Source organism: Vitis riparia, chromosome 12, assembly GCF_004353265.1.
Source record: "Vitis riparia cultivar Riparia Gloire de Montpellier isolate 1030 chromosome 12, EGFV_Vit.rip_1.0, whole genome shotgun sequence".
NCBI classification, from domain to species: Eukaryota; Viridiplantae; Streptophyta; class Magnoliopsida; order Vitales; family Vitaceae; genus Vitis; species Vitis riparia.
The window spans coordinates 16,506,612-16,558,863 of record NC_048442.1 but is presented as its reverse complement, the minus strand read 5'-3'; the positions used below and the strand labels follow the sequence as shown (position 1 = coordinate 16,558,863).

Here is a 52,252-nt window from a genome sequence, read left to right as displayed (position 1 = left end):
ACCCGGTTTGCCAAGCAAATCCCCACTAACCAAATTTTTATTCATATCGGGGACATACAATACATTTATAAGGGTAACCTTTTTGCCGGAGGTAAAAACAACTTCAATAGTGCCCTTGCCAAGCACCTTGGATCTTCCTTCATTGCTCATTTGAACCTCTTGATCTCCCTTTGCATCTTCAAAGGTCTTGAAAAGAGATTTGTCATAGGTAACATGAATTGTGGCACAAGTATCATACCACCATCCTTGCACCTTTCCTTGGACAACGCACACATGGCTTAGTGTTGCAATGATCTCCTCATCAATTGCATTCACCACAGCCTCTTTTAGGTCCTTTTGGTACCTACACTCCCTAGCATAATGCCCGGGTTTTCCACACACAAAACAAGGACCTTTCTTGCCCTTAAATTGCTCTTGATTTTTCTTGGGGCTCATTTAATTTCCGGAATTCCTTTTGTCGTTGTTATTTTTACCTCTAGGATGATTGGCCTTTGAAACCGCATTGGTTTTTTTAGTCCCACCATTGGACTCTTCCACCATTTTCTCTCTTGATCTCGATTCTTCCTCAATGCGAAGATGTTTTTGAATCTCTTCCAAGGAGTAATCTTCACTCTTGTGGAGAATCCTCTTCCGGTAACCTTTCCAACTTGATGGTAATTTAGCCACAATAGCACCAACTTGGAAGGCCTCCGGAAGTTCAATTTTGAGAACTTTCAACTTATTCACAATTACTTGCAACTCATGAATTTGTGGTAAGAGAGACTTTTCATCAAAAAATTTGAAATCTATGTATTGAGAAATAAGAAACTTTTTGGTACCTTCTTCCTCGGCTTTGTACTTGTTTTCAAGAGCCTCCCAAATCTCCCTCGTGGAATTGGTGTTGGTGTAGAGATCATATAGCCTACCGGATAAGGCGTTCAAAATATGACCCCTACATATGAGCTCATCCTCCTCCCTCTTCTTTCTTGCCACCACCACTTGAGGTGTGTCATTTTCCTTTGGTTCCAGTAATGGTGCCAAGGTAGGATCAAGGATGTAGAAAATCTTGAGTGCTGTGAGAAGGAATCTCACCTTGTCTTGCCACCCAGTGAAATTGGAACCATCAAAACGATCCAACCTCACAAGGTCTTGGTTCATAATCTTGATAGTCTCTCCTTCCATTGAAGATAGAGTCTTTGAATGATTGGAAATTTTGGATACAATGGAGAAAAGAAACACTCTCAAACACTCACTTTGATACAATAAAACTCTCAAAGTTACAAAATAAGAACAAGAAGAAGAAGAACACAAGAAAGACTCAAACAAGTTCTTGGAACTTTGTCCAAAGACTCTATTTCCTCACACCTTTAGAAATCTTTAGGGAACTAATGGAAATAGTCTTGGGATTGATCAAGCCTTTTCACTTTTCTGCATAAGATTTCAAAAAGAAGAAAAGTCATATAAAGCACTCTTAGGGTTGAAAAATGGTTACAAGAATGAGAAAAAACCCATTGTCTTCCTCAATCTCTTCATCTTTGTAACATTCAAAAAATTAAATCATATGTTTAATTCACACATTAAACATGATTTAATCTCAAATGTATAACTCTCTTACACTTAACCTTTTAAGTTTTATAAAGTTACAAAGATGAGAAGACTCATTGTCTTCCTTAACCTTTCAAGTTTTGTAACATTTCAAAACTTAATCATATGTGTAAATACCTCTTAAATTTTGTAACATTCCAAAACTTAATCATGTGTTTAATTCACACATTAAAAGTGTAACCCTTCTTACACTTTATTTTCAAAAGTTATTTTTCAAAAGTGTAACTCTTCTTACACTTTATTTTTAACCAATATATATATATATATATATATATATATATATATATATATATATATATATATATATATATATAACATGTGGTGCCCCTACCACTCTCACTAGCTGATCGCGACACTCCTTCGATCACTTATGAGGCCTCCATGGAGCTCAATGAGTCCGATATCTGTAGCTCCTCCCATCCTACCTTGCCCAGTTCCGCAATCCCATTTCGAGTTCGCGACTCGCGAGGAAGTCGACGAAGCATGGAGAGTCAAGTGATCGCAGCACTGCGATGGTCGGTCCGCTGCCAGTAAATATTCTGGACTGGTCCAAGATCTTTAAAAAGATTGCAGAGATAATCGAATGAGAGAAGCGGATGATATCCGGGTGATAGGCAACGTCTCCATGAGTCGCTTCTCCAGGTCGAAAAGTAGTGACTGCAGACGAAAGATCCAGAAAAATGTTGGCTTGTTCTAGGCTGGATATTCTGGTCAATTGAGCGAGCAGAAAACAGAGTGCGATCCATGGAGGGATCCTCATCAACTAGATCCAAGGCGTGTTGAAGTGTTGGTTGAATTGCAATCTGTACATGTGGTAGAGGATACTAGAGCTATTCCAGCTAAGTTTGATGGTTCTATTTCTTTGAGCAAGCCACTTTCGTTTCATGTTGTCACAAGTGTAAAAAATGCTTCCACACCTTAGGTATCCAAAACTGAAGAGATGAGCTTCTGGGTTGAGTCAAGGAAGTTGACCATATTTAAGAGATTGACACTACTTCAGATGTCGCACTATCTCCCGTTCGCACAATCGATGAAGACTTGGCTACACTAGAGTCATTTGATATTGCAGTGGCAGACGAAACTGATACATTGCCTTTGATAGAAACTGATCAACATCCTCCATCTGTAGTCACTAACCTCCCAGTGCAATGCTGGTGACACCCAAGCCCACGTGCACAATTCCATTTTTGCATGGCCACCTTTCTTGGCCCATTTCCAAAGCCCACAAACTTTAAAAATTGATTTTCATTCAACTTTATAATCTTTCATCATTAGAATTTTGAGGTCCTAAATTCCATTTTCCAATAATTTTCCAAAATTCTAATTTTCATATCTATTTATTTAATCTTTATTATTTTTATTTTTATTTTTATTATTACTTTATTTATTTATTTATTTACTAAAATTCCATCTCTAAACTTTTTTTTTTTTTTTTTAAATTCCAATTCCCAAATTTAATTCACAATTTTCCAAAATTCCAATTTCCATATCTATTTATTTAATTATTATTATTTTCGTTATTATTATTATTCCATTTATTTAATCATTTATTTTAAAATTCCACCTTTAAACAATTTTTCAAAATTTCGACTTCCGAATTTAAATTTCTAATTTCAAAAATCCTAATATTCACGTTCATTTATTTAATTATTATTTTCGTTTTTATTATTATTCTTTTTATTTATTCATTTATTTATTTTTGAAAATTCCGTCTCTAAACAATTTTTCAAAATAATAATAATTATTATCCTCTAATGAAAATAGGGCCCCACAAGTTCAATTCTCTCCTAATGCAAATGGTTTGGCAGCTAATATTTTGACTCATTTTCCAACTAAACCTACCATTTTGCACCTGGCCACACGTTGCATGGCCATCTGGGAATGCAACCTATCATCACCATTCATTACTTATTCATTTATTCATTTATATCTTGACATTAGAGTTCAATTTTTCAAAATTTCGACTTTCGATTTTAAATTTCCAACCTCAAAAATTCCAATATTCACGTTCATTTATTTAATTATTATTTTCATTTTTATTATTATTATTCTTATTTATTTATTTATTTATTTATTTTAAAATTCCATATTTAAACAATTTTTCAAAATTCTGACTTCCGAATTTAAATTTCCAATTTCAAAAATTCCAATTTTCACATTTATTTAATCATTATTATTTTCGTTATTATTATTATTATTTTGTTTAATTATTTTAAAATTTTCCATCTTTGAATAACTCTTCAAATTTTCAATTCCCGAATTTAATTTCCAATTTCCAAAATTTTAATTTTCACATTTGTTTATTATTATTATTATTTTATTTATTTATTCATCTATTTATTTTGAAATTTAATTTCCAAAACTCCAATTCATAATTTAATTCTTCAAAATTCAATTCTCGAAATAATTTTATAAGACTCTGATTTTGAATTTAATTTTCCAAAAAATTCCAAAATTCCGAATTTAATTTTTAAAATCCTAATTCTTAAATTTAATTTTCAAAATTCCAATTTCTTTCAAATAATTTTCAAATTTAATTTTCTTAACTTTAATTTTCAAACAATTTTCCAAAATTCCAATTTTCAAACTTATTCTTTTAGAAATTTCCATTCTCAAATAATTTCTGAAATCCCAATTTTCGCATTTAATTTTTAAGAAATCTCATTTCCAAGTTCCAATTTACATGACTCCCGGTTTCAAATTATTTTTCTAAAATTTCAATTTTCCAATTTAGTTCTTAAAACTTCAATTTTCAATTTAGTTTCAAAACTTGATTTTCAAAAATTTGTCTTTCGGATGGTCTTAAATCTTTTAAATTCTTTATTTGATTTGTTTATTTGCCTAATTTAATTCTTTTATTTACTCATCTTTCACATAATTATTCATTTATTTATTTTATTATTTTCCTTTTCTTCGTTAGAATCCTGATTCACCTAAATCTAATTTTTTAATAAACGTACTGCCATTTTTCATTCAGGCATGCATCTTGTGATTTTCTTCGATTTTTAATTATTTTCCTCATTTTTCATTGTTTTAATAAGCATGAAGATAATTTTCATAATTCCAAGACAATGAAATTTGTGGGATTAATTCATGCAAGATCAATTGGGTTTTGGTGGGACTCAACATATGTGGTTTTCTCATTGATTGATTGATTGTTATGCTTGATTGGCTTACCTCACTCTATGACATGTATAATATTATTCTGTATTTGTGCGCTAACTTTGTCTCTTATGATAGCGCTTAGCTTGTGACTAAGGTACGCTTCGTACTTGATTGCGTTTATCAATTTATTTGTTATCATGTGTGTCTTACTTTCAAACATTTGATTACTGTTCAGTATCTATGTGTTTAATAAATCAATTGTCACTTACTTCATTTTATTAGTAGAGACCCATTTTTTGGGGCTTAGAGAAGTGCTATGGTTTTTACCTTCCCAATAAGTAGTCTGACCCCTTATTATAAATACATATGTAACAAATAAAAACCCTTACTAAACTATAAAATATAGAACCTTTTTAGTATTCAATTATTTAAATATAAAAACCAAATCCATTACTCAAATAAAAATACCCTAATTAATTTTTAAAAACCAAATATTAAATCGTAATCTTTGGAAACTTTCTACACTTAAATGTACTTCCCAACATTGTTGAGTTAAATGATCTCCTATCAAGAATGCATGCGTGTGGTGAGTCAAGTGTTTGAAGTATTTAGCTCAAAAGTTAATAACCTAATTGGTAAGCACATTTTGAATTTTGACTAATTTGATATTTGGCCAGCATATGGAATCATAAAAAGTGTTGGGGTTGGGTGAAAATGTTTTGATTTATTGAAGAAGACATAAAAACATGGACAAAGAAGACATCAACCTAATGAAGGAGAGAGATCATGTATATTTCAACAAAGATGGAAGGACAATAAAGCAATTTGAAGAAGCTTTTATGTTTTCCTTTTCCGTTGTTTGAAACCATCTTTGGACATGTATGGTTAGATTCTTGGAAATATGTGGTTATGTACGTATATGGAAAAAGGGTTAACACCCACTTAATCAGAGATTCTCCTTGATGAATCGTGTTCCTCTCTCAAAAGCCACCCGAAATCTCAAGGATCAAGACTTTACATGACATTTCAGAAAGGATTCTTTTCTCCAACCTTCTATTCTCTCTTTGGAATCCATATGCGCACCTAGTTTTACTGAGTTCTATGTTAATGATTATCCAGAGAAGGAGGTCTCTATAGGGCCATCTGTATTATATTGGTCTATAAGGCTCTCCGATTAGATAGAAGGGCTTTAGAGGGTTTAGAGGGCTTTATATGGTCTTTAGAGGGTTTTTATTTTCTTTAAAGAAAATAATATATAAGTAAGATTGATTAAAAATGTATATATTTTAAATTATTTAATATTTATATTAAAAAATAAAAAATAAGTAAAATAAATTTAAAGTAACATATAAAAATAAGTTTTTTGTTTTCTTTTCCTCGTATATCTTTTGAAAACCAAACATAACCTTCAAGTTTTCAATTTGGAAAAAGTTTTAAATTTTAATTTTATTTTTTAATTTTTAAAATCAATTAAAAAATTTTATTCTAATGAATATTTAGATGAATGTAAATTAATTTTGGAGTTTTAATTAAATTGAAATTGATTTATTTTGATTTTGTATAAGACTTTTCCCCTGGGATAGAAGAAAAATCTTTTGCCTCTTTTCACTGCACAGAAATGAAGCCTAAAATGATAAGATCAAACCTCCAAATCCCTATTTAAACAAAACTTCAACCATACTTCCATTGATCAAAGACTTACCTATTTCCTAAGTACATAAGGTAAACAATATTTTGATGGTCAAATCAATAGGATCTTCAATTCTTATCAACAACAGTTTAATTAAATCAATTTTTTAATTTCTAACAACTCCCAGTTCAAGTTTAGATCCCCTTCCAATGGCCTCTGGACTAAGTGAGGTCTCTAACTAACCCTTTTCCTATAAAAAAAAGGGGCAACAAAATCATAGATTGCAAATTTGGTTGTGGTCAAAGAGGAAAATATTAATCCAACTAAAGCAGATGGTTTCCAAATAAACCATAATCCTTTCACATTACACACTTGAAAACAAAAACACACACACCACAGAAGTACTGTAATCTCAAAACAGTTCTGACCCACATATGACTCTTTCTCAAGTTCAGATATTATACTAGTAGTTACTGCTCCCAACAGTTGATAATTTGCATATAGAGATTTGTTTTCTGCTAACAGAGCTCAAAAACCATGCATCTTGATGTTTTCCTTCTTCACAATGCCAGCCTGAATGAGGGAGAAGCATCAACAAAGTGAGCATGATTATCATAATATATGAATACAATTAGCGGATCATAATATATACATGGTATCATAATCAAATTATGCCTGACTTATGAATGATACCTGCACAAGGAATGTGGAAACATTCTTCCTTTGATCACCCTGAAGTTGAATGACCTGCACCCATAGGAAATCAAAATACCAACTCTCCGAAAATGGTGTATTACAGAAGGTAGAAATATTGATGATGTGTTTTTAGTAGAAATGTTTTCTTTATAAGTGTTTTCGGGAGAATCACCTATCAAATGCTACAAGTAATTTTTCAATTTTTTTAAACATACTTTCTAAATTTTGCTGAACGCCTGATTTTTCTTCAAATATGCTTTCTATGATAGAAGTGCTTTCTAAAAGCATTGCCAAACACACTCTTAATTTTCTACTAGATTTTCATTCAAAAATAGAAGGCTGGTGGAAGTTTTATTTAGCGTGTAATCAATTCTTTGCCCTTTAAAGAGGGAATCAATGCAAGTTTCAAAAACAATTGCAGGATCATCTTCAATGATAGTAAAACCAAAGACTGGAAGGTTTAGATATGAGCTCTATAGGTTTTAATGAAAGGGTAAGAGGCTAACCTGGCCTAGCTCAGGGTCCTGGACAACAGTGCCATTGCAGCAGAACTCCTTCTTGAGGTCCTTGAGAATCTTGTTGTAGCTGAATTCCTTCTTCAACCCTTGCACGGTAGTCAGGCTTTTCCTCCCATTACGCTGCTGGATACGCACATGGACGTACTCTTTTGCCCCAGCGCCCGAGTCCTCAGCATTTGCATCAGCAAAAGGGTCTGCCTCATCACAACATACCACAAAGAATGGCATTAGATTTGGTCACAGGGATGTAAATGGATTACTGGTTTCTAGATTTCATTAAATATTTGAGAACATTTATTAGTCTGAACAAAGAGAACATACCAAAAGTGGTTGGAATATTAGCGTCGAGTTCAGACATGAAACTTAGCTGATGGATGGAAGTGATTGAGTAACCTAACAGAGATTGCTTTTAATTTCAATCAAAATGCTCTGTTCCAAAATAGAGTGAATATAACCAAATTAGTTAAAAACCAAGCAGAAATATCATGAGGAATTTAACCATGTCCAGATCAAAAATCCAATCAGTCAAAGCCTAATTAGAACCAAAAAATTCAAATAAGATAGAATAATCTTGGATTGTCAAAATTAGAAGTATAAAATGGGCAACTGTCACATATATACAAAGAACTAATTTAAGATAAACAAAATTAACTTGTGATTTCTAATGAAGCATAAGAGAATTTTCAGAACCAATCTGTCATTCACATTCAATCGCCTAGTCACTCTTTTGTTAATGCCTGGATTAAGACCAAGATCATACAGAAGAAGAAACAAGTTTGGAGCGGTTGTTTGATGGGCAAATGAGCTGGGAATAAGTTCTGATTTCTGAGTGGCTGTAACATCCTTTTAAAATAAGGGTATGAATCATCCTCAAAACATTAAAATAAAGAATAAAAAAGAAAGATCAAAGTCCAACAAGCATCCCAATAAGTCAGACTAGAAAAAACCAAAATGATGAAAAAACAACAGGTCGATCAGTAACTGAAAAATGATGAATGCAACCTAATTGCACAATATCCAATAACGTATTCAGAAGAATAACAAAGTTCATGGTGGACATAAATACTTATGGCTGAGAAGCCCAACAAACTAAACGAGTAACCCTTATAAATGAAGAGTAAATGCACTTGAAATCATCAATAATACATGCCACAAAATCTAACCAACAAATAATAGTAATCCAGAGCTAGAAGATAATGAAGGAAACCCAATTATACCAAACCCAATAACCTGTGAAAAAATTGAGTCTGATGACGAACTCCAATATGTACATATAAAACTAAGAAAACCACAAAAAGCCAAACTAGGAAAAAGCCAATAACACCAGAAACGAAATGTTGAGAAAAAAGGGTATATCCAATGAAATCATCAAGGAATCAACAATATAGTAAACAAAAACTTTTGAAAATATGAAGACAACCCACTCATACCAAATTCAATACCCAAGGGGGAAAAAAACCTTGTATTCATCATGTATAAATACAACCAAAGCCCCAAGAAAGCAAACTGGCAAAAACGCAGTACACCAAAATTCATATTTTATCTGATGAAACCACCAAGAATCGATGCCCCAAGATCCAAACCAGGAATATGAGTAATCAGTGACTGGAAAATCATGCACGCTTTCAATCATACCAAACTGAATTATGGAAAACTTGATGTCCAACATATTTTTGAATACCGAGAAAACCCAAAAAAAAAGGCCAAATAAGAAAAAAAACCAATAACACCAACATTCATAATGATTTCCTTCTTGACAAAAAGTATTTACAATCAAATCACCAATAATTCAAACCCCGAGATCCAAAACCAACAATAACAGCAATCAGCAACTACAAATTCATGATCACACCTAAGTATACAAAACCCTAAAATATAGAAGATAAAGATGCATATGTAGAGCTAAGGAGAAAAAAACCAATAGAAATTTTTTTCACATATTGGAAAAAGCAGTAAATACATAACCAGAAGAACAATTTTTTTAATCGGAGATCACCAAGAGCTCAAACCCAAAAATAATATTAAGCAACAACTAGACGATCATGAACAAAACCCCAAATCGTAGAAAACCCACAAATATAATCAGAAAAAATAAATTGTAGAAGAAAAAAGATCGTACCTTTCCCACAGATTCTGGAGAGGAACAGAGAGAGAACAAGATAAAGAAAGAGAAAGGGAAGTGGGTTTAAGAAGGCTACTCTTAACCACACAAGTTGATTCTATCTAACCCTGGTTAATGGTGTAGAGTTAGTGGGTTTCGTACGTATTTATGTGGGCCTCCCACTTTTCTGACCGTCATAGGCCTGAAATAGACGGTCATGATTGCAACCCATATTTGGCTGGGTCAGGTCCACTGTCTGCAGATGCATTCGGATCCAGATCAGTATATGGGTCGGGTCACCAATTTCCAACCTAAAATAAATTTGGAAGTCCACCCTCGATGCACACACCGGAAAAGGAGCTCCTTCATAGTCTGACCCGAAATATCGGATTCGATTCACGCCCTAGTTCAATTCGTTTCAGTGAATCCTGACGAGAAGCGAAGAGCCCATCTACCTTTTTCCGCGGTGTCTCCAGGAATTTTCTCTATTCTCCATTGCTCGTTAATTGTTTGATGTAATGTCTCAAAGAGAACCCTCTTTACATTTTCAGTTTTCGATTCTATAATAGCACCAGGAGAGAGCTCAGAGTTGTGTTTGTTGCTGTTGTGATGGCATTGAGGGGGAAATTGTGGCATTGTTTTTTGGATGAAGCTAGTGGCTTTGCCATTTATGCCAGATTTTATAGCGTGAAAGTGGACTTGAAAAAGCTCAGGCCAATGATTCTCAAGAGAATTGAGAATCGAGCTAAGGAGTATCCCATTAGCAGCATGATTCCGGTTGCGCAGGATGTGCTCAAGGCACGGTCTCTGCTCATCCAAGGCGTGTCTACCCTCATGAATGTTTTTCCTGTCATGGCCTGCAAGTAAGCCCAGAAAATCTTTACTCCATTTAGGATTGATTGTGTGATTTATGATCAATATCTGTGTCTTAGAGGATACCCATTTGATTAAATTATTCAGTTGAATGCACAGTTAAAGATATGATAGGTAATGCATAGAATGAAATGACAGGAGTGGCTCTTCCCTGTGCTGACCCTCCTCTCTTATTGGAGTTGTGACCAGCTGTGTGAAAGTTAATGCATTAAACACATCAACATGGATGGAGTTGAGATTATCTTTAGTATCAAATGAAACATGTTGATAGTCTTATTGGTTACTCTCCACCCACCCCGGTACTGCAGAATTCTTATTCTTGCATCAAATTGGGTTTCTCTCATTAGCATTTTTCCGTTAAAGGTGTGGCCTTGTGAGTGCTGGATGACTTAGATCATATAGAAGTGTATCAAAATTAGAAGTTGATTTTTCAATTTTGACTTTATGCAGCGATTATTAAGCATGATTGTGTGATAGACTAGATTTTGTTGAGCTCCAAGAATGATGTTGCGTGACTAAATTATTATGCCTAACCAATATAGAGTATACTTGAAGATCTTGAAAGTGTCATGAGGATTTATGAAATTGTTGGGAAAATTCACTGCTCCCATGAAATTTTGTTAAAATCTTCTAACATTTAAGAATCTTAATGGTAGCTCCATTTTCTAAATTTAGTGTAGTTTAACCTTGTTTCATGCAATGCCAGATGTTGACAAAAACTCCAGAGAAACTTCCATGTGATACTTGATATCATTCTGTCTTAGGCTTGTAAGCTAAGGAAAAATTTAGCACTCTTTCATTTTCTTTTTATAGGAAATTAGTATGTTCTTAGCATTCATCTACAAATTTGATGGGGTTTACACTATATGACAGAGAGATTGTTACTTCAGCGGTTTTCCTAATCCTCGTATCAGACAACTTGACATGTTTGTGTGTTGGGCTCCGGTTTAGGCACCCATTTTTTTTTTTTTTTGATCAATAAGTAATATATGTATTGGAAAAGAGGCGCTAAGTAATATATGGGCTCCGGTTTAGGCACCCATACTTCCCCAGATTGCCATTTCGTACACTTAGGTGCTATTCGGTTTGACTTTTGGAAGCCAAAATCAGCTCTTTAAGCCCAACAAGAGCTATTATACGTGTTTGGGTGTTTTTAATAAAGCCTTTGGTTTCCAAAAGAGCTTAATGGAAAGTAAGGTCAAGGTTGTTCCTCATGAAAGAACATTTTTAGCTTATGCAAGAAGCTGTTTTATGTTTAATGAAACTTCAAGAACACCTAAACTGTCCCTTTGAGACCATGGTTTCAGCTTCAGCTTCTGCTTTTGCCTGAAAGCGGAAGCAAAAGTCTATACCACACAGGGCCTCAGTATCGTGCAATGTGAAGATCTCACACTGCCTTCATGCCAAGTATTGTTGGTATGGAATAATGTATACTATCATCTCTTCAGGATTCGGATAGGAAGATCTACCAGAGATTTTGTCCAATTTTCAACGATCAGAGAGAATTATGAGGATGCCAGTTCATGATTATGTTTTCAGTACAACAGTCTATATGACTCAGAGACTACATTATGCCTTGCAGAGCACCTTATGGCCTTGCACTTTTAAGCCTGCATGCACATGCATCATTTTGTAGTAGTGGGTAGTACAGACCTAGTTGCGTTTTATAAGTCAACTCAGCTCATCCAAAGAGAATTGTATTACCTTCTCATACCACCTATAAACCTCCATGTAAACAGTAATCTGTGGGGAAGTGATATCTTAAACAGCATCCTATGAAGGAAGTGTAAATTTGAATAACTGAATACTTTAAGTGACCTTGTGCCCTAACTATGACTTCACATATTCAAAAAATTTGAAGGCCAAGCATTTGATCAAGTGGCTATATCAAATTTATATTCAAGCTCACTTGAACCCATGGAAACTCACATATTTATCTCTCTCCTGTGGAAAGTACTTGATCATGCTGCTGTTTGACTACACATTCTGTTCCCTAAAAAGAAAAAACTTGGTTTCTTACTCCATTAATGGAACACTTTTGTAGGTTCTGTCCAGAAGTATATATTGGTGAGCAAGGTCACTTGATTCAGACTTGCTATGGTTACAAGCGCCGTTCCAAGAACCAGGTTCATGAATGGATAAGTGGTAGCTTGAATGATATACTAGTCCCAGTAGAAACATTTCACCTACAGAAAATGTTCCAAGATGTAATCAAGCACCACCAAAGATTTGATTTTGACCGTGTTCCTGCAGTATTTGAACTATGCCTACAAGCAGGGGCTGATCTAGATGAAGAAAATTTGAGTTCCAGCAGTTGGAAATCTGAAAGCACCTTTAGTGGTGTCCATGGAACCAAGTCTTTGTCACCAGATGAACTGAAGTTCATAGCCACTGGAACTTTGAGGGCATGGGAGGTGCTTAGATCTGGCATTCGGAGGCTGCTGCTGGTTTACCCTGCCAAGGTTTGTAAGTACTGTTCAGAAGTTCACGTGGGACCATCTGGGCACAAAGCTAGGCTTTGCGGGGTATTTAAGTATGAAAGTTGGCGGGGTGCCCATTTCTGGGAGAAGGCGGATGTGGATGATTTGGTGCCTCCTAAGATTGTGTGGCGACAGAGGCCTCAGGATCCTCCTGTGCTTGTGAATGAAGGGCGGGATTTTTATGGACATGCACCTGCAGTGGTGGATCTGTGTACAAAGGCTGGGGCAATAGCACCAGCCAGGTATCACTCTATGATGAAAGTTCAAGGTCTGCCAGGACCTACTGGAGTCAAGTCCTGAAGCTCTCAGTTGCTTCATTTCCAGAAGTGAGGACTTCAGGGCCCTTCATCTGGTGCATCTTGGGGCTGGAATTTTTACAGCCCTTCAAGTGGTGGAGGGTTCTTCCTAGTTCTTATATACAGCAAGAAATTTGTAACATAATTTTTTGACATTAGATATGCTCATTTGGGAGTTTCAATCACCGGGTGTAATCTTTGTACTTGTTCATCATAATAAGTTGCTCGATCGCCTTTGCCTCTTTTAGCTCAGGAGTTAGAAATTCATTGATCAGTTATTAATCTTCAAATGTATGTGAAATTGATTGATTAGTTATATTTTGAAATGTGTGTGAAAAGACAAAGCCAGACCTCATTCTTGACGTATTGAATGTTAGTAGCTATTACAAAAATCATATTAAATTAAGCACCCGCAACCAGTATCTTTGGTCTTGATCTTCATACTTGACTTTGGTCTTTCTTTTCATTAAAGAAGAAGAAATATATACTGAAAAAAAAATTCATATAAATCAATAGATAATAGGATGATAAAATGATATTGACTTTTTCTTGTCTCAATCATAAGAAGCGCATTTCACAACTGCCCCACTTTCTAGGTTTTGTATGAACAAACTAGCTTAAGTGCTGTCTACTTCACCACCTTTCTAGTTATCTACTTCCGCTCATCTCTTTTCCTCAAAAGATAAAGAGTTCTGTGTTGTGATTTTGAATATGAAGCTCCAAGTGGAAATATTGACAGGAAAGTTTTTCTACATTGAAGTGGGTGATGATGGCAAGGTTGCAGATCTTAAGAGGGTGATTGGAGACCAGGAAAATCTCCCAGATGATAGACTCATTCTCATCCTCTACAACAATGAGGACAGCCAGGGCGTCTTGATGAAAGAAGATGACTCTTCTCTGGTTGATTATGGGGTCCAAGATGGGTCCCTTCTCTACCTCTTTTTCAGTCTCCCACCCCCTGATGATGGCTCCTTCCAAAATCTTGACCTTGCTTTTCTTGATTCACCCTTGGGGTTTCCAATTGAAACAGACAAAACTGATGCCAAATGAAAAGAAAATAGAGATGGGTGATTAGTTTTGTTCTTGATATAATTTCCTGTAATAAAAAAAAAAAAAAAAAAAAAAGAACTATTGTAAAAAATGAAAAAAAAAAAAAAAAGTTCTATAAAAAATTGTGAGCTCATAAGGTAGAATGCCTTAAAAGTTAAAACATGAACCCTTCAAAAATGTAATTTCTTTTAGTCCATATTTTCTTTATTTTCTTGCTAGGATATGCTTCAACTGATTTTCCCAGTGGAAAACCCTTCACAAATGGAGTTTTCACATGCACGTGTCAGCTAGAATCAACAACATGGGAAAGAAGAGATTTTCTGTGAAGAGTGTCATGAAGATCATACTAGAGAACACATTTGGAATGAATCAACAGAACATGTCTTTCCTTATTTTTCTAGCCATCCAAACACAGACTCATTTCTTTGTTGTTCAGAATTCATATACCCGAATCTGCTACCATCCTTCTACTGAGGGAAAGAGCCCAGCTGCATGCTGATGTGGCACTGGACTGACACATCTGGAGAATCGCTCCATATGACTTGATTTTAACCGTCAAGGAATGGGGACACACAAGTTTTGCTTTGGCACTTTGACAGAGTCTCAGACTTGAAGAAAATTAGGATTGAGAGGAAGTCTGGCCCACGGAAAAAGGATTATTCTCTCACTTATTCACAAAGATGAGATGTCTGATCATGATCCTTGTATAAGTATTATGTTAATTCCGGTTCAACCATAAATACGACACATGTTTAGTCTATCAAGAAAGTTAGATTAATAGGAGTATACTAAGGTGATATTTTTTTTTTGGCTGAATAGAAAAAGTCAAATATTTTGGTTTTCTTTATTAAGCTAAAAGTAATATGTTGACATCATCCAACATAGGTAAAATGAACATGTTATCAATAAGTTTAATTTAATTATATTGGATAATGTCAACAGGTTACTTTTAGCTGAATAGAAAAAGCCAAAATATTTGGCTTTTTTTATTCAGTCAAAAAACAAACACCACCTAAATAAACAAAAACAGCATTTGGAAGTATACAGTAAAGAATCATTGCACTAAGATTTTGCTGCTTTAGTCTTCAATTTAAAACAAGCTTAAGCTTTTAAACATGGACTTTAAACATGAACCTCTGTCTAATGTTTCTTGCTTACCAAAAACCCAAATTGAGAGTCCCAGATCATGCAGATAGGGTTTTATGACTTCTTTTTATGATTGTTTTTAGGTTAGGAGTCATTAAAATTCCAGGACAGAATAGAACTGAATCAAACAAGAAAATGGTGTGGAGGAGTGTCAACAATACATTCAGAGTGAACAAAAAAATCATGCAGATTACATTCCCACCTAAACGTTCACTAAAATACAGAGGAGATTCTCTTCATTTCAACCCAACCAAGACAAACTTATCCTGGTTTCTAGCTACCTAATATAGTTGCCTTCTTCCCAACTTGAGAAACCTGATATCATGGACAGGGATTCAGTGATTGTGCACATTGAAGGGTTGGAAGAAGTGGTCAGCTTCTCAATAGAGATACCCTCAGCAGCTACCTTCCGTCAACTGAAGGTAAAGATCAAGGAGAAGCTCATTCTTCCCAAGGATGGACGAGTACCCATGAATGATAATTCCACATTAGGGAGTCGGGGATTCAAACATCTCGCTGAACTAGTGATTAAGGTCATGCTACTACCCCAGGGAAATCAAATCAACATTACAATATCTATTCCACCGGGAACTAATTATTTTAATTTAATAGTGAAAGACAAACAAACTGTGCTGGAACTGAAGCAAAAAATCTGCAGCATCTACAACAATATTGGTCCACACAGATTTCAGCTTTTTCACCTCTTCACAGAGATGATGAACAATGTCCCGCTCTATAAGTATTTTGTCTATGAGAGTCCAATATCATTACGCTAACAGATTACTAACAGATTTCAGCTTTTTCACCTCTTCACAGAGATGATGAACAGTGTCCCAATCCATAAGTATTTTGTCAATGAGGGTCCCAATATCATTATGCTATTGAATTAGGATTGTAATTATGTATATGATCTAAGAATAAAGACTTTAATATATAGTAGTATCTTCTGTAATAGTCAAAATAGGAATCCTATGAAGACTGTTTGAAACGTGTGAAAGACAAACCCTTCTTGTTATGTTGGTAGCTATTGCCAAAATCATATAAAAGTTAAGCACCCATCTCATGGCCTCTATCTTTTATCTTAATCTACTTGTTCTCTCAATTCTTTTAGTAATTATGTAAACTGACAAAAAGAAGAAAAGACAGAAAAAATGAAAACTTACATAAGAATTAAGATTAATGAGGTAATATAGGGAAATTTTGTTTTAAAATGATGACCTTTTCTTTTCTCAATCAGTAGGTTTTGCATGAACTTAGTTAAAATGCTGTCTAGTTCACCACTTTTCTAGTTATCTAACTGCCACTCATCTCTCTTTTCTCAAAAGGGCGTTCTGTGTTGTGATGTTGAATATGAAGCTCCTAGTAGAGATATTCACAGGGAAGTTTTTCTACATTGAAGTGGGTGATGATGCCAAGGTTGCAGATCTTAAGAGGGTGATTGGGGCCCATGAAAATCTCCCAAATGATAGGACTTATTCTCATTCTCTACAACAGTCAAAACAACCAGGGCATCTTGATTAAGGAAGATTGAGACTTCTCTGGTTAATTATGGGGTCCAAGATGGGTCCCTCCACTGCCTCTTCTTCAGTCTCCCACCCCTGAATATGGCTCCACCCAAAACTTTGACCTCACTACCTGATTCACTCTTGGAGTTTCCAATTGAAACAACCAAAACTGAGGCCAAATGAAAAGAAAATGAAAATGGGTAATGTTGGTTTTTTTTTTTTTAATCTATTTTGTCTGAACAATTGTAAGAAAAAAAAAATCTTTCTTGCATAAGTTTTAGCTGTTTATCCCAACAGAAAAGCCCTTCACAAATGGAGTTTCTAGAATCAACTAAATGGAAAAGAATAGATTCTCTAAGAAGAGTGTCATGAAGATCACACTAGAAAACACATTTTGAATGAATCAACAGAGCAAGTCTTTTTAGCAAAAAAATTCACTCAAATACCAGGCTATCTCCTTGTTTTTCTAGCCATTCAAGCAAAAGGGGCAAGACTCTTTCCATTTTTACTTTTCCAACTCTTTCATTTTTTGTCAACTTTCCAACTCTTTCATGGGTTCCCAGGACTTGGTGACTTTCACAGTTGAAGGCAGTGAAGAAGTGGTGAAGTTCAGAATTCATATACCCCAATCTGCTACCATCCTTCAACTGAGAGAAAGAATCCAGCAGTACACTGGTGTAGATCTGGACCGACAGATCATTTTCGACAAGGAGACTCGCTTATTATGGCTTGATTTTCAAACTGTCAGGGAATGTGGATACACAAGTTCTGGCACTATCTTTCTCTTAGTTTTGCCTCTTCCACTTGGGGCACAGCTCTGCATTAAGATATCTAGTTGGGCAGCTGAGTTTCACTTGACTGTGCAAGACAATGACACTGTGTCAGACTTGAAGAAGAAAATTAGGACTGAGAGGAAGTTTAGCCCAGAAAAAAGGATTAGTCTTTTTCACTTATTCACAGAGATGCATGATCATGATCCCTTGTATAAGTATTATGTTAATGTGGGTTCTACCATAACCATGACACATGTTTAGTCTACAAATAAAGATTTATGGGATTATACTATGTAACCAGTATTAAGATTTTGCTGCTAATGTTTCTTGCATACCAAAAACTGATTTTTATTTTTTATTTTTGCCTAAATTTAGCATCCAGTATCATGAAATCGGGTTTATGACATTTTTAAGATTGTTTTTCTGTAGTCTTCAAAATTCCCAAAAATGGAATAGAACTGAGTAGTAAAAAAAAATGCTGTGAATGAATGTCATGAATATGACATTAGACAACACATTCAGTGTGAATAATAAAATCATGTTGATTCACCAAAATGGTGAGGATTCTCCTCATTTCAACCCAAACAAGACAATCTGATCGCAGTTTCTAGCTTCCTAAAACAGTTGCCTTCTTCTTGACTTGAGAAACCCGTTTTCATGGACCAGGATTCAATGATTGTGTGCATTGAAGGGATGGATGAAGTGATCTCCTTCACTATACCCATACCCTTAGCTGCTACCTTCCTTCAACTGAAAGAAGAGATCGAGGCAAAAACGGGTGTGATGGTGGAGCGGCAGATCATTTTTGACAAGGTCAAGCATGAAACCTTGCCCGATAATTTCACAGTAAATAACTGGGGATTCCAAAGCCCGGCTGAAGTACTGCTTATGGTGTTACCACTGCCCCTGGGAACCGAAATCAACATTACAGTATCTATTCCAACAATAGGTGATATTTTTAATTTAATAGTAGAAGATAAACAAACTGTGCTGGAACTGAAGCGCAAAATCTGCAGCATCAGGAACAATATCGATCCAGATGAAATTCTGCTTTATCACTTGGTCACAGAGATGGAAGACAATAAACAGCTGTATAAGTACTTTGTCAATCAGGGTTCCAAAATCATCCTGCTATTTCACTAGGAGTATAATTATATATATGATCTAAGAATAGAAGACTTTAATGTCTCTTAATATCTTCAATATTAAACTTCAATGTCGGATTTATAGCAAAAATGAAACAGTCGCATTATTTCTATTACCAAATATCAAAAATAAAATACCATCAACTTCATCTCCATACATATATAAACCCATACTTGAAACCAGGTAGATTCCAATATTAAACCAATACCCTAAATTTATTTGAAGTGACTTCAGAAGGCTGATATCCTTAATTTGGTGGGGGGAAGAAGACAGCATCAGAATTCCTCTTGGACCGGAACTGCTTCTCTGCATCAGGGGGAATATTGAAGGCAGCCTCCAGCACTTGAGGAGAAAGGGCCTTCCAAACTCCAGTTTTTCCAGCTAAATTGGTGAATATTGGACTGCAAAATTCACATGATAACACAATCAAAGGCCAGTACTTATCATGGAAATGATGAATCTAGTAGTTAAAATGCAGGGGATGACTTACTTGGGGGTGGAGATGATGGAGAACCACTCCATTCCATCAGGATCAGCTATCTTCGAAACCACGAAAAACCTTGGTACAATGAACAGATTGCCAGCCTTTAGGGTGGTCTCCAGGACCCTCTTCCCATCAACCCCTACAACCTGAACTCGGCCGCTGCCTCGGACCACATAAGTCACCTGCAGGGCCGAGTCACAGGAGAAGCCAGGAGAGCACATGGCACCCCCATCAAGTCTAACAAGATCAGCACCAAGCCCAACCTCACCAACCAGAGGCAAGTTCTTGGTATTCAGAACCACAACTCTTCCACCATTCTTGATATCAATATCCAATGGAGCTTCCTCACAGTTCAATGCCATACCGTTTCGGTGTTCGATTTTGGGTTCAGGCATCTTGAAAGTGTCAGCAAGCTTGACAATGCCAACCCCTGATTGCTTCTCAACGAGGAGTTTAGCTACTTTTTCTTCCAAGTCCCATGCCCTGGCCACAAACTCAGTTGTAAAACCAGTCATTAGGCCAGTTGTGCCTGTGAGAAAGAAATCGGTGAATTCGCCTGCTTTGTGTGCTTTTGAGGTTTCACCCAGGAAGAGAACTACAAGTTCAGTGTCCTCTTTGTTGTACCACCATGTTACAACACCGAAAGGAAGGGCAATGGCGTCGCCTTTCTTGATTGCAATCACCTTCTCCTCTGACTCAGGAAGGACAATTCCTGCAACCCCACTTCCTAGAAAATACCAGAATCATCAGTCAAAAAGGGATCAAAACTCAAGTGTAAGATTAGATGATCTTTAAAGTTATATCTAATCTCTGAAATTATGGAAGAAACAGATCCACACAAACAGTTATGAGCATCATAAAAGGATCATAAGGTTAGAAGATCTTTAAAGGTTAACCCAATCTTTGAAATCATAGAAGAATAAAAATTTGCAGAATTCGTCATGATGGGTTGGTCTTAAATGCATTTTCTAAAAACATGAACCCATGAATCAATACAGAGAAAAGAAGAAGGGAATGGAGGAATAGACCTTGAAGAACATAGGCAACCTTGGAGGAATCAGAATAGCGAGGAAGAGCAAAGCCATGCTTCTCAAGAGCAAGCTTGGAAGCACCAATGTTGCCTTCACGTAGCATGGGAAGCTCTGAAGGGCACCATGCAAAGTATGATCCTCCATTCTCTCCAAACAATTTCTTTGCCAACTTCGGAGATAGATCCAGTTCCATTTTTCTATCTTGTGTTCCTTTTTTCTATTTCCTTTTATTTCTTCCTCGATTTTAATAATTTCATAGATTGAAGCCCCTCAGTGCTCCATTTATATGCATCAAGATGTTAAGGTAAAGACTAATTCCAAATCTGATAGGAAGATAATCAGGAGTCTGTTGTAACAGAAAAGTTTTCAACGTTCCCAAAATTTAAGGAAAGAACACCCTTAATATTAATTTTGTCAAAAAAAAGAAAAAAAAATATTAACGTTGTCCCATTAATCAACCTTTACCCACAAAGGAATATATATATATATATATATATATATATATATATATATATATATATATATATATATATATATATATATATATCAGATCATATTTAAAATAAAATTACAAAAAGTTTAGAATTATCATGTGATGTTGGAGTTGGTTAATGAAAACCGTCATAGCATATTCATATGAAAATCCATGGAGAAAGAGAAGATAAATTCAACTAGATTTTCTTCATAGCATATTCTTGTGAAAATCCACAACATGTATTTCAAAGATAGTATTAAAAGAAAAGGAAAAAAGAAAAAGAAACTCCTAATGTGACTCTTCAAAGTCTGCTGTATAGCAGTATTTCATGTCTCAGTTCAATATTCAAAATCCATTTCGACTCACTGTGCCTCTGAATACGTACAGTGAATCCCCATCTTCAACACCATGCCATCGAAGACTGCAATTATCGCGCATAATTCTTTGTTTGTGAATGAACAAATAATCATCCCTAGGAAGAATTTTTCGGGCCAGAAGCAGTTGTCTCAGGTCATGAACCGTGTCCATGTCTCTCAGTTCCAATGGTATGCAAGCAGAATTAAGCAAACTTGACGAAGTTTGAACCACCACATTGAGCTTTCTAACGGGAGGTTGGTCCCTTGTGCGATTCAGAGCCTTGAGGAACACAATAATTTCGGAAAATTCACGTATGCCGTACTCACTTAAGTTGCGAAAGTCCTCTTCCATCTCTATACCAGAAAAGTACAGTATCATTCTTTTAATTGGGGTGCCTTCAATTATATGGATTTTCTCTTTTAGGCTTCCCACAGTTTCAGTTCTGTCCACTTCTATACTAATTTGTCTAGCTGAGAACTTAATGATGATTTGAATTTTACTACAGCGAGCTAAAGGGTAGTGTTCTATATGTTTGGTCATGAGATCAATTCTTGTACCTTCAGTGACAATGGGGTAATCTTCCATGTCCAGTCCATCCATGAGCTCCCACCCGGATACTGACAGGGTTTGTAGAGCCACTGGAACCCCATGGAGTTGCTCTATCTTGTGTTTGATTTCCAAAACTGGTTCTTGGAGGCCTATGTCTATGGCAAATTCGCATGTTCGTGCAGCGATAATGACCCGCATTGTGATGCTAATGTGAGATTAGGGAACAGTAAAAAAATTCAGAGTTGAGTATTTGAAAATTTATCTTCAGCTATATATGGAGAATGTGAAAGGGAACCAGGTTTGGAAGTTGGAATCATGTTAAGAGAATGAGAAATATCAAGTGTGTGCTAGTCATTTTGAGCACATTTTGCCTTTGTTTTCATGCAAATATACTCTTCTACATGACACATTAATTTTGTGTTTGTTAGAATCGTTGACCAATTCCATGGTTATTATTACTCCCATAGTTTGCTGATTTGTGCTTACCCGATTGTGGTGATTTGCGTTATCCAATTGAATATGTATTCTATATTTTCTTCACTTTTTCTATCTATCTATCTATCTATCTATCTATATACACGCTATGTATATATAAAAGATACCATACCCTTCTCATTTCTTCCTTATAGTTTTTTCACCCACATGGTCTTGGAGCATTAGGCTCTTTCTAATTTCTCTCAAAGTGTTCTTTTTTTACTTCTAAACCTCATTCGTGTCGGTGACATTCAATACTTGATTGCTCGGATTTTTGTTGTTTATCATCGGATCAAAACAAAATTTATAACATAATTCACTATTCTAGAGTAGCTTGTATCCCATCAAAAAGTGGTTTTAGTACAAACTACTATAGTATAGTGATTTTTAGGTGTCGTCCATTAGGATGGATTATTCTAGGTAATTAAGGCTTGAATGAGAGAATAAGAAATTATAGTGATCAAGTGAAATTGATTTGAAAATTCATAGTGAAAAATCAATTTAACAATGATCTAAAATTGAGAAGAAAAATGAAATATAAAATAGAAGAAAATTAATAGAAAATAAAATTCTCGAAGTTAGGATTTTCTAGAAAACAATATATATGGTGAATAGATGTTGAGATCTAATTTTCATCAAGTTATATTGAAAACCTAAATTTTCATCTAAACCGATTTTTAATTTAGCTTTAGGTCTAGACCTAATTTCTCTTCAAATTAGGTCATTTAATCCAAGAGATCAATTCAAATCATATATTCAATTCATCTTAAATTATTTTCCAATGATTCACACAATTCAACTATTCAATCTCATCAAATCTAGCATTAAGAATTTGATGAATTTACCTAACTTGCATTGTAGTAATCATCTAAGACAATTTGAAGAGAAAAATCCTCAAATTTCAATTAATCAATCAATTGGATCAATTTACTTTTGCAATTCAAGTTCATTTTTCTAATTCACCATAGATCTTGCCTCTAAATTTTCTCTCCTCCGAGAAAAACAAGATTTAGCCACTCATGCTTATAGATTTGGTCTCACAAGGCATGTTTGACTAGCGAGAAAATGAGAGAAAGTGAAGGAAAGTAGAGAATTCTATAAAGAGAGAAAATTTAGAAATGTCTACCATTAGAAAAAAAAATGTAAAAAGTCTCCAAAATGAGTAAATCAAGTTTCTATTTATGGGCCAAGGTCAAGTGGACACTTGGCATCATCTAAGAGGTCTTCTGGAGGTTTCTTCATCAAGAAATCTGAAAAATATGCAATTTTGCATGAGCTCCAACAATTTCGCACAATTGTACGAAGTGGAAAGTTCATTAGCACCATTTTCGTCTTCCTGGAGCATTTCGCATGACTGTGCGAAATTAGTTTTCACTTCTCCCCTTTGAGATGCAGCCAAAATCCCATTATGTTTCATTTCGCATGTTCATGCGAAATTGAAAAACATATTTTTTCAACTCCTTTTTGTCTTTTCTTCCATTTATATCTCTTGATTCCACTTCAACCACCTCCAAATCTACAAAATATACTAATTAATTATAATTGAATGTGAAAATAAAATAAAATAATCATTTAATATGGAGAATTTATGGAATCTAAATCTAAATCTATGAAAAATTTACTAAATATACAAATTAACTATAATTGAATTGGAAAATAAATTATAATTATCATATAATTAAATGTGAAAATAAACTAATTGAATCTAATTCTAACTAGATTGATTGTGAAAATAAAATTAAATAATCATCTAAAATAAACATATCCATCTATAATTAAATAATCAAATTATCCTAAGTTAATTCAATGAAAATATACAAATTAATTATAATTTAAAACAAGCATACCTTAAAATAATTAAATAATTGAGCAATCTTAGAAAAATTATGGGCAATGAGAGATCAAATGAAGAATGAAATCAAATATGGATGAAATTGATGCAAAATGAGTTATTTATAGGAAAAAAATTGAGCCAAAATAGCTGTTGAAAAATGATTTTATCGTTGAAAAACATTTTTGGCTGTTGAATCAAAATTTAGGCGAAATCTGATCGTTGGATCGTGAAATAACCATTGGAATATCATCCCAACCATTGGATCAAATCCAAATTCAATTTGGGGCATTGGATGGACTACCACCATGACCATTGCACGCGGAAGCGAACTAGCTCGTTAGTGCATGCAAGCGTGATCTAGCTTATTAGTGTATGCAGGCGTGATCTAGCTTGTCAAATCATACTCAAAAGGGTAGCAATTTTTCTTTAAAAATTGGTGATTTATCGTCGATATATTGTCAAAATATCAGCAATTTTTCCATGTGAGCGACAATTAATTGCTAAAATTGTCGATTTATCACTATGAGTCGATATATTGCCGATCTATCAACGATATTTTGGCTATATATCCTGATTTTTCGCCTCCCTAGTAAATCCTCACGAAATATTGTGTTGAAACCCTTCGATAAATCCTGATATTTTCGTCCATGCTCACAACATGGTTCACCAACCCGTTGCAGCATCTCTAGGCAACATGCTCTCCATGCAACTTTTGTGCATGCCAAATCTCCTCTTGGCATGAACACCCTACAACATGCCTCACTAGCATATTGTAGTGTCTTTAGGTAACTTGTTGCATGCTTTATATGTAGCATGTGTGTGTGTTAAAACATTTATCACACAACATGCCTCACCAACCTATTGTAGCTTCTTTAGGCAACCTATCACATGCTTTTTATGCAATTCATGTGTTCTTATCACGTCTATGTTGAGAAAACCCTACTTATGCATTTGTCTTGTTGCTACTATGATTTTATACCTTGCTCAAGCCCTCTTCTTGATGTAACAACGAGTTAAGGCATTGCACCCATGATTTCTCATCCTCGTGCAAAAGGCATTGTGTCCTTATGCCAATCATTAAACATCCTCTATGAGTTGGCTTCATTGATAAGTACTACATTGCTATGCCTTGTCCAAGTCCATCTTGGTATTGCCATGGGCCATGGCATTACGCTCACAGATCACCAAACCTGCTCTTTGCACAAGGCATTACGCCCCTGTAGGTTAACCCTTGGTTATAGGCCACTTATAGAGCCAAGGTGCTGTCTCATGAGGCCTTGGTGTCGTATGGTTTATGTCAAGGGTCTAACACATATTGTAAACCTTCATCCCACACTTCCTATATTACAAACCTTCACCTTACTCTTTCTATACTACAAGGCCTTCAACTTATAATTACCTAAGTGTTATTGATGATCACCAACTTGTGGAACTCTTTCTCCATCCTCCCCTTCAAAAGAATAACAATAAAAAGATAAAAATAATAATCTTCCCTAGATCTCTTGAACTCAATTTCGCTTGGGTTTGACACCCAAATATTCATTGGGTACCATAATTCAAAGTCTTCGGAGACTCCGCAATAAGGAGAGTACAAAACTAAGCAGCAAACACATACTTATACACATACCTTTTTGTACAATCTAGAATTTTTGCAACTTTCAAAAATTTTCATTCTTAAGCATGAATCAATTTTAGAGAGCAACACAATGATGACACCGTTTAGCCAATATTGTTCATATTTTGATTAGATTGATGCATAGTATGAAATTTGAAACTCAATGCCCTCAAATATCCTATTCAAAAGTGGGTGTAGTCCACTGTGCCCCTTTTGGGGGATTCAAACCTGGTTGCTGCGTACTCCAAAGGGGCAACCTATAATTCTTTATGCTGATCAATTAAATAATCTTCTCCTATTTGACTCTTACTTAAGAAAGTTTTTTTAAAAATAAAAATTAATAAATTATTGAACATATTAATATATCTAATAACCTTACATTTGGTAATCAATTAATGGCTTCTCTCAAGTGCAAACAGATTAAATAAGTCAATCGCGAATGTTCATGTGTGCAATCCCATATATTTTCTATATCAAAATCACAGTCTAAGCGAAGATTTATGTTGGTTATCACATAGGGACCTCACCTATATGCTTTAACAAATGAAGTATGATTAGGAACACTAATTAAATTCATCTTAAACAAAGATGTTATAGTCTATAAAACCTGGTGGTTTGTTGGGCATTGATTAATGCATAAACCTTATGTTTTTAATCACAAATGAGCATATCTGTATAGTATTATTGTAATTTAATTAAGTGCATTGACCAACAAGAGAGAATGTTAAATCTGCAAATTGCGGTTTTTGTATTAATTTTAGAGAAAAAGAAAAATTAAAGATTCCTTTGGACCAAGACTTGCTGGCCATGTTATTTGCAAGCTCAGCTCCATCTCCAACATTTTATTGTTTGATTTTGGAACCACTTGGGGTAGCTGTTTTAATTATATACGTGCTATGCATATTTTTCCCCGTGTACTTAATTTTGGTGGGCTTTTAATTAATTTTGTAAATTTCCACTTGTATTACACTATGAATCTCCAAAGGAGCCTCCCACCATTTGGCAAAAAATACAGAAAAATTAGAGTAAAACCATCACTAAGTATTCTTAATACTTATCATATTTATTAGTTACAAGTGTTTCGGTAAGAATGTCTACGTTTATGGAGGGAAGAAAAGCCAAATCGACCATCAAATTATAAGAATATATATATATATATATATATATATATATTATATATATATATATATATATATATATATATAAAGACTGTATATGTAACTTGGCGTATATTATATATCGGTCATTTTTACCAATTAGAAGTTTAGGGTCATCGATATTAAAAAGTTTTTGTTTCTTATTCTTGAAGTCCTTAGGAAAAGAACTAAATTAAAGCATATATAACACCTCAAACATTGCATTTCTATGGGATTCTTGTAATGGATTTGGGATTTTGGACACTTATATTGTCTTGAGTTCTAGGTTAAAGTAATGATTTCAGTTGCTAAGGATTCTAGAAGATAAATATGATAAAGAATATAGATAATGGAGAAGAGATTAACTAAAGGCCCTCATCTCTTTCCATGGTTGGTGGAGATAACTCAGAGATGGAGCCATGTCTTCTGCAAAAATTCATTGTAAGAATTATTAAAAAAAGGTCAACCCTTATCATTTGACCTTATCAAATCTGCAAAAACAATTTCAGAATGAGTGCAATGACAGCTTTCTCCTGAAAAGTTCAAAGTCTTAATCCCAACCATATATACCACCCATATGTTGCATACAATTTCAGAGCTCAGCATCAAATTAAGTTAGTTCATTAATTTGTTCTCTGTAAGATACAATGTCTTCTCAAAAGCTCTTCTCAGCTTTCTTTCTTCAAGTGATCCTTGCCACTTTGGTCTTAAGCGTGGCAAATGTGCAATGCTTGAAACTTGGTTTCTACAAGAAAACATGTCCTGCAGCTGAGGATATCGTGCGAAAGACTACGGCTCAATACATTTCAAAAGCACCAACACTTGCAGCTCCTTTGCTGAGAATGCATTTTCATGACTGTTTTGTTAGGGTATGTTGCATGTTAATGGTTATATTGCACTATAATATTGCTGCCAAATAAATACTAATACATTTATCGTACTGGGCAAGTTCAAGAAGTATAATAAGTTGGCTTTGCAGGGATGCGATGGTTCGGTTCTATTGAATTCAACAAAGAATAACCAAGCTGAAAAGGATGCAATCCCCAACCTAAGCCTCAGAGGTTACCATGTTATCGATGCAGCAAAATCTGCAGTGGAAAAGAAGTGTCCAGGAGTGGTTTCTTGTGCTGACATCCTAGCCCTTGTAGCTAGAGATGCAGTTTCAATGGTATACCAACATGAAATTAGTACGGTTTATAAGAAAGAGCTAGGTTACCGATGACTAATACATGGTTTCAATCTTATATCAGATCAATGGACCGTATTGGAAAGTCCCTACAGGTAGAAGGGATGGAAAAGTATCAGTTGCCTTGGAGGCCTTAATAAATTTGCCACCTCCTTTCGCCAACATTACTCAACTAAAATCAATGTTCCACTCAAAGGGTCTGTCTGTAAAAGACCTAGCAGTTCTATCAGGTAACCAAAATTTATAATGCATTAACATAAATCTTAGTGTGCTTATCAAAATTTTCTAACTTGATCATGAGATTGTTTCTGATGAGATAGGTGGACACACAATTGGGATCTCTCACTGTTCATCCTTCACCAACCGCCTGTACAACTTCACTGGAAAAGGTGACACTGACCCTTCCATGGATCCCAACTATGTGATTCAGTTGAAGAAGAAATGCAGGCCGGGAGATGTTACTACAATAGTAGAGATGGACCCTGGAAGCTTCAAAACATTCGATGGAGACTATTACACCATGGTGGCTAAGAGAAGAGGCCTTTTCCAATCTGATGCAGCTCTTCTTGATGATGTTCAGACTAGAAAATATGTAAAACTTCACTCATTTTCCCATGGAAAGAGGTTTGGGAAAGATTTTGCAGCATCCATGGTCAAAATGGGAAAGGTTGGAGTGCTGACAGGCAAGGTGGGTGGAATCAGGAAATACTGTGCTTTTGTCAATAAATAATAATATGGGGCAGCTGTTTTCTTACTTTGTTCATCAACTTTGTGATTGAATTGTATTGTTGTACATTGGTTTGTCCCAAGAATTTTTGGGTACAAATCAATCTTTGCTACCTCTTTGTGGATTGTGAATCTTGTAATTGAGTTCTTTAATTTTTTTAATTTTATTAACGAATAAGATTCTGTCAATATTGTTGTTTCCATTAATTTTCTTACTCTGAAATCATTAATCATTTGTGTTTCACTTACTTTCAAGGACATGGTCATATTATAACAAGAAGACAATGACAAAAGAGTAGATTTAAATCGAAGTTGGTTGCAGTGGCACCCTGTGGCCTGCCAGCACATATACGAAAAGAAAGTGGAGAATTGAATTCAAAAAAAATATGTGCATGAGGTGTTGACTGTGAACTAGTTTCCTGAACACATCAAGAGGGAAAAAAAACATCCCCCCAAGGTACCCATCATGTGATTCTTTTGCATCTATTCAACTAATGGGTAAATTTCACTTGCACCTTATGAGGTTAAGGTTAAATATATTTACTTATCTATGTATTATGATTTTGAATTTTATCAAATGATTCGCTTATTTTTAACAAAAGAAAAATAAGTGAAAATATCAAATAAAAATGATAGAATCGATATTTGATGAAATTCAAGTTAAATGATGAATAAGCATATTTAATTCAAATTTCAAGGAATATGAGTGAAATGAACCTATAACTAAAAAAACAAAATAATAATAATAACATTGCTTTTACAATCCATCGATTCTACTTCATCAAAGCAAAATTTCTTTCAATGAAATTTTATAAATATTAGTCTTAAAGTTAAAATTAATGACTAGAGAGTTAATGGAATTGCAACATTAAGAACTTAATTAGACACTATCTTTGAGCTGGCAAATCTATTCGTTGATCAAGAAAGGAGAAGATGAAATTCAAAGCATCCACACATCACAAAAGTAAATGCTTTAACTATGCTAGCTAGAAAAGTCATGATGAAAAAAAAAAAGCATTTCTCAAAGTACAAAAATGCATACAAGGCCTCTGTGGGATTAAAAGAAGTTGGTTGCAGTGGCACCTTGTGGCCTGCCAGCATATGTACAAAAAGAAAGTGGAGAATTGAATTCAAAAAAAATATGTGCATGAGCTGTTGACTGAGAACTAGTTTCTTGAACACATCAAGAGGGAAAAAAACATCGCCCCAAGGTACCCATCATGTGACTCTTTTGCATCTATTTAACTATGTATTATGATCTTGAATTTTATCAAATGGTTCACTTATTTTTAACAAAAGAAAATGTAAGTGAAAATATCAAATAAAAACGATAGAATCGATATTTTATAAATATTGCTTCGATTATACTTCATCAAAGCAAAATTTCTTTCCATGAAATTTTATAAATATTGGTCTTAAAGTTAAAATTAATGACTAGAATTAATGGAATTGCAACATTAAAAACTTAATTAGACACTATCTTTGAGCTGGCAAATCTATTCGTTGATCAAGAAAGAAGAAGATGAAATACAAAGCATCCACACATCACAAAAGTAAATGCTTTAACTATGCTAGCTAGAAAAGTCATAATGAAAAAAAAAAAGCATTTCTCAAAGTACGATTATGCATACAAAGCTTCTAGGAATGATATGGTCTCGAGCTACATAGCGAATATACTACGTGCCATCCATTTTATTCTGTCGCCAATATGCTTAGTTTTGGTGGCCTTTGGTCGGTCTTGTGAACAGTTCCCCAAGTGGTTTCTTTTTCACGTTTTCAACATACAATAACCCTTTATTGTAAAAAAACGTGTGCATTCAATTTCTTAAACAACCAATTGCATTATAGTACCCTTTAAATAAATTTTCACCACGTCTTCATTATGCTCTAGAGTCAAAATCTTATTAGACTACTCCAACTTGTCTACAAAGGCAACCCTACATGCCCTATGTTATAGAAGAAGTACTGCAAAATAAATTACAACCATCTAACTAAATTATGCACATGATAAATGAGGTGGAGCTAGAAATAGGATTCAAAGGGCAATACGAAAGAGACTAGTTTTACAGAGGCAAATGCGAGCAAAAAGTAACATTTAGCTTATTAATTGGTTTGTTAATTTCTCTTTAAAACTAAAGTCATTGGACCAAAATCTCCCCCTCTAAACCCTTGCTAAATCTTCCAGTATGTTCCTAATACTAGTCTTACTATATATGTAGCTCCATGTGTATTATTGGCTCTTTTTTACAAATTTAAACATTTTAGATTACTACCATATATATATAAATTAAAGAATATGTAACGCCTCATAACAGCATTTCCATTAATTTTCATAGTTTTTGGATAAGGGGTTTTGTAGGTTGGATTGACTTCTAGGTTAAAGAAGTACAATTTTAGACTTTTAGTAGCTTTTAATCTGAAATCATAATTTTCATAATGATTAAGAAAAGGCTTATAATTTCCATAGTTTGGTGGAAGTTCTTCATCTTCCTATTATATTAAACTAAGAGATGCAGCCACGTCTGCTCCAAAATCCATTCCAAAAAGTACAAAGTCAACCCTTTTCATCTTGACCCTATCAAATCTGCAAAAACAATTTCAGTAGTAGTGCAATGACAGCTTGCAAATGATAAATTCAAAGGCCTAATCTCAACTACATATACCATCATATGCTAGATAGAATTTCAGAACTTAGCAGCAAAGTTAATCCATTTTGTTCCCTAATAGACACAATGTCTACTCAGAAGCTTTTCTCAGCTTTGTTTCTTCAACTAATCCTTGCCATTTTCGTCCTAGACGTTGCCGATGCGCAGTACTTGAAGCTCGGGTTCTACAAGAACACATGCCCAGCAGCTGAGGACATTGTCCGAGAGACTACAGCTCAATACATTTCAAAAGCACCAACTCTTGCAGCTTCCTTGCTGAGAATACATTTCCATGACTGTTTTGTCAGGGTATGTATGTTGCATGTTAATTGTTGCAGTTGTACTAAATACCATGCCCTAATTTTCGTTTCAAAGGTATGCATGTTCGAGGATTAAGTTCATAGGCTAATAATTAAGTTGGTTTTGCAGGGTTGCGATGGATCGGTCTTATTGAACTCTACAAAGAATAATCGAGCTGAAAAAGATGCAATCCCCAACCTAAGCCTCAGAGGCTACCAAGTTATTGATGCAGCAAAATCTGCAGTGGAAAAGAAGTGTCCAGGAGTGGTTTCTTGTGCTGACATTGTAGCCCTAGTTGCTCGAGATGCAGTTTCAATGGTATACCAACGAGTCCTTAATTCAATTCCATACTAACATCAAATTAAATATTTCACTCTCAATCATGTAGATATTATCAATTTTTTATCTAATAAATTCTTATGATTTTAAAATATGTTTACATAGTTAAAATGAGTTTATACATATATAGTTTCATGAACTTTTTTCCGTTATTCGATGTAAGAGTTTGTTTGACTCAATAAGAAGTGTTTATCTGTTTAACCCTGCAATTCCGTTGATAAAAATGTTGTGTTTGCATAAAAAATAATTATGACATTCAACATTAAATAGGGAAAAAAGTTTCGAAAATTATACATGCGTGAATTTCTCTTAATTGTATAGACGCATTTTAAATTGTAAGAACTCATTAAGCAAAAACAGATAATATTTACATGATCGATAACGACTTATTACAAAATGCCTATCATTTAAGAAAGAAATAGGTTACCAATAACTAATACAGGGTTTCCATCTTATATCAGATCAATGGACCATATTGGCAAGTTCCCACAGGAAGAAGGGATGGAAAAGTATCAGTTGCCTTGGAGGCCTTAACAAATTTGCCTCCTCCTTTAGCCAACATTACTCAACTAAAAGCAATGTTCCAGTCAAAGGGTCTGTCTATAAAAGATCTAGCAGTTCTATCAGGTAACCAAAATTTATAATGCATTAACATAAATCCTTGTAAGCTTATCAAAATTTTCTAACTTGATCATGATATTGTTTCTGATGAAATAGGTGGACACACAATTGGGATCTCTCACTGTTCATCCTTCACCAACCGCCTTTACAACTTCACTGGGAAAGGTGACACTGACCCTTCCATGGATCCCAACTATGTGATCCAATTGAAGAAGAAATGCAAGCCAGGAGATGTTTCTACAGTTGTGGAGATGGACCCCGGAAGCTTCAAATCATTTGATGAAAACTACTACACTGTTGTAGCTAAAAGGAGAGGCCTTTTCCAATCCGATGCAGCTCTTCTTGATGATGTTGAGACTAGCAAATATGTGAGACTTCAGTCTTTTTCCCATGGAGAGTCTTTTGGGCAAGACTTCGCAGCATCCATGGTCAAAATGGGCAGGATTGGAGTGCTCACTGGGAATGCAGGTGAAATCAGGAAATACTGTGCCTTTGTCAACTAATTAATGGGGCTCTTTTTTTCTTTTTTTTTTCCAGCTCATCAACTTTCTGATTGAATTGTATTTGTGGGCGTTACACATTCATTTTCCTTCCTTTTTCCAGCTCTTTTTTTCTTTTTCCTTTTTTTTCCTTCCTTTTTCCTTTGTCAATAATGTGTACATTTGTTTTTCTGAGCAATGAATAAGATTTATGGTGCTGTTTCCACATTTTGTTTCTGGTAATATACCATTATTCTTTGAGAATTGTCCTTGAAGCCAACTTGAGACCAACCCAATTGAAACTTTTCTAGAAATGAATTCAAATGGGTTTTTCTAGTTGTTTGGGGGAAAAAATGCGCTTTCATATACATATCAAAATATAATCATAAATAAAAATCCTTAAAAAATAATTCAATTTTCATTCACTCAAAAATTAAAAGTAATATAAGAGGTAATTATATATATATATATTTGTTTATGTAATCAAATGTAATATTTTTAATTAAAAAATATATAAAATTTTAATTATTTTTAAATAAATATATTAAATTCGAAGTTTTCAAAATTAAATATTTTGATTTTTTTTTTGGGTGGGCATGAAAACACACTTCTTTTATATATATATAAAAAAAATTGCATGGTTTGGACCCAACCCATACTTTCGGCAATTTTACAATAAATAATAACAAGCTAATCTAGGCAAATATGAAAATTTTATATACCCATTTTGCCTTTTTTTCAATTTTTAAAATTTTAATGACATGAAAAAAATATAATTTATAAATAAATAAATATTATAATTTTTTGTAATTTATTTTATTGAATTTTTTTATTTTTATGTTAAAAAAAGAAAAATTAAAATAATATATATATAATTAAATCATGTTAATTATTTCATGATGACATAAAAAATTAGAAATTATGCATAATACAAACATATAATAATCTTCTTTGCTTCTCATCACAATTACAAGATGATGATCGAGAAATTTCAACTTGAAAAATTAAATTAATACCTTTACTAATTCATATTTAGTTTTCGAAAAACCAACTCTACCATCCTAAATTGTGTCAAAAGTGACACCTTCAAAGAAAAATTTAACTACCAATATTTCAATATATATATATATATATATATATATATATATATTCTTTCCTATTATACAAATAAAACAATCTTCAAACCTACATAAAGAAAGAAGCATTAATTAAGGTTTAAATATAAAAAATATCTTTCAACTAAAAGTTTTTAAAATTCAAAGCATTTAAAATACTTCACCTATTTTGTCAGAATATTCATGGTGCATGGGTCCCATATTTATTGCAATTATTGACATTCAAAATTTAAGTCAAAATTTTGGATTTAATCCTTACAATTATTATATATATATATATAAGATAGTATAATTTTCTATTTAAATTTACTATTTAAAAAAAACTTCTAAAAATATTTTTACAATAACATTTAATGTTTTTTTAATTTTATTAAGAAAAAAATGATGTTTTTTTATATATATATTTTAATTTTAAATTGATAAATTATGTTTTTGTATTAAATTCAAGGAAGAAAGACTATTTAATTTTTCATTTAGATTATCTAAAAAGAATAAGAAAATAATGGAAAATTTTTAATTTTTTTTTTATTTTTTTGTAATAAAATAATTTTAAAAAATTTATATGATTTGCATAATGTTTTTTTTTTCTCAATTTTCATTTTTTTTCCTCAATACATTGAGTGCATGATGTTAATACATATGATATGTTGAATATTAATGAGGTATAATGATGTGTTAATACCAATATGATATGAATAAATATATTTAGAATTATTATTTTTGTAATAAAATATAAGTACGACATAAATGTATTATATTTGTAATACAAATACACTAATGTCACAATATATTACAACATAATTTAATTTATTTTTGTTTAATTTTTTCATGTGTTATATTACCCAAAAGATAGTTGTGTGTTATTCTATTAAATAGTTGTATTATTCAATTGAATATTTGTATATTATTCAATTGATGGGTGCTAAAAATAATTATTCATTATATTATGTTAACAAAATTTTTAACTCTAACGACATAATAACCTTAGGATGTGATTTTTATTTACGAGATATTGAATTTTATTTTATTTTTACCATATTCTCTAAAAAATCTCAAAATTTTTGAAAAAGAAAAAAGAAAAAAAATATTTCAATTAATTAATTTCTATATAATATATAATATATATATATATATATATATATATATATATATATATATATATATATATATATATATACATTCAACCCCACTTTACTATAGGAGTAAAAATAAAATGACAGATTTATTAAATATACCATATTGATGTGATAATATAAAATAATTTATAATTAATACAAAACAATAAACTAGATTAATAATGCACAATTTGTTAGATTATTTTTATGAAAATTCTAACTTTCAATTGGAATTATCATTTTCAAGTCCATTCAAATAAATAATAAAATTATTTTTATTATTAACTTTTATAGGCAAAACTTTATTATACAGCCTGTTAATTATTCAAAAGTGAAAAAAAAAAATTAAGATATAAGACATGGAATATTGATTAGTTGTACCTACCATCATCATACGTGGGCCTTATATTATTAATAATCTCATAATTATTTATAGATAATATAAAAAACATAAAATTATTCTTTAAAAATTTTTTAGATAAATGACCCTTTCCATTTATTATCAATATTTACTCCACCTGTATCTGACACACTCAATAATTTATCATACGAGACAAAAGTCACATGTCACAATTTTGAATACATGGCTAGCAAAGATCCATGGACCTTTCAAGGCAAGATTCCAATAATATCATGCCTTGACTAATCAACCTGTGCATGAGACATTGTTGTTGCCCCTTGTAGAAGCTTCATTCATACAAATTTCTAAAGCACTTGATTTATAAAAACAAATAAAAACAAAAACAAAAAGAGGGCCAGATATCTTTGGTGATGCATGAGTTTGATTCTAGAACAAGAAGCTGACAAATGACAGGCATTTGCTTTAATTTTTATACATCAGTTGCTTTTGCCTTTTTCTGTCCTATTTCCCTGGTTCCAAATCATCAAAAAAAATTACAGTACTGTTTCTTTTGATGAATTGGGGAATATGGAATAAAGTGCTTTCATCAAATGCACAAAAAACTAGATTTTAAATAAATCAAAAAAAAAAAAAATCCTTTAGACACCCTCCTAATCCATATATGTATACTGGGTTTTGCCTTCCAAGGGACATAAAGAATCAAATTCTTTTCAATAATAATAATAACAATAATTGGAATCTTTAACCCTTTATGCTGTGTACCAATGGTCTCAGTAAATTTATGTAAATGATATTCTTTTGCCTTACAAGTGAAACAAAGAATCAAATTATTTTCAAAAATGATGACAATTTTCTCTTTTTAGCTATAATTAGAAGCTAAAAATAAGATTAAAGTCATCATTTTCAAACCTTAATATTAATATTATAAAAGGGTTTTTTACACGTCAAATCACTTACTAAATGAGTTAAAATTGAATTATTACGATAATAATATATTTTAAAAAGAGTTTTTAGCTTATGAGGAGTCGATTCAAAATCTGACTCATGAACAACCATCTTTTCACACCTCTTTTTTTTTTAACTCTTTGCTGGGAAATCAAATGTATTGAACATTTTCACTTTTGTTAGACCAGGCAGAACGTGGCCCATATATGGGTTGGCAAATGGCAAGTATCGAGGGACGGAGCCCTAAAGCAGGTACTCAATCATCGGAAAAAAACAAGGAGAGTACGGCGAAAATAAAGTTGGCATTGCAAGAGTAGGTGAACTGCCCACATTTTGGATTCATTATCCTTCCATTTTTCATATCATGTAGTTTATATCACTGTCATTAGAGAGAAAAAAAAAAAAAAAAAAAACCCACCAAAACCAGCTAAAACTAGCTATATTTTTCTCAAATGGCCATGCAAAAATGTGTCACTAATGCTGCTAAATTACAGGTATGTCAGCCACGATGCCTGTAATCAAATATATGAATCTCAGTCCGCTTGTCCATATGACAGCAGCCTAACTAATCATTTGTTTAATACCCTCGTTTCAATTAAAATACCATAAAGTAGTCCAAAGTATCACATGTTAGTTACCTGATGTACAAGTATTTCTTGTCTTCTGACCCAATTCAAGTGATTTAGAGCCTATAAATAAATCTTGCTACAACTGTGACAACAGACAGAAGAAACGTAAACATGGAGAGGATTAGCCTTTTGGGGATTGTAATCTTGGGTTTTGCTGGGTTTTTGGGCTCAGTTCAAGCAGATTTGAAGCTGGGTTTTTATGGTGAGAGCTGCCCTAAAGCTGAGAAAATTGTGTTGGACTATGTCAAGAAGCATATCCCAAATGCCCCATCTTTGGCAGCAGCCCTTATCAGATTGCACTTCCATGATTGCTTTGTGAGGGTAAACAACTAAAACCCCATTTCTCTCCGTTCAGAATATGATTAGTAAAGGGTTTTTTGATGATTGAGATGGGATTATCCTGTTTTTTCTTCATCATTAGGGTTGTGATGGATCAGTTCTGATAAACTCCACCTCAAGCAACCAAGCTGAGAAGGATGGTACTCCAAATCTAACCCTACGAGGCTTTGACTTCATTGAAAGAGTGAAGAGTGTGGTTGAAGCTGAATGCCCCGGCATAGTCTCCTGTGCAGACATCCTTGCTTTAGTGGCCAGAGACTCCATTGTTGTCACTGTAAGTATCCATCCAAAGCTCCAAACCAATGAAAGAAATTAAACCTTCTGCCTCCATTTGTAAATCATCTCAAGAATGTTTCCTCACAGGGTGGTCCATTCTGGAACGTCCCAACTGGTAGAAGGGACGGACTGATATCAAATTCATCAGAGGCAGTATCCGATATCCCGCGGCCAGTTAACAACTTCACTACTCTCCAGACATTGTTTGCTAATAAGGGTCTTGACTTAAATGATCTAGTTTTACTATCCGGTGAGCTAAACACAAATGCCCATTGTTTATTATCATATGTTCGTGAGCTGATCAAACTACATTGTTTCAGGTGCTCATACCATTGGGGTTTCTCACTGTTCATCGTTCTCCAACCGACTGTATAATTTTACTGGGGTTGGCGATGAGGACCCGGCTTTGGACAGCGAATATGCAGCAAATCTCAAGGCAAGAAAGTGTAAAGTAGCTACTGATAATACCACAATAGTTGAGATGGATCCGGGAAGTTTTAGGACATTTGATCTTAGCTACTACACCCTTCTGCTCAAGCGACGGGGACTATTCGAATCAGATGCGGCTTTGACGACAAACTCTGGGACAAAGGCTTTTATCACTCAAATCCTTCAAGGGCCCCTGTCGAGTTTCTTGGCTGAATTTGCAAAATCAATGGAGAAGATGGGTCGGATCGAGGTGAAGACTGGAACAGCAGGCGAGGTCAGGAAGCAGTGTGCAGTGATAAATGGCTGAGAGTGATTTTGTTAAGAGGATTTTGTTTTGTGTCTGGGGTTGGGGTTTTAATTGTTGTTGATCTGGTAATAAGACCAAGTGGGTGTGAAAATAAAATGGAAATGCACAGTTTTCATGTTGAATTAGAAATTTCTTCTCTGCAGATTTTCTTGCCAACCAACCACTTTCTTGGTCACTCAAATAAAAATAATCCCCTTAAAATGAAAATTGCATTGGTGAAATAGTTAAATGATTTCTTGGAAAACAAATTCTTTTTTTTTTTTAACTTTTTTTTTGTTAATTTTTTAACTTTAATTGGAATAAATTTGGATTTCAAATCTCTTAGAAAAGTCAATCACTTCAACCATCATCATAACTAACGAAATTTATGTTATACGCTACCAAATCCGACAAAATTGTCCCCTACTATCCAAATTATTTTCCCAACATGACATGTTACCTATCATCATACATTGCATAATTCAAAAAAAAGAAAAAAAAAAAAAGAAAAGGATATTTGAGTACCCAAGACCAATTATATAGTGTTCAAATGGGAAAATGGTAGGGTCCAATTCCATATGATAATCATATCCGACGTGTGATTTGGATTGTCAAAATGTGTTGCCCAAATGTGTGGCAAGAGTTTATCTTTTAAGAGAAAACCCTTTATCCACTTTTGTCTTTGAGGACCCAACAGAAAATGATAAAGAGGCCTTCAAACACATAACAATTTCAAATCAAATAATGTCTATATATTACTGATTTCATCAGTAAAAAGAGAAAGAATCCATTTAGGAAGTTGCTCGGCACCTGCAGTAGTCCTCTTCTTAGTCTTTATTAAAGACATCGTTTGCCCACTCTTCACTCACGAAAGCTTGAGTTAAGCAAAAAACATTGACATAATTCATTCCTCTAAGCATGAAAGAGTTTCACATTTCTATCTAAATCTGTGAAAAGAGAAAGCAAGAAACATTATTTAAACATAAAAATTATTGAGTGGAGCACCGTAGATCTTTTTTGTGGTGTTAAATTAGAATATAAAAAGATAAGAAATATTGATAAAAATGAAAAAAAAAAAAGAAGATAAAAGTATCTATTTAGATACATTTCATATTTTTTATTTTTAGAATTAAAAACTCCTATATAAAAATAGAACTTATTGTTAAAATATATATATAGATTTACCTTATATATTTAAAAATCACATTTAGAATTTTAAAATAATTAAAAAAAATTGATATCTCAATTTTTGTAAGTAGTCTTTGTAAAAGATAAAGAGACCTTCAAATGCATAACAATTTCAAATCAAATAATATCTATATATTACTGATGTCATCGGTAAAAAGAGAAAGAACCCCTCGAGGAAGTTGGTCAGTATCCACAGTAGTCCTCTTCTTAGTCTTTATTAAAGACATCGCTTGCCCACTCTTCACTCTCGAAAGCCAAATTTTTTGACATAACTCATTCCTCTAAGCATGAAAGAGTTTCACCTTTCTATTTAAATCAGTGGGAGGAAAAGGAAAGAGACATTATTTAAACATAAAAATTATTGAGTGGAACTGTAGACCCCTTTTGTGGGGGACCCGGGAGGAGAGTTTTTTTTTTTCTCTTCTCTTTGCATTTCTTTTTTAAATAAGGGGGGCCCCTTTTTTGCTAGGGGGAAGCCACATTGGACATGTAGCAAAGAGGGAATGACAGCCATGAAGGTGGTTGAAGAGGCCATGCTTGTTGATGGGGGAACAGGAGGGCAGGTGGTGGCTTGATAAGCAAGGAGGTATCCAGAGGAAAAAATGAGAAAAAAAGAAAGGGGAACGGGTGGAGAGAAGGGATGAGGATTGATCTTTCTGCTAGGACTTCCAGGTAAGATTACTATGATCTTGTCATATTCTCTTATTTCTAAGGATTCTATTTCATTTTCTGTTGGCCAGCGAGCATAATTCGTTGGTTCACTTTGTCCATCAGCAGTTTTTTTTTTAATTGGCATGGTTGGATCCGATTGTTTATGAGTATTGCTCTGTTTTGGCTCCCTATCATATTTTCTTATTCTTTTGTTGCATATGGTCAGATTCATGTTTGGGCTCAGGTTGGTGATTGATGGTCATATATTAGTTTGTTTTCCGTTTGCTTTACTGGTTTTCAATCTGTTGATAACTCATGGAGTGAGGTTACAACTATTAAATCCTCAGACCTCTCATCCTTGCCCTGTTCCTTAGCAATTTCTTTCTTCATACCTCTCATGCCACCAACTTCCTACTCATGCACATAGGAACTGTACATCCACTCCTACCCTTCATTTCTCTTCTCATTTCCCTCCCGTTTTCTCACTTCCCAAACATCCTCACATGCATCCTTCATGCCTATCATGCTTGCTTCTCACCCATACTATTCCACCATCCGCATCTCCATTTGCAACTCCAACATCCACTCCGGCTGCGTCTCCAGAAGCATTGGACTCCAATCATTTGAATCACATTCATTAATCACCCAACTTCCCCACTGCGACGTCGTTTTAGTCCTCGTTGTGTTGTCGGTATTGTGTGTGTCGGGTGCCAGCGTCGTACATGGAGCCAATGCTCCGGCACCGTCTCATAAGTTGCCGACGTAACCATATCTGACATCAATTCCGTCGGCCAAGACTCCAGAGTCGGCGTCTCCAGCCAAGTCTCCAGAGTCGGCATCTCCGGGTAAGTCTCCAGCGTCACCACCTGCGGCTAGTCCCGCTCAATCCCCATCAGAATCGCCATCTTCTTCGCCGCTCACAGCCTCTCCCGTGAAGCCTTCGAGTGCCACTCCGGCTTTGAGTCTGACTACGCAAGCATCTTTCTCGGTTCCGTCTCCCGAATCCACCACTCCACCTGCAGCTCATCGCCATCATCACCTGCTCCGACCATGCAGGCACTTGCACCAGCCGCCATGGCGGCAACATCTTCTAGATGTCGTCGGACTGCCGCCACTGCTCCTCTCTCCATCATGCCGCCGGTGGTGAAAGCTTCCTCTGAGGATGATACCCAGGTGGAGAGGCAAGCTGTGAAGGAGATGAAGTCTTGGGCTTGCCCATCGTGACGGATATTGGGCTTGAAAAGAAGCCCAACTCAAGCATGTTGATGGAGGGTAATGTTTTCTCAAATGAGTGGGTTGTGAAAGAGGTGAAGCCTTGGGCTTGCCCATGGTGACGGATATGGGCTTAAGTAGGAGCCCAGGCCCAAGCATGTTGATGGAGGGCCTCATGCTTCCTATGGTAGCTACCCTCATGGCCCAAGTCCATGTAGAGTTAGCCCATTTGGCTACTTCATTTCTAAATAAGTTTTAAATCTCTAATCTTAGTAATCTATTGATTTATTCATTCATTTTTATTTTTTTATCTTATTCTATTTTATTTTATTTTCACCAATTTAGTTAACTCAACATAAAGACAATTAAAAGACAAATTATTAAGGTTGAATATCATTTTCAAAACTTAAAATAATTCGTATCTTATCTTCCCTTCTTTAGTTATGTCTAATCACCATGTATGAAAGTTTTTATATTGTTAACTTATGTTGGTCTCGATGAGTTTACTGCATTCTAAACTTTAAATCTTATTTTCAAAACTTAGGTCTTTAAGTCCAATCCTTCAAATATCCCATGTCCTAATTTAATTATCCATCCTAAAAATTCCATTATTCGCCTAAATGTTATTTTCATCAATTATAATTATTATCCCATACATATCTATTTGTTTAAAGTCTAATCCTTCAAAAATCACATGTCCTAATTTAATTTTCCATCCTAAAAATTCTACTATTCGTCTAAAGGTTATTTTCATCAATTAGAATTATTATCTCATACACATCTATTTGTTTCAAGTTTAATCCTTCAAAAATCTCATGTCCTAATTTAATGTTCAATCCTAAAAAATTCCACTATTCGTCTAAATGTTATTTTTCGTTAATTAGAATTATTATCTCATACATATCTATTCATTTAAAGTCCAATCCTTCAAAAATCCAATGTCTTAATTTAATGTTCAATCCTAAAAATTCCACTATTCATCTAAATGTTATTTTTTCGTTAATTAGAATTATTATCCCATATTATTTATTTAAAAAGTCCAATCCTTCAAAAATCTCATGTCCTAATTTAATGTTCAATCCTAAAAATTCCACTATTCGTCTAAATGTTATTTTTCGTTAATTAGAATTATTATCCCATGTTATTTATTTAAAAAGTTCAATCCTTCAAAGATCTCATGTTCTAATTTAATTTTCCATCCTAAAAATTCCACTATTCGCCTAAATGTTATTTTCATCAATTATAATTATTATCTCATACATATCTATTTGTTTAAAGTCTAATCCTTCAAAAATCTCATGTCCTAATTTAATGTTCAATCATAAAAATTCCACTATTCGTCTAAATGTTATTTTTCGTTAATTAAAATTATTATCTCATACATATCTATTCATTTAAAGTCCAATCCTTCAAAAATCCAACGTCCTAATTTAATGTTCAATCCTAAAAATTCCACTATTCGTCTAAATGTTATTTTTCGTTAATTAGAATTATTATCTCATATTATTTATTTAAAAAGTCCAATCCTTCAAAGATCTCATGTCCTAATTTAATTTTTCATTCTAAAAATTCCACTATTCGCCTAAATGTTATTTTCATCAATTAGAATTAATATCTCATACATATCTATTTGTTAAAAGTCTAATCCTTCAAAAATTTCATGTCCTAATTTAATTTTCCATCCTAAAAATTCCACTATTCACCTAGATGTTATTTTTATCAATTAGAATTATTATCTCATACTTATCTATTTATTTAAAGTCTAATCCTTCAAGAATCTCATGTCCTAATTTAATTTTTCAATCCTAAAAACTCTATGATTCATTTAAATCTTATTTTCATCAATTAGAATTATTATTTCATACTTATCTATTTATTTAAAGTGTAATCCTTTAAGAATCCCATGTCCTAATTTAAATTTTCAATCCTAAAAATTCCATTATTCGTCTAAATGTTATTTTTTGTTAATTATAATTATTATCCCCTATTTATTTATTTATTTATTTAAAGCCTAATCCTTCAAAAATCCAATGCTCGAATTTAATTTTTCAATCCTAAAAATTCCACTATTCGTCTAAATGTTATTTTCATCAATTAAAATTATTATCTCATACTTATCTATTTATTTAAAGTTCAATCCTTCAAAATCCCATGTCCTAATTTAATTCTCAATCCTAAAAATTTCATTATTCGTCTAAATGTTATTTTCGTTAATTAGAATTATTATCACATATTTATTTATTTATTTAAGATCAAATTCTTCAAAAATCCAACGTCTGAATTTAATTTTCAATCTTAAAAATTCCACTACTCATTTTCTATTCATTTAAAATATTATTTCCGTTAAATAGCATTATTATTCCATATTTATTTATTTATTCTAATCGTTAAAGTTTAATTTTTCAGAACCCGACTTCCAAATCTAATTGCCAATCTCAAAAGCTCCACCATGCGTATACTGTCGTTTAATGATTATTCTCGTTATTAATGTTATCCCATCCATTTACTTATTCAGTTATTCATATACCAAAGATCTCATCTCTAAATAAATTCTTAAGTTTTCAATCTCTAAATTCACATTTTCAATCTCTAAAATTCCATATTTCGCAATTATTTACCTAATCTTTATTATTTCACCATCGTTATTATTCCATTCATTTACTTATTCATTCATCCACTTATCCACTCATTTAAAATCCCAAACTCTCAAATCATTTTCAAAATTCCAATCTCGTTCAAATTCAATTTCTAAAATTATCATTCTCACATTCAACCTCTAAAAGTTTGATCTTCAAATAAACTCTAAAACTCCAATTTTCCAGTAATCTTTGAGATTCCATTTTTTCAATTAAATTTCAAAAATCCAATTTTCTCTCAAATAGTTTTGATTCTGCTTTGGTTTTCAAACGATCTTCTGCTCCCCTTGATTTCAATAAGCATGAATAAATTTTTCATAATTCCAGAATAATGGAATCTGTGACATTAAGTCATGCAAAATAAATGGGCTTTGGTGGGGGCCCAACATGGGTGACTTTATGATTGATTGATTGATTTGATTATCATACATGATTGATTTATCCTACTTTCTGACATGCATGAGATTATTCCTAAATTATGCACTAACCCTCTCTATTGATAGCGTATGGTGGCTTGTTGCCCAGGTATATGCCCATTTTCCCTCTAATCGTTGTCTATGCATGTCCCGATTCTCATATGTGCGTGATTTATTCTGGGTATTCATTAATTTACTCATTCATTGCCATGATTGCTTCAATTTTATTAATAGAGACCCGACTTAGGGACTTAGAGGGGTGCTACGATTTTTGCTGTACCTTCCTGACAAGTAACCGGACCCCCGAACCAGATCCGATTTTTCGTAAATCACATTTTCCAAAATAAGGAGTCACACTTAGAGTTTTTCTTTCTTATTTTGTTTACCCTTTTAAAATAAAACAAAAATAAGTAGCGACTCCAAGTCATTTTTCTTAATCAATAAAATCATTTTTCAAAATCAAAATCGAGTCCGCCATCGAGTAGAAAACGCATGAGCTGAAATGCGAGGTCTACATGAACACATTAGATCTTTTTTGTGGTGTTAAATTAGAATATAAAAAAAAAAATTGATAAAAAAAAATTAAGGAAAAATGAGATAAAGTGTCTATTTAGATACATTTCATATATTTTATTTTTAGAATTAAATGTATTGTTAAAACATATATAGATTTATCTTTTATATTTAAAAATCGTATTTAGAAATTTTTTTTAAAAATTGATATCTCACTTTTTGTAAATAGTCTTTCAATTTTTTAATGTAAGGTTTTAAGAATTGTTATATCTTATATAAAAATTATTATTATTATTATTTTATAATTTTAAAAATTGTATCTAAATGAGAACTTATGTATAAAATAATGATATTATTTGAAAAATACAAGACAATAGACGATGTTACGAATTTTGTGTAGTGACTATTTTTTATATGATATCGAAGAACAATCCTTCATATAATAGTCAAATCCAAACAAATAATTTCTCTCTTTTAAAAATTTTAAATCAAAAAATAATATAGAAAACGATATGGTTTTCGATAACGGAATTACAAGTAGAAAATAGAAGATTTTTTTTTTTTTTGGTGATATAGCTATTTGTTATTGGTCTATCACTTTTTTTTTATGAGTATTTAGTTTCTAAAAAAAATGTGAAGAAAAGAAATTAAAGAGGAAAAATAGAAAAAAAAAATCCTTTTAATAGAATATCCCATTTAAGAAAAACCCCAATGTACCAAACTTGGACTTGGGCCGAAAGAATCAGCCATAAAAGGCCTCCCAAATTCGGTCTTCCCAGGCCCAGCCGCACACTAAACCCTAACCCTAATCCTTCGAAACCCTAACAAACAAACAGCTCTCTATATAAACGACCCATTACACTCTTCTCGCATCTGCCTCTGCCTCTTCCTCTTCCCCTCCCATATGAAATCTCAATTTCCTATTGACAAGTCTCCTTTTTCTATTTTTTTTGTCGCTGAGTTTGATTTTTGATTTGTATATTCAATAGAGCGGGTGTGATGATGAAACCATATGTGGACTAGAGTTTCTGATCTGGGTTTAATCCCCAGAAGTTGAAGACAAACCCTTGGCTGTCTGAGCACTCGAAGTCGCAGGTCTAAGTTCAGGGAAGTGTAGCGGTGTTTTGGGAAAAGCCCCTTTCCCTTCACCTATTAACTTTGGTCCTGCTCTCTCCCCATTTTTTCATTATTGAAAAGTTATAATTTTTGGGTTTTTTTTTCCTGTTATAGTGATTGAGGGCTTATGATGATAATTTCAATTATCTTAGCGGATTTCAGTGAGATTTATTCAATGATCTGATTGTTACACACACTGAAGCCTCTCTCAATATTTGTTTTCATTTTTATTTTTAGTTTTTTTATTTTTTGAAAGTATGTGCTGTGATGAGACGAGACACATTGGTGTTCATAGGGCAGTGGACGGGCCCAATGGGTCTGCCGTGAGCCTATTGAATTCAAACGACTTCTCCTTCCACTGAGCACATTATGCGTATGTTTTACGGAAACATATTTGTGTTTTATGAAATCAGAAAACTGCTTTGAAAAGTAAAGTAGATAGAAAATTGCGCCCATTACCAATACTGGAGGTTTGAAAACAGTACCTCCAGATGTAATGGCACGGGCGCTACATCCAAAATTGTGGCTATCCTGATCGGTGATTTTTAGTATCATTTGATCCTGGAAACACCTCATACATTTTCATTTTTTATGTACATTGCTTGAGTTTGAACCCTAAATCTTAGTCTTAATAATAATGGTAGTTAAAAATTTAGAAATTTCCCGAAATGTTACAAACTGAACATTGAGAAGAGAAATTATCAACGTTTTGAAAACCGGACTGGCTGGTCCGGCCGTCTGACGCTGGCCATTCCAGTCCGGTCCAGCTTTAATAGCCTTTTGAATTAACCTTGAATAGACTACTATCATTGGACCGGTGAATCGTGTGAATTGGGCGAGTCTTCAAGATCAGAGTTTTTTTATTTTTGGTTTTCTCCTTCCAAAACGATGCTGTTTTGATGCATTGTGCATGATTGCAGCGGTCGAGCGGTTGGCAGACTGCGGTTTTGATGTTGGAATTTTTTATGTGTGGATTTACATAATCCAGTGATAATAATGTTATATATCAATATTATTTTATTTTTACATTAAGGTCCATAAGATATATTGTTATTTATTTTTTATAGACTAATCATAAATATTTGATTGGTTTATTAGGTTAAGTGGTCTAAATAATATGTAATGTGTGATATATATATAAATTTATATATAATATATATATGGGTTCTATGGTACCCACTCTTGATTTTGGGGGTACCTATGTACATTTGACCCCAATAAAAATATGATATGTGTAAAATACATATCATTAAAAAATTTATCAAACCGGTAAAGATGACTTGTTGGTGAGAAATAATCATATGCATTTCATATATATCTAAATATTATAACTTTTTAATAATTTATTATTAAATATCAAATATAATTTGTTATTTAATGCAGTACCTAACTCTATCAAAAAAAAGAAAATCTTACCTACTACTCCTATATTTTCATTATTCATATATAAAAAAAAAGGATAGTAATTTAATATGAAAATTAAATAATTTCAACTACTAAATTACAAAATATGTAAGATGTATTTTAATGAATTAAATTTTAAAAGTTCAAAACTTTTTGAGAGAGAAAATTTAAAATTTGTATTATATGAAGAAGATGAAAGATTTCAAGTGATTACAGTGTCAAAGGTAATTTTTGATATTTTTTTATCCAAATATAATTGTTGTAGGAAGAAATGTGATGTTAAATAACGATTTTAAAATTTTTTATAAGTTTATTATAAAATTTTGTTATCAAATTATTATTAATATTTATATATATATATATTTTTTTGTTCATAGATTAAATTTGAAGATGAAGCTTTATATGTCTTAAAGGATGTCAAGTGATTAAGTGTTAAAAGGTAACATTTGATTTATTTTTTTTTTCATTTACATATAACTATTGTAAGTAGAAATGTCATGTTAAATGACATTTAAATATGTAATGATTTATAATATCTAGATTTTTTAATTTTTTGTTCTGAGTTATTTTTAATCAAATTGAGAGCATTTAGTAATTTGTAAGAGATGGTACGAACTTTCTAAAACAGGGTACGAACTTTCAACTTTTTAAGGGAGGGTATGAACTTTCTAAGAGAGTGTACGAACTTTTTAAGGGATGGTACGAATTTTCTAAGGGATGGTACGAACTTTCTAAGAGTGGGTACGAACTTTCTAAGACAGGGTACAAACTTTTTAAGGGAGGATACGAGCTTTCTAAGAGAGGGTACGAACTTTCTAAGAGATGGTACGAACTTTCTAAGACCGGGTACGAACTTTCTAAAAGAGGGTACAAACTTTTTAAGTGTGGGTACGCACTTTCTAAGAGAGGGTACGAACTTTCTAAGGGTGGGTACGAACTTTCTAAGAGAGGGTACGAACTTTCTAAGAGTGGGTACGAACTTTCTAAGAGTGGGTACGAACTTTCTAAGAGTGGGTACGAACTTTCTAAGAGAGTGTACGAACTTTCTAAGAGAGTGTACGAACTTTTTAAGAGAGGGTACGAACTTTCTAAGACCGGGTACGAACTCTCTAAGAGAGGGTACGAACTCTCTAAGAGAGTGTACGAACTTTCTAAGAGAGGGTACCAACTTTCTAAGACTGGGTATGAAATTTCTAAGAGAGGATACAAACTAGATAATATAATTTTCTAACTACTCTATCTTTTATATTTCAGTTTCTTCATAGATACAATGGACAAAGGCAAAGGAAAGGAATTTATCATTGATTTGAACGATGAAGACTTTGATTACCAATATGATAGCATTGTTAAAACTGAGCCTGATGAAAAGGCCATTCTAGTTTCGGACAAGATTTTTAATGATTTAACTGTTGAAGATGTATGGAAGATGGAGTTTAGCTCAGTAGAGGAGACAGAAGAATTTTATAATTTATTTGCTAAAGTTACCGGATTCAGTGTTAGAAAGGATGATGTGAAACGAGATAAAAATCAAAATATAGTATCTCGTAAGTGGGTTTGTTCGAAAGAAGGATATCGACATAGAGTGTGTTTAGAGAATGAAAATCGAAAACGAGAACCTAAGGCAGTAACTCGAGTTGGTTGTGAGGCAACATTTCGGATTAGGTTTAATAAACAAATGAACAAGTGGGTTGTGAAAGAGTTTATGGCTGATCATAATCATCCTTTGGTGGAACAAAAAAATGTCCAATTCCTTCGATCCCATAGGGTCATTAAAATGCAGATAAAGTTCAATTGAATGTAATGTGAGGTGTTGGCATGGGAACTAGCCAAATTATGGATTACATGGTGCAACAATCAAGTGGATATAAAAATGTTGGCTTCACAAAAAAATATCTATATAACCATGTTGATGCTGATTGTAGAGTTCATCTAAGAGATGGTGATGCAGAAGGTGTTCTGGCGTATTTGTGTGGAAAGTCTGAAATGGATCCATCATTTTATTACAAGTACAATGTTGATGAAGACAACCGTCTAGCAAACCTGTTTTGGGCATATTCTACTAGTAAATTGGATTACAGTTGTTTTGGAGATGTGTTAGCATTTGATACAACTTATCGGACTAATGCTTATAAAAAACCGTTGGTCATACTAGTTGGCATTAACCATCACCATCAAACTATAGTGTTTGGATGTGCATTATTGGTAGATGAGAGTGTTAGCACTTATACTGGGGTCTTGGAGACTTTTTTGGATGCAATGAATAACAAGAAGCCTCTTTCTGTTATTACTGATGGGGATAAAGCAATGCGTAAAGCCATCAAGAGGATATTTCCAGACTCTTGTCATTGATTATGTGCTTAGCATATTCAACGCAATGCATTCACTAATGTCCATGTCAAAGATTTTACTAATCATTTTTCTAAGTGCATGTTCATGGAAGGCACCGTTGAAGAATTTGAATGTGCATGGAATGACATGTTGGAAATGTTTAATCTTCATGGACATAAGTGGGTGACAGATATATATGCTAAGCGTTCTAGATGGGCAGAGGCTTATTTAAGGGGGCATTTCTTTGCTGGTATGAAAAGCACACAAAGGTGTGAAAGCATGAATGCATACTTGAATCGTTTCCTTAAAACTCGTTTGAAGCTGTTTGAGTTTGTCAAGCATTTTGATAGAGCATTCTCACGTATTCGTCATAATGAGGCAAAGGCAGAGTTTGAGACACACCATTCTTCAGCTGTTCTAATAACCAAACTCTATGCACTTGAGAAATATGTAGGGACTGTTTTCACAAGGTAATCTTTTCTAAAATTTAGGGATGAGATGAAGAATGCAGAATTGTTTTTCCCTGTTAGTACAGAAAATCATGAAGGTTATCGTGTCCATATATTGACCAAGTTTAGAAGCCCTGACAAGATTTGGAAAGTATGTTATGGTAATAGTGATCGGTCTATGAAACGTACTTGTATGATGTTTGAGTCAGTTGGTTTTCCATGTCCCCACATGATTGTTGTAATGAAGATAGAACACCTTGAAGAAATACCTAAGACTTGTATTATGAAAAGGTGGTCTAAGTTAGCAAAGGAAACGGTCCAAGTTCATCATGACAATGAAAGTCAAGGTGATGCGACTAACATCATACGATATGGTGCACTTAGCTCTATGTGCTCACGGATGTCTTATTTCGCATCTCAATCGGAAAAAGCTTTTAAAGAGGCTAGATGTGAAATACAAAAACTCACTTGTCAAATGGAAGAACTTTGTAAAAATTCAGTGGAAGAAAGTGAACGAGAAGATTTGAAAGCTACAAAACACCATGTTCGAGATCCTATCATTGTGAAGACGAAAGGTAATCTGGGTAACTTAAAAGACAAATTTAAGAAACCAAGGCATTGTGGGAAATGTAAGAAAGTAGGAGACACTATTCGAAAATGCCCAGAGTTTGTCAACACTCACAATGCATTTATCAACATTGAAGATTCAATTGAAGATATGGTATGTTCAAACACACATTCACTAAATTCATTAATTATTCACTTTATAGTTATTTTTATTTGGTTAAATTGGTTGAAATAAAAATTTGAATTCTTTATATTAATACAGGGGGGCATGCCTTCATTACTAAATCACAACATGGAAGGTGGATCAAGACACGGGACAAATGAATTTTCTCAAAATGTAAGTTTAACATTTTTTAAGTAATTTTTATTATGATGTGAAAAATATTACTTATTAGAGTAATTGAAAAATTAAATCATATTATAGACAACACTTGGCACATTTCAGAATGGTCCAGAAACAAGCTTAAATGATTCATGGCTCGGGTTACATCCACCAAATTACTTCACAAACCAAGTAAAAGTCATAGAATAAATTATTTACACTACATACCATATATTTATATATTGACAGAAGTTCCTTAACATTTAGTATTTAATCATATGGATTTTCTTTCAAAATATTATATATAACTGTAAATATTTTCAATGTAGGTCACCATGAACCACTTTACATCCAGAATTTCAGGAGCAAGTTCTACATATCATAACCAATGAGTTGTACTACAATGCAAAAAATTATGTACAAAAAAAAAAAAATCAACTCTTGATTGTATTCTATACTCTTCTTCTCTTTATTTTTGCATGATTCTGAATTTTATCTAATATTATAGCTTTCTCACTATTTTCATCATCAAGAAGTAATTTGATTGCCAATTTGTGTCTTATAGCTGTAGAGTCCCAATGGGAAGGGGTTGAACTTGAGTCCATGAAATCGGATCTTCGCATATGATTAATGACATGGACTCCACAATCCCACCTAACAAATAAAATGAGTAAACATTTATCTAGTTAGTACATAGAAATATTATCTTGAACACATTATATTTGAAGAAACAATTATGCTTGCTTACCCATTGGCTTGCACATCTACCCATGTAGGTCTTTCAATGGGAACACTTGATAA

The 52,252-nt window shown here is 33.5% G+C and overlaps 7 protein-coding genes, 1 long non-coding RNA gene and 4 other non-coding genes across 12 annotated transcripts; 9 read left to right on the top strand and 3 right to left on the bottom strand.

Annotated features, from left to right (window-relative positions):
* Positions 1 to 6,612: 6,612 nt before the first annotated feature.
* Positions 6,613 to 9,751, bottom strand: LOC117927353 (protein translation factor SUI1 homolog 1). The gene is made up of 5 exons (XM_034846847.1): positions 9,653 to 9,751; positions 7,855 to 7,962; positions 7,522 to 7,727; positions 7,013 to 7,066; positions 6,613 to 6,892 (listed from the first exon to the last, which is right to left on the bottom strand). The coding sequence occupies exons 2-5, from the start codon at positions 7,889 to 7,891 to the stop codon at positions 6,848 to 6,850; spliced, it is 342 nt and encodes a 113-aa protein (XP_034702738.1). The 5' UTR covers positions 7,892 to 7,962; positions 9,653 to 9,751; the 3' UTR covers positions 6,613 to 6,847.
* A 164-nt stretch (positions 9,752 to 9,915) lies between these two features.
* Positions 9,916 to 13,530, top strand: LOC117926279 (APO protein 4, mitochondrial). Its single transcript, XM_034845364.1, has 2 exons — positions 9,916 to 10,497; positions 12,552 to 13,530. Exons 1-2 carry the CDS (start codon positions 10,244 to 10,246, stop codon positions 13,285 to 13,287), a joined length of 990 nt encoding a protein of 329 aa, XP_034701255.1. The 5' UTR covers positions 9,916 to 10,243; the 3' UTR covers positions 13,288 to 13,530.
* A 5,413-nt stretch (positions 13,531 to 18,943) lies between these two features.
* LOC117927162 (glutelin type-D 1-like) lies at positions 18,944 to 20,653 on the bottom strand. Its single transcript, XM_034846580.1, has 3 exons — positions 20,416 to 20,653; positions 19,394 to 20,114; positions 18,944 to 19,304 (listed from the first exon to the last, which is right to left on the bottom strand). The coding sequence occupies exons 1-3, from the start codon at positions 20,609 to 20,611 to the stop codon at positions 19,151 to 19,153; spliced, it is 1,071 nt and encodes a 356-aa protein (XP_034702471.1). The 5' UTR covers positions 20,612 to 20,653; the 3' UTR covers positions 18,944 to 19,150.
* A 585-nt stretch (positions 20,654 to 21,238) lies between these two features.
* Positions 21,239 to 21,997, bottom strand: LOC117926505. The gene has a single exon (XM_034845608.1). The coding sequence runs from the start codon at positions 21,995 to 21,997 to the stop codon at positions 21,239 to 21,241; it is 759 nt and encodes a 252-aa protein (XP_034701499.1).
* Positions 21,998 to 27,468: 5,471 nt separating this feature from the next.
* LOC117926414 (peroxidase 27-like) lies at positions 27,469 to 28,807 on the top strand. The gene is made up of 4 exons (XM_034845506.1): positions 27,469 to 27,727; positions 27,838 to 28,026; positions 28,109 to 28,274; positions 28,365 to 28,807. The coding sequence occupies exons 1-4, from the start codon at positions 27,506 to 27,508 to the stop codon at positions 28,772 to 28,774; spliced, it is 987 nt and encodes a 328-aa protein (XP_034701397.1). The 5' UTR covers positions 27,469 to 27,505; the 3' UTR covers positions 28,775 to 28,807.
* Positions 28,808 to 31,475: 2,668 nt separating this feature from the next.
* LOC117926416 (peroxidase 27-like) lies at positions 31,476 to 33,382 on the top strand. The gene is made up of 4 exons (XM_034845507.1): positions 31,476 to 31,724; positions 31,845 to 32,033; positions 32,516 to 32,681; positions 32,772 to 33,382. Exons 1-4 carry the CDS (start codon positions 31,503 to 31,505, stop codon positions 33,176 to 33,178), a joined length of 984 nt encoding a protein of 327 aa, XP_034701398.1. The 5' UTR covers positions 31,476 to 31,502; the 3' UTR covers positions 33,179 to 33,382.
* A 4,003-nt stretch (positions 33,383 to 37,385) lies between these two features.
* Positions 37,386 to 38,812, top strand: LOC117926160 (peroxidase 3). Its single transcript, XM_034845240.1, has 4 exons — positions 37,386 to 37,640; positions 37,741 to 37,932; positions 38,022 to 38,184; positions 38,255 to 38,812. Exons 1-4 carry the CDS (start codon positions 37,431 to 37,433, stop codon positions 38,668 to 38,670), a joined length of 981 nt encoding a protein of 326 aa, XP_034701131.1. The 5' UTR covers positions 37,386 to 37,430; the 3' UTR covers positions 38,671 to 38,812.
* Positions 38,813 to 46,255: 7,443 nt separating this feature from the next.
* Positions 46,256 to 46,352, top strand: LOC117927410. The gene has a single exon (XR_004653338.1). It is a non-coding gene; the product is annotated as a small nucleolar RNA Z157/R69/R10 (small nucleolar RNA).
* Positions 46,353 to 46,502: 150 nt separating this feature from the next.
* LOC117927397 lies at positions 46,503 to 46,586 on the top strand. The gene has a single exon (XR_004653327.1). It is a non-coding gene; the product is annotated as a small nucleolar RNA R11/Z151 (small nucleolar RNA).
* Positions 46,587 to 46,639: 53 nt separating this feature from the next.
* On the top strand, positions 46,640 to 46,748 carry LOC117927398. The gene has a single exon (XR_004653328.1). It is a non-coding gene; the product is annotated as a small nucleolar RNA Z152/R70/R12 (small nucleolar RNA).
* A 90-nt stretch (positions 46,749 to 46,838) lies between these two features.
* Positions 46,839 to 46,963, top strand: LOC117927405. Its single transcript, XR_004653334.1, has one exon. It is a non-coding gene; the product is annotated as a small nucleolar RNA snoR80 (small nucleolar RNA).
* Positions 46,964 to 51,400: 4,437 nt separating this feature from the next.
* Positions 51,401 to 51,856, top strand: LOC117926560. Its single transcript, XR_004653159.1, has 2 exons — positions 51,401 to 51,466; positions 51,781 to 51,856. It is a non-coding gene; the product is annotated as an uncharacterized LOC117926560 (long non-coding RNA).
* The last annotated feature ends 396 nt before the right edge of the window (positions 51,857 to 52,252 follow it).

Excerpts from the sequence above, each read along its gene's own strand:
- LOC117927353 (XM_034846847.1), bottom strand. The coding sequence starts at position 7,891 with ATGTCTGAACTCGACGCTAATATTCCAACCACTTTTG. Across the intron at positions 7,728-7,854 it reads TAATATTCCAACCACTTTTG|ACCCTTTTGCTGATGCAAAT; the intron begins GTATGTTCTCTT and ends GTGATGAGGCAG. Across the intron at positions 7,067-7,521 it reads AGGACCCTGAGCTAGGCCAG|GTCATTCAACTTCAGGGTGA; the intron begins GTTAGCCTCTTA and ends CTATGGGTGCAG.
- LOC117926279 (XM_034845364.1), top strand. The coding sequence starts at position 10,244 with ATGGCATTGAGGGGGAAATTGTGGCATTGTTTTTTGGATGAAGCTAGT. Across the intron at positions 10,498-12,551 it reads TTTCCTGTCATGGCCTGCAA|GTTCTGTCCAGAAGTATATA; the intron begins GTAAGCCCAGAA and ends ACACTTTTGTAG.
- LOC117927162 (XM_034846580.1), bottom strand. The coding sequence starts at position 20,611 with ATGGAACTGGATCTATCTCCGAAGTTGGCAAAGAAATTGTTTGGAGAG. Across the intron at positions 20,115-20,415 it reads GGTTGCCTATGTTCTTCAAG|GAAGTGGGGTTGCAGGAATT; the intron begins GTCTATTCCTCC and ends GGTATTTTCTAG. Across the intron at positions 19,305-19,393 it reads TCCATCATCTCCACCCCCAA|TCCAATATTCACCAATTTAG; the intron begins GTAAGTCATCCC and ends TGAATTTTGCAG.
- LOC117926505 (XM_034845608.1), bottom strand. The coding sequence starts at position 21,997 with ATGCGGGTCATTATCGCTGCACGAACATGCGAATTTGCCATAGACATA.
- LOC117926414 (XM_034845506.1), top strand. The coding sequence starts at position 27,506 with ATGTCTTCTCAAAAGCTCTTCTCAGCTTTCTTTCTTCAAGTGATCCTT. Across the intron at positions 27,728-27,837 it reads TTCATGACTGTTTTGTTAGG|GGATGCGATGGTTCGGTTCT; the intron begins GTATGTTGCATG and ends TTGGCTTTGCAG. Across the intron at positions 28,275-28,364 it reads AGACCTAGCAGTTCTATCAG|GTGGACACACAATTGGGATC; the intron begins GTAACCAAAATT and ends CTGATGAGATAG.
- LOC117926416 (XM_034845507.1), top strand. The coding sequence starts at position 31,503 with ATGTCTACTCAGAAGCTTTTCTCAGCTTTGTTTCTTCAACTAATCCTT. Across the intron at positions 31,725-31,844 it reads TCCATGACTGTTTTGTCAGG|GGTTGCGATGGATCGGTCTT; the intron begins GTATGTATGTTG and ends TTGGTTTTGCAG. Across the intron at positions 32,682-32,771 it reads AGATCTAGCAGTTCTATCAG|GTGGACACACAATTGGGATC; the intron begins GTAACCAAAATT and ends CTGATGAAATAG.
- LOC117926160 (XM_034845240.1), top strand. The coding sequence starts at position 37,431 with ATGGAGAGGATTAGCCTTTTGGGGATTGTAATCTTGGGTTTTGCTGGG. Across the intron at positions 37,933-38,021 it reads GAGACTCCATTGTTGTCACT|GGTGGTCCATTCTGGAACGT; the intron begins GTAAGTATCCAT and ends GTTTCCTCACAG. Across the intron at positions 38,185-38,254 it reads TGATCTAGTTTTACTATCCG|GTGCTCATACCATTGGGGTT; the intron begins GTGAGCTAAACA and ends ACATTGTTTCAG.